General features: G+C 48.5%; 1 protein-coding gene and 1 long non-coding RNA gene across 4 annotated transcripts; one reads left to right on the forward strand and one right to left on the reverse strand.

Annotated features, from left to right (window-relative positions):
* Positions 1–37,534: 37,534 nt before the first annotated feature.
* LOC143434498 (uncharacterized) lies at positions 37,535–50,400 on the reverse strand. Of its 3 annotated transcripts, none has more exons than XR_013103974.1 (3): positions 50,267–50,400; positions 42,513–42,842; positions 37,535–37,646 (listed from the first exon to the last, which is right to left on the reverse strand). It is a non-coding gene; the product is annotated as an uncharacterized LOC143434498 (long non-coding RNA). The 3 variants fall into 3 exon arrangements; XR_013103972.1 differs by lacking the exon at positions 37,535–37,646 and adding an exon at positions 37,676–37,766; XR_013103973.1 differs by lacking the exons at positions 37,535–37,646; positions 50,267–50,400 and adding exons at positions 37,676–37,766; positions 43,750–43,943.
* On the forward strand, positions 50,277–58,522 carry Insig1 (insulin induced gene 1). The gene is made up of 5 exons (XM_034519323.2): positions 50,277–50,727; positions 52,614–52,738; positions 53,595–53,761; positions 54,192–54,291; positions 56,658–58,522. The coding sequence occupies exons 1-5, from the start codon at positions 50,370–50,372 to the stop codon at positions 56,685–56,687; spliced, it is 780 nt and encodes a 259-aa protein (XP_034375214.1). The 5' UTR covers positions 50,277–50,369; the 3' UTR covers positions 56,688–58,522.
* The last annotated feature ends 13,121 nt before the right edge of the window (positions 58,523–71,643 follow it).

Below are 71,643 nucleotides of genomic sequence, written 5' to 3' on the forward strand. Positions count from 1 at the left end.
GGCTTAAGGACATAGTTAGTTATTGGGAGAACACTTCAAAGTGAGGAGAAAGGACCAGAAAATACAAACAAAGAGACCAATAATAGGAAGCTGTCAATCAGAAACTCAGTGTGGGAGGGAAAAGCCAGAGTGGGAAAGAGTAGGGAGCAGGCTAGAGAGAGGGGAAGGAAACAAGAGAATGTGAAGGAAAGAGGCTTGCTCTTGCCCTCCAGGCACTTAGGGAGGCATGAACCCTCTCAGAAAGGGCCTGGATCCCCACCTCCTTGGACTTGCAGAGGTCTGAGGTGTCTGTGCAGCTTGGCAGCAGCCGTTGGTTTATTTAATTAGAGCAATCATTTCAGGCGGCATCAAGGAGCCTATTAGAGTTCCATACTTGCTGCCTGTGTAGAGGGGGCTGCTCACCCCGACCCTGAAGGCTATTTTTATCCTCTTGATCTCAGTGTGATTAGCAAAGGCAATTTAGCATGGGAAGCAGAGACCAGCCTTAGATGTTCTTTAGCCACCAGGGAAGGGCTTGCAGGGATGAGCTAGGAGTTGAGTGCAGCGTGCCATGAAAGAATACCAAGGAGAGTGCTAGCAGACCCTGCTCTGCCCCCAGAGGGTTCTCATGGTGGGGCAGAGCAGGGTCTACAGAGGAACAGGAGGGGACAGCTCTATGCTGCCTTCAAGGCCACCTGTCTTATTCTGTGCATGTGAATGACAAGATACTGGAAAACCAAGTCTATCCATGTCTGATCAAACACCTCTTTCTCTTACTGTAATCTGTGAAAGGTGCCCTCTGCATTTGTAGCAGTAAACCAAAGGCCCTGCTGGGTCCAAAGCACCACCCTGTTTGGTAGTGGCCTTGGCCTTGATTGATTAACTCGGGGTCTTATGAGTATCCCAGATTGGCCTTGAGCTCACTGTCAAGCCAAGGAGGACATTGACTTGTCCCTCCTTCCTTTATCTCCTGAGTGCCGGGAATCTAGGCATGAACCACCCATGCTTGGTTTAGTATTTTTTAATTGTGCATGCGTGTGTACGTGCATTAGTGTGTGTGTGTGTGTGTGTGTGTGTGTGTGTGTGTGTGTGTGTGTGTTTTCTCCTTTCAGGGTATAAGTCATGAGAATTTAAATCAGGTTGTCAGGTTTAGTAGCAGGCACCTTTACCTGCTAAGCCATTAATTGGCTCTGTTTGTTTGTTTTTGAGATGGTCATATACTTCTTTAGGTTTGAGAATCTCACACCTGTAGTGTGTTTTAGTCATATCTCCCCCGCCCCACCCCCCACTCTCCAGTGCTGTTTTAATGGAAAAATATTAAGTTGAAGGAACAAAAGTTCTTGCCTCCTTCCTTCTTCTTTCAAATTTCTGAAACCCAAGAACTAGCAACATTTGTAAACCACAAAAGGAGCAAGGTAAACTTGATATTCCCACTGATCCTGCACTGTGGGTAGAGTATAGGGTATAGGTGGGGGGGGGATGGGGACTAGGAAGCAAGGGACAGAGGGGCAGAGCTCTCCCTGTGGGTGAGGCAGGCCCTGAGCCGGCCCAGGAGGGACAACAGTCCTAAGCCCAGCTGGGAATGGCTGGGTGTGGGGAGGGCAGACATGTCTTAAGACAACATGACTCCAGAAGCTTGCTTAGAATCCTAAGTAACTCTGACTTCTCAGCTGTTCTCCATGCCAGACTGCAGCAAGGCAGGCCTCTGTTCTCCTGAAGACAAGTGCCCAGTGCAAAAATAGACACACAGACGTAACTTGCCCGTAATCTGTTCTTGCCTATGCTTCATGGTGTCTGTCCCCTGGTAACTTCTACCAAAGTTGACACCAAGGTTTCCCTCAAATTCAACAAAGTACTTGGTGTGTGTGTCTGCGTGGTGGAGGGGGTAGTATATGTGGGTGTATGTATTTGTGTGTGTGTGTGTGTGTGTGTGTGTGTGTGTGTATGTGTGTGCACATTTGGGGTATTTGGCAACTTGAGGAAGATGGAGCTGTGTTTTGCACCTGCTCTATGGTAAATGAGCCTGAATGAACCATTCTGTGGGCTGTTGGAAACATGTGGGCAGGTGTTCACATCACCCTGAAAAAGTCAGGCAACAGTTTCCTCAAGATGGTCTTCTTCCAGGAACCTTAGGGTCTACAGCCTCTCAACACACACACACACACACACACACACACACACACACACACACACACACACACAGAGAGAGAGAGAGAGAGAGAGAGAGAGAGAGAGAGAGAGAGAGAGATGAGCCACGTAATCACATGAGAAGCCCTTCACCACGACACTCTGAGATCCAGTGGACACTTCCCAGAGCCCATCCGTTTGGCTGACGTGTGCAACCTGTACAACCTCCACCCCGCAGAGTAGAACCACATCCTAGGCTTCTGTTTTCTGATCAGGAAATACTAATTAAAAATCATGAATTATGCCTTTTTTCTCACAGCATGGAGGCCACAGGAGCTTGATCCAATTGCATGGGAGCAGTTGTACACACCGGGCTAAGGGAAGAATGGGAGATGGCCCTTGTATAAAATGATTAGAAAAAAACTGTCTATGAAAGAAAGAACCATGGACAGTTTTCACTATTGCCTGTCTCTTTAATTTTATACCTAGAAATAGATGTCCATGTCAGATGTGGTGGTGCACACTTTTAATCCCAGCACTTGAGAGGCAGAGGCAAATAAATCTCTATGAGTTCAAGGATAGCCTGGTTTGCAGAGGATGTTCCCGGACAGCCAGGGCTACACAGAGAGACCCTGTGTAGTGGTTTGAATAGGTTTAGCCCCCACAGACTCATGTGTTAAATGCTTGGCCCACAGGGAAGGTCAGTATTAGCAGATCTAGCAGATCTGTTCTTGTTAGAATAGGTATGGCCTCCTTGGAGGAAATGTGTCACTGTGGAATGGGCTTTGGGGTACTATGTTCAAGTTCCACCCAGTGCAGAAGAAAGTGATACTTCATTGTTGCCCTCAGATCAGGATGCAGAACTCTCAAGCACCTTCTCCATGAACTTAATGTCTGCCTGAACCCTGCCATGCTTCCTGCCATGACGAGAATGGACTGAACCTCTGAAACTATAAGCCAGCCCCAATTAAATATTTGCCTTTAAAAGAGTTGTCTTGATCATAGTGTCTCTTTGCAACAATGAACACCCAAACTATGTCTTGAAAAAAAAAAAACAAAAGAAGAGAAGGAAGAAAGAAGAAGAGGAAGAGAAACAGGAGCAGGAGGAGGAAGAGAGGGAGGGGGAGGGGGAGGGGGAGGGGGAGGGAGAGGGAGAGGGAGAGGGAGAGGGAGAGGGAGAGGGAGAGGGAGAGGGAGAGGGAGAGGGAGAGGGAGAGGGAGAGGGAGAGGGAGAGGGAGAGGGAGAGGGAGAGGGAGAGGGAGAGGGAGAGGGAGAGGGAGAGGGAGAGGGAGAAGAAGAAGAGGAGAGGGAGGTAGACTGCCCAGAAAATCAAAAGCTCAAAACAGGGTACCTGCCATGTGGACTTAAGACATCTGCAAAGCTAAGCAACAGAAGCTACTGTAGCCAATGTGCCACATCCAGAAGGCAGCATTTCCCAGCCCTCCTCTATCTTCTGGCTCTCACCTTCTGTGGGGTCTCAGAGCCATGGAGCCAGGGAGCACATGGGTGAGGGGAGCCTACCGGGGGCAAGAGTGGAGACAGGGTGTGTCAACATCCTGGAAATCTCATCCTGAGATTGGCAGGAGTAGGATCCCCTGGGACATGTAGCCCTGTGCCCCCACCTCTTCCCTTCTCCACACCCCCCGCCCCCATCTCCAACAAGAGGTCATGTAGCCTGGCAGCCAGGTTAAACTTCCTCTTCCCCTTATAAGGTCATGTCTGGCAGCACCTGGAATTTCTCCTTACACAATGAGGAATCCCTGGCACTCTGGCCCTGGCCAGTGATGTACAGGCCCTACCCAACCCCCAAAGGTTTAAATGGCCTTTGTTCCCCCATTAAACAGCAGTCTCATTGAAGCTGTCTCCTGAGAATCTGTTTTCATTGCACAATGACAACTGCCTGTCTCTTCTGCTGCTCTGGCCATTCCTGTCTTCCTTTGCCTCCCAGGATACACCTGCTTCAATTGCACGGATCAAGTGATCAAGCAGGAGAAAGAAGCCAGAATTGCAGCGGGGATTGAGGGTGGGGGTGGGGGGAACAGAGCCTGAGCTGCGACCTTCCATGCTGTTCTCTGAGCTTTGGGGAAGGGGTGGGGGGATAGCTGTAGATAGGGGCGATAAATAACCCAACTGAAGCTGGCCAATCAATGTTGCTTATCCTCTGCACTGCCCACTGACCAACTATGAGTCTGCACTGCCCACTGACCAGCGTCTGAATAAAGCTGGGAGCAGCTACCTCACTTCTTTTCTGTATCTGAGCTTTCTTTTCAGTTCTTTGCAGAAGAGGCAGGAGAATCTGGACCTGCCAGCCAAGCCCCTCCCACCAGCAAACAAGTGTGCTGACCTGAATGTTTTAGGTTTTCTACTGTGTTGGAATGCGGCATTACATCATCTGATAACATATGTACTGGCTGCTCAGGCTGGGCTAGACCCCTGACCAAGGGGGATTATTATTAATAATGTTAACACCTGCATTCAAGAGATTTTCTCTTTAAAAATCATTTTACTCTAATTAACACATGCGGCTTGTTTAAGGACAACACTGGAACACCCACCCAGCCAGCCCTAACTCTATGCACCTCAGTAACTTGCATACAATCGGAAGGATGGTCCTGAAATTAGGGAGTTTCACTTAGGTTTTACGTCCTTACTCTTAACTATGCTATTGTTTTATTATGGTTCCTGCTGCCTTAATATCTAAAGAGGTTGATTCAATTATTAATTATGAAAAAAGATAAGAGTACAACAGAGTTGAAACTGGAAGCAAGCTCTGTCTTCTTCCATGACTCATGTGCACTGTGTCCTCACTCGTTTCCCGGTACTACACTGTCCTGGTCTCATTTCTAAATCAGATACTGTGCTTCCACACCTGTTTACATGTGTACATTCATTATAGGCTAGGATGCACATATGACAGAGGATGTGTTTCGTTTTGTTTTTGTTTTTTTTTCTGAGTTTGAGTCACCTCACCCAGGTATTCTAATTTCTGAGTCCACTTACTTTCCTGAAAATTTTATAATTTCATTTTTCTTTGTAGCTAAATAATAATATCCTGTATATGCAGCACATTGTCATCATCTGTTCTTTTGTTTCGAGACATAAATATTTATTTTTCAAGGAAGTTATATGGGAGGGGATGTAGTGACTGCTCTTGGTTGTCATCTTGTTTGGGCCCAGGACCGGATCAGTGAATGCATTTCTGTGTGCTGTGCGGATGGATACGCAAGGCAGTGGCTCTGTGAAGAGTTTCCCTGACTGTGGGCAGCAGCATCCAACAAGTTGGTAGCTGGTACAAAGATGCTGGAAGAAGACAGTGTGCCCACTTGAAACCCTTCTCTCCTGAGTGTGTTCACTGCTGCCAGCCACCTGACTCCAGGTCCTTTGTCCTTGCAACACCAGCCACTGCTGGAAGCTTCCAGACTTTCCAGGCAGAATTGGGAACTGCTGAGGCTGTCCCTCAGCCTCCAAGACCTGGCTGTCCTGTGTGTGCTCTTACACTTCTGCCTCCAAGCAGAAACCACACAGCTCTGAGGTGGGACAGTTTCCCAGTGGAAGGGCATCCTGAGACACAGAAGCTCAGGAACCACACAGCTCTGAGAGGAAGCCTCCTCAGCAGAGGTATTGCAGCTCCCAGGGGAGGGTGAGCTGAGGAGCTCAGGAGCCTCAACACCACTCCTTTTCTTTGCTTCTTCTCTTCGTTGCTTTTCTTCTTGGCTTCTTCCAACAAGAGAGTCACACCAGGCAGAAAAATCTCATGAGATTTATTGGAGGGTCCAGGGTGTGGAGGGATGATTCCAGGGATGGCTGCCCTCTACTCTTGGGAGTTGACAGAAGGAAACTGGACAAGGGGGAAATGCTTATGTAGGATTTCTGAGGGGTGGAGCTTCTCAGGGCAGAGATTTCCAGAGTGGATTGGAGGGATTTCAAATCCCCAGATTGGGGGCACTCGGGGATTGCTGGAGTTTCCTGTTCAGAGACTGGTAGGTTTTTGTGGGAATCTCAGAGATTGGTGGCCTTTCCTGCTCAGGGATTGGTGGGTTTTCCTGCTCAGGGATTGGTGGGTTTTCCTGCTTAGGGATTGTCTTAGTTAGAGTTTTACTGCTGTAAACAGACACCATGACCAAAGCAACTCTTATAAAGGATAGCATTTAATTGGGTCTGGCTTACAGGTTCAAAGGTTCAGTCCATTACCATCAAGGCAGGAGCGTGGCAGTATCCAGGCAGGCATGGTGCAGGAAGAGCTGAGAGTTCTACATCTTTGAAGGCTGCTAGTGGAAGCCTGACTTCCAGGAAGCTAGGATGAGGGTCTTAAAGCCCACACCCACAGTGACACACCTATTCCAACAAGGTCATACGTATGTTTCCTGATATGCAAACTAGCACAGGGATTTGTGAAGTTTTGTGGGAATTTCAGGGATGCATGGATTTTCCTGCTCAGGGATTGGTAGCTTTTTTTCACTCCCTTTTCCCTGCATCAGGCCCATGGGTTAGGGTAGGGCTGCTAGGGAGAAGAGGGAGGCTGGAGAGGAAGTGTTGCCACTGTGGACAGCTCCTGCGGGACAACTCCTGCAGTGGTAGGCCGAGGCAGGAAAGCAGTCACCACTGTGAATGACAGCTCCTGCAGCTCCTGGGACAGTTGCGGGCTGACAGGAGCAGCCATTTTGGACAGTTCCCGCAGGACTCGGGACGTTTTATTGTGGCTTGTAGGCTGGGCAGGAAGGAGGGGTCACTGCAGCTTCCATGGCTTTTGTGGCACAGCTCTCAGTGACTATGCCCAGGATGCTATTTTTTACTCTTTGTTCTTTGAGACAGGGTTTCATACAGTCCAGGCTAGCTTTGAGGTCAATATGTAGCTGAGGGTGACCACCTCCTGGTCCTCCTGTCTCTATCTCCCAGATGCTGGTCATTAGAGATGGGCCCCCACCACACCACCAGAGTGATTTGTTTGTTTGCTTTTGTTTGTTTTGCAGAAGACCCTCTTCTTGGCAGTTCTGTGGTCAGCCAGTGCCATGCCCATGGGGTTGAAGCATTCAGAGATGCACCTTATGTAGTGAGCACCTGCTTTGAATTAATAGCTTTTCCTAGATAGGGCAGGAGCCAGTTGGTGGCAGAGTCAAGACTGACTCTTGACTCCTGCCCAAGAGTCGCAGGCCTCGATGGGCCATGGCAAGGCCTTGGTGGACCATCTCTCACTGAAAATGCCAGAGGCCACTTGAGATGATCATGTTCTGCAAGTGGAGAGAGAGCATGAGAACAGAGTCACCTGGGGAAAACAACTCCAGGTGCAGGAGGAAGCTGCCTCAGAAGCTGTCCCAGAGATGTGCCAACTTTCTATGAAAGAAAAAACTCCAGAAGCCACAGGGACACAGGTTTGGTAGGCAAGGAGAGCAGGTTTGTGGCCTGGAGACTAAAACTGAGTTCATAAAACATCTTCTCTGCTGGGGCCTCTGCACATGCAATTGTGTGTCACCACAGAGTCTGGGTGGTGTCACACTGTGCCTAATTAGAGGGCATGTTCCACTCACAGAATGGCTGGAGCCTGGCAGACTGGGGGTGTTCGTGAACCTTGGTGACCTCATAACCCAACATTAGCTTGGCCCAGAAGCATGGTCTGTCTTTTTGAAGGCATCCACCTTCTTGCTCTCAGGAGAGGCATGTCTTCAGCCAGAAAAACACAGCTCCTTTGACACACACACTCAGACGACAGCAAAGGGGCTCTCACTCAACAACCTACATTTTAAATTTTCAGTAGACACACATGATTGTACGTGTTTATGAGGAACAACGTGGTGTTCTGATTGGTTTATCTATCAGGGACTGACTAAATACCACCGCTTTCAACTGTCTCCACAGTGACAGCCTTCCCACTTGGCATATGCTTCTTCCATGGCTGCCATCCATGTGATTTTACAGTGTCCCCATGGTATGGCATAGAGTGGGCATGTGCCTCCACTGGAGAGCTCTGAATAGCAAGGAACCAGGCTAAAGGCTGAATCTTGAAGCTAAGGGGCTATGAGGCTGCTAAAGGGAGCTCCTGTCAGTCCTCACTGGCCCTGTCCTGCAACACGCCAGACCCACAGTCGTGCAAGTCTGTGGCTAAACACTGGCTCTCCACTTTACAACTTGACTATTTCTAAGGTGACATTTCAGCCCCTGTATCCCAAGGTTTATTTTCTGACTTGGCTGGCTTGGATTTTAGAGACAAGAGCTCAATATACAACTCAGGCTGGCCTGAAATTCACAATCCTCTTGTCTCAGCTTCCTGGGAGCCAGGCTTCTAGGTGTGTGCCACCTTACCCAGGTTAATATTTAGGCTGTGGTTTCTGAGATACACCCTGGGAATCACAGTTTTAGCAAGCTTCTAGGAATTTCTAACATGGATGGTGGAAACTACTATCAAGCTAGGACAGGACAGTCTAAAAACCAAACATCTTGTTAATGGTTAAACTGGGACAACAACCAACCATAAGGGGGATGCATAGCAAGCCACACAGGGTGACATTCTTCAGAGGATCAAGGGAGGGATGATACTGGCCACTCCTCAGTGACCTTGACTCATACCAATCCTAAAGCGTCCCAGGAGTGTGTGGAGCACCTGTGTTCTACAATTCAGACTGAAGAGCGAGCTCAACTCTCTTTCCGGTGCCTTGAATTATTTTCAACTGCATGAGTCGGCTCCAACAGGCTAATTTGAGGGGCTGTGGAGAGGGCTCAGATAAGAAAACGCTTGCTGTTCAAGCATGAGAACCTATGTTTGATCTTCCCAGAACTCATACAAATTAGGTGGGTTTGGTGGGACACACTGTATGAAGGACACTAGGGGGCCTGCTGGTAAGCTACCTAGATAAACTGGCAAGCCTCAGACTCAGTGAAAGAGACTGTCTTAAGAAATAAGGTGGAGAATGATTGAGAAGACACGTAACAATGACCTCTGACCTCCAAATGCACACGCACAGGAAAGTAGATGCTTGCAAACTCATGGGCATAGTGCAGGAGTGGACACACCCATGACTCATGGGTATAGTGCAGGGGCGCACACACCCATGAACACACACGCACGCACGCACTCACGCACGCACGCATGCATGCATGCACACGCTCTGCAGTAGCAGAAGTAGCAGTGCCTTTACAACATCTCTTAGCATTCCATAGTCCTGCCTCCATTCTCTCCCAAGCACAGCCAATAGCTCTGATATCCAGACACCCTGCCCTCCATAGTAAGAAAAAAAAAATAGATTTTTAAAATCTGTCCGTGCCTATCTAGAACAAAGATTCTATATCTCGGCTTCTCTGGCAGCAAACTGAGGCTGCATGTACGTCCAGGACATGAGAGGATCAGCTTGTGTGTGTTCAGGACATGTGCCAAGAAAGACCGGCCATTCTTTCCTCTCCTAGAATGACCTAATGGCTGTCATTATGTATGGCACCCCGTGTTTCGGAAGGTCTCTCTCTCTCTCTCTCTCTCTCTCTCTCTCTCTCTCTCTCTCTCTCTCTCTCTCTCTCTCTCTCTCTCTCTCTCCATAGCAGCTATTGCCAGATAAACCATAGCAGGGTAAAGTCTCCCTTATTCTATTGAATAACAGCCCCAAAGAGCAGGAGCTGGGGCGCTGGCCACTCTGCCAAAGGAGCCCCCACAGGTAAAAGGTGAAACTTTGTTACAGATTCACATGGGTAGAAAGAGCCGGGTCTGCTAGTACTCCAGATTTCAGGCAGTCCTGGGGGTTCTTGGGGCTCATCCTCTGAAGATAAACGGGTGATCCTCTGTCCAGAGCAGAACATAAGTTGCCAAGAGGGTGGGGGGAAAGTAAGGAGATAGTGTTGAAGGGGCAAAACGTCCGGTTCGCACATGAAGACGTTCTGGTCTGTTCTATCACCGCTGGGGTGCTTTAGAAACACCCAGACCCTCATGGTGGGAGGTCTCTGTGCTGTTGGAATCTAGCCAGAGCCTATAGCTCTATCCCAGGCCCCTTTCCACATCTATGGCCTGGTCTTGAGTCTTGAACCGCCTGTGGCTCCGCCCTCTGTTTCCTCAGAAGTGTGGATCTTTTTCAGGTGACTTAAAAGACATTTATGAGGCTTCAGGGATCTAAAGGGTTCTTTAAACTTAAAAGCCAATCCTGGTAACGAGCTTTAAGAAAGCACGTTAATTCCTAAAGCCAAGGCGGGGCTAGGGCAGAAAGGCTAACCCCAGGGCCCGAGGGACCAGTGAGGAGGGGAGAAAGGGGCCGTGCTTGTAAGGCTCATTCTTGTATGTAACGAGCATTTAAAGAGCACTTAGTGTATGCCAGGAGTAAGCACCAGGACTTCTGACTCCTGGTGTCCACAGCATTAACACAGAGGACACCCTCGGCTGCACCTCCGAGGCTGCAGATAGGCTGTGCCGCTACCTCAGAAACTCAGGCATCAGGACTTCCCCTGTACATTCCCCGTGGAGACCTGGCCTCCTCACAGTTTCACTTGCCCTGTTCTTTTGACACCCGCCCCTCTTGATGGGCTCAACTAAAGAATTATGGGAAGAGGTATCCTAACGAGGAGACCTGGGCCATCAAAAAAGATCATCTTGTACTATGAATATCTGTAATAATGTCTCTAAAATCCACAACACAGAACCACTAGGGTATCCTTCCTCACACCCTTCCATCTTGGGGAAGCCCACCCCAATCTCTCTTCCTGGTACTTGTTTCACTAAATAAAGCTCTGTGAGGGGCGGAGAGACTGCCTGAAGTGCGTGATCAGGGGAGCATGCAGGCCTCTTGCAGGGAACCTGAGTTGGTTTCTCAGCACCCTTGCCAGGCTACCCACAAGTACCTATAACTGCAGCTCTGGGGACCCAATGACCTCTTCTGGCTCCCATGGCTACCCGCATACACATGCAGATACACACAGTCACAACTGAAAATAAAATAAATCTTAAAAACTGCTCGCGTTTTCAATCGAATTTTTAAAATGTGTCTATAATGTCATGTGGGGGCAGGGAGTGAGACAGCCAGGAGAGGGCATTAGAGTTCCTAAAATCAGGGTTAACAGAAAGTCATAGTGACCATGTGGGTGCTAGGATCCAAACCTCAGTCCTAAAAGAGAAGCCGATGAATGCCTTTAACCACCGAGCCATCTCTCCAGCTCTTCTACTGAATTCTTCTTTCTTTCTTCCTTTCTCTCTTCCTTCCTTCCTTTCTTTCTTTCTTTCTTTCTTTCTTTCTTTCCTTCTTTCTTTTTTCAGAAGACAAATCTCTAGGATGCTAAACTATTGTCTTCTCAGATTGCTGTTCTTCGAATAAAAAGCAGTTTAAAGACTCAATTCTGTCCCCGCTCATTCCCTTCTGCAAGTAACAGGTAGCAGAGGCTGGTCACACAGCAGGACACAGCCCAGCCCCATTTCTGCAGGGGTTTAATATGCCACCTCTGTCCCGACACACATCTGGATGGAATTGGGCAAAGTCCTGGCTGTCACAGAGAAAGCATGAAATGAAACTGAACTAAAGGTTAAATAATGTCAGCTGATTAGAACACAAGAGAGCAGTGTACAGGAAGTGGGCTCTGGGGAGATGACACCTCAGCCAGAACCAGGTGACAGAAAACTAAAAATGGGAAAGGTAGGTTCTAGAGAGGATTGACCAAGCAGGCAGGCAAGGCTGCCACTCCAGGCCTGGGAGATCATCTTGGTGGGAGGGGGGTTTAGGGTATGGCCACATTTGACCTGGCTACTCTGCCAAGCAGAGCTGAGGTGGAGCAGAGGCAGGGACATGAGATAAGAGTGGGTGTCACAACCGGTCAAGGGTCAGCAGGGGGAGGAACATGTTCCTCCGCTTGTTTCTGTTCTCAGCACTGACAAACACCTGACCAAAGCTACTTAAGGGAAGAAGGGCTTGTTTTGTCGCAACAGTCGAGGATGCAGTCTCTGTGACGGGAAGGCATGTCAGCAGGGATAGAAGGCAATGGATCCACATCCAGGAAGTGAGAGTTGAACGCTGGTGTTCAAGCTTGCTTCCTCTTTTTACTCCGTGAAGACCCAATCCAAGGATGCTGCTGCCGCAGTTGTGGGGGGAAGGGGTTCAGTTTATGTAATCTAGAAACTCCCTCCCTCACAGATATGCCCAGAGCTTTGTTTCCAAGTGATTGTTTCATTTGTTCGTTTTTGTTTTTTGAGACTGGTTCTCTCTATGTAGGACTGACTGTAATAGAACTTGCTCTGTAGACCAGGCCAACCTTGAACTCACAGAGCTCCTAGTATCTCTGCCTTCCCAGTGCTATGAGTAAAGGCAGGAGCTTCCACACCTGGCTCCACAGTGATTCCAATTCTGTCAAATTGACGATCAAGATTAACCATCGGTTCCAAAAGCAGAGAGGACCAGTTTGGCTTGATGGTTTGGATGTCCAGGGTAACCAAAATGGGAGGCTCAGGGCACTTTTCAAGTGTTTGCCTGAGAGGCTGAACATGAAAACCCAGCCAAGTCACTGCTGTTTGCCCGCAGCCACTGCTCCCCATGTATAGGATGGTCCACAGATCTCTGTGGAATATCCCCCCAAACCCTCTGTGGAATGCCCCCCATCCTCTGTGGAATGTCCCCCCATCCTCTGTGGAATACCCCCATCCTCTGTGGAATGTCCCCTCATCCTCTGTGGAATGTTTCCCTCCCCCAAGATCCTCTGTGGAATGCCCCCATCCTCTGTGGAATGTCCCCTCATCCTCTGTGGAATGTCCCCTCATCCTCTGTGGAATGTTTCCCTCCCCCAAGATCCTCTGTGGAATGCCCCCATCCTCTGTGGAATGCCCCTCATCCTCTGTGGAATGTCCCCCCATCCTCTATGGAATGTTCCCCCCCCCCCCCAAGATCCTCTGTGGAATGCCCCCATCCTCTGTGGAATACCCCCATCCTCTGTGGAATATTTCCTTCCCAGATCTTCTGTGGAATGTCCCCCCCCCCAGCTCCTCTGTGGAATGCCCCCCATCCTCTGTGGAATGTCCCCCATCATCTGTGGAATGTTTCCCCCCCTAGATCCTCTGTGGAATGTTTCACCCCCAGATCCTCTGTGGAATGTTTCACCCCCAGATCCTCTGTGGAATGCCCCTCATCCTCTGTGGAATGTCCCCCCATCCTCTATGGAATGTTCCCCCCCCCAAGATCCTCTGTGGAATGCCCCCATCCTCTGTGGAATACCCCCATCCTCTGTGGAATATTTCCTTCCCAGATCTTCTGTGGAATGTTCCCCCCCCCCAGATCCTCTGTGGAATGTTTCACCCCCAGATCCTCTGTGGAATGTTTCACCCCCAGATCCTCTGTGGAATGTTTCACCCCCAGATCCTCTGTGGAATGCCCCTCATCCTCTGTGGAATGTCCCCCCATCCTCTATGGAATGTTCCCCCCCCCAAGATCCTCTGTGGAATGCCCCCTTATCCTCTGTGAAATGTCCCCCATCATCTGTGGAATGTTTCTCCCCATCCTCTGTGGAATACCCCCCACCCCAGATCCTCTGTGGAATACCCCCCATCCTCTGTGGAATGCCTCCCCATCATCTGTGGAATGACCCCATCCTCTGTGGAATGCCCCCCCCAGATCCTCTGTGGAATACCCCCCATCCTCTGTGGAATGCCTCCCCATCATCTGTGGAATGACCCCATCCTCTGTGGAATGCCCCCCCAGATCCTCTGTGGAATACCTCCCCATCCTCTGGGGAATGTTCCCTTAGTCTGCCCAGTCTGTAATCAAGAGGCACAGTGGATGGGTGGCTCAAATAGCACATCACTTCTCACCGTTCCTGAGGCCAAAAGGCCAGCACTGTTAGGTGCTGGGCATATCTTCTCATGGGTTGCAGGATGTCTTCATATGGTGGGATGCAGCACCTCAGTCTTTTTTACAAGGGTTCCCACCTCAGGCCTCTCTCCTCATACTCCTTGAAAAGGGTGAAGGTGTCAGCAGGTTCTGTGTCAGGCTGGTTAAAGAAATGCTATACCTGAGTCCTTAGTGGCACCTTGTAGGTCAAAGGCCACCTGATCAGGGAGTCAGCCAGGAGCTAGACCCTGCCTTAGTCTCCTGTCCTATCACTTCCTAAGCATCAGGGATCTCTCTTTTGTTCAAACTGGTCTCCTGCCAGTTTACTAACATCCCTGTGCACAGGACTCTATCCAACAGAGGTGTTCCCCAGAACTGTCCAAGTGTTTATGCTGTTAACAAGAACCAACTTCAAGTGGGTCAGATGTGGCCCCAGGAACAGTGAGTAAGGGTCTCTCTCCCCACACTCTCACCAGCATTTGTTACCATTTGTTTTCTTGATGACCATGCTGACTGGTGTAAGATAGAATCTCAATGTATTTTTAATTTCCCTAATGGCTAATGATGTTGAACACTTTAAATTGTGTTTACTAAGGCTGGAGAGATGGCTCAGCCATTAAAGGATAGGCTCACAACAACAAAAAGAAAGAAAGAAAGAAAGAAAGAAAGAAAGAAAGAAAGAAAGAGAAGAAAAGTGTTTACTACCCACTTGTATTTTTTTGAAAAATATGTTTAGTTCCTAAACAATTTTTTTATTATTGTATTGTCCTTTAGTTAGGATTTCTACTCCTGTGAAAAAATACTATAACCAAGGCAACTCTTTTAAAGGAAAACACTTAATTGTGGCTTACTTAGAGCTCAGGGGTTTAGTCCATTATTATCATAGCAGGAAGCATGGCAGCATGCAAGTTGACATTGTGCTAGAGAGGGAGTTGAGAGTTCTAAATCTGTATCAGCAGGCATCAGGAAGAGAAAGTGACCCTGGGTCTGGTTTGAGCTTCTGAAACCTCAGAGCCCACCCCAAGTGACACACTTCCTCCAACAAGGCCACACCTACTTCAGGAAGGCCACACCTACTTCAACAAGGCCACACCTCCCATTGTGCTGCTCCCCCTGAGCCTATGGAGGCCATTTTTGTTAACCTCTACAGGTTGTTTTGTTGGTGCTTAGCTTCTGAAGTTTGTTGAATATTTTTGATACTAATTCTTCTATTGAAGGTAAAGGTCCCAAGGATTTTCTCCCACTCTTCAAGCTAGCTCTTCCCTCACTGAAAGCTTGTAATACAGAACATTCCGGCTTCATGAAATCCACTTTGTTGCTTGTTGACTATTTCCTGAGCATGGAGTCCTAGTCAAAAGTCCTTATCTACACTTGTCTCTTGATGTGCATTCCCTGACTTGTCCTCTTGCAGTTCCGGGTCCTCTGTTGAGGTCTTTGATCCACTTGAGGGTGATTTTGTTGTGTGGGGTGAGAGATAATGATCCAGTTTCATTCTTCTACGTGTGGATGTCCAGTTCTCCAGACCATGTGTTGAAGAGATTATCTTTTCTCCAGTGCACGCTCTTTTCATCTTTGGCAAAATTATGTGGATGCAGTCATGTGACCCCCATATCAAGGCCCTTTCTCTATTCTATTGACCTGTATGTCTGTTCTGTGACTACCATGTTCTCATTCCTTGGCTCTGGAGTATTACCTGATATCACCTCAATGGTGATAGCCCCACACTGTTCTTCTTGCTCAGGGCTGCTTTGGCTCTCTGAGGTCTTCCACGCTTCCACATGTATTTTAAGATTATTTCTTATATTCCTAAGAAGAGTGCCACTAGAATTTTTATTTGAGATTGTGCTGTATCCATAGATTTCTTTTGTTAGGGTGTTGTGGATAGCCCTGGTCTTGTAGTTTGATGCTAATTCCACTTTTCTGTGAGGGGCTGCAGGCAAGGAGTGAATCAGTACACAGATGACTTCTTGTGAACCTTCTGCCCACCTTAATGTAAAATAAAGGCTAGAGCCTGCGATTGGGCAGAAAAGGGGAGGTGGAGAAAAAGAAAGGTTTGAGGGGAGAGGAGAGAGAGGAAGACAATGACAGAGGAGGAAGAGGTGGGAGGACAATGGAGGAGAAGCACGAGGCCTGGAAGAACTGTAAGTTATAAGGGATCTCATAGATGCAGAATAGAGTAGTGCAATGGTAAATCTGCCCAATCAAGACATGCAGTTTGCATTCATAATTATTGAGTTGTGTTTTCTTTAACTGGGCCTATTTGGGTTGGAGATTTACCACAACATTAGGGTAGTCGTTTCCCCAGCTCCCAGGATGCATATAGGTGGATTCATTTTATGGACATGAGCACAAGTTCCCATTAATGGAATGTTGTCCCCAGGTGTCGCATTAATAAAGCGGTTGGATGGGGTCACTTCAGCTTGTCTAATGACTGTCGGGGCCTCCTGGTCACTCAAGCTCTCCTGGAAGAGAAGGGTAGGTGGACCACTTCTCTTAACTCATCATCAAGTACAGAGAGGATGCCAGGGACCAGAGTCCCCACAGTCCTGAGAAGAACTTCCCCAAGCAGAGCTCTAGATCTACCCTACACCGACAGTGCCCATCATGAGCAGGGACAGTGGCCACTGTCAGAGTCCTCAGGGTCCCAGGTTCATCCCCACCTATGGCCTTTGCTCCTGTTAAGGGGTGAACTATGTACCCCTAAAGCTCACATGCCACAGCATTAACCTTTAGTACCTGAAAAGGTGGCCTTACTAGGAGATGGGCTATTACAGGCTGACGTAAGAATCTGCAGGGAGGTCACCTAGGAGGAAGACAAGGCCCCAATTCCATGATTTCTATCCTTGTAACAAGAGAACAAGAGAAAAAGAATGTACAAGGGAAAGATAAGAAAGAAGGAAAGGGAGGGAGGGAGGGAGGGAGGGAGGGAAATGTCATCTGCACTAAGGTCATCATCAGCCTGGAGAGGCCTAATGGACTCAATGGGCTAATCCTTTGAAATTGGGTCCATCCCTCCCACAGTCACTGAGACATTATATATGGTGCTGATGCTGCCCTGTCTGTAGGACCAGGCAGCTCCCATGATGAATTTCCCAACCATAATTGACTTTCCCAAGCTGGGTCAGGTCAGTCATGCCTGATTCCACCTCTCCCAACACCCACCACTAAGCAGGTAGCACAGGAGGAGGAGATGTAGAAAGGGAAGTGGGTGGGGACACGGATGGGGACACAAGTTGGGGACACTTATGAGAACGGGAGACTCTCCAGAGTTTCTACAGAGTGAGGTTATGGGCTGGAGTCCAGGCACTAGGCATCTTAAGGAAGCAAGAGCAGCAGTGGAAGTCCTCGGACTTGTCAGTGAAACAGGCAGTGTCCCCAGAAGTGCGGATTCAGCAAAGCAGATCTGAAACATCAAGGCTCATTCTTTCTTACTCTGCCTCTGAGTGGTACAGAAGTTAGCTGCTCTTCCGGGAGCCAGTTCAGAGAGTGGAGAATAGACATCACACTCTGCTCTGCAGGTGGCCACGGGCCAGAAGACCAGCAGACCTTTGTCCCAACAGATCTTTCAGTGGTCAGACACCCTCCAGATTCCCTTACCCCCACATGGTCCTGGCATTAGCCATCAGTGCTGAAACAGTCCAGCTGCCACTTCTCTTGGTTCAGCCTAGTCTTGTGACAGTGTATGGGGTGACTCAGCCAGCTTTCCGGAATGGTACAGTCTTTCCAAGGGGTGTTGCCACTTTGCATTTGGGAGACGCATCAAAGCTCTCAAAAACATCCTGTTTCTGAACTTGGCTCATGAGACTGAAAGCAGAGAGGACTGAAACCGGATCTCTGAGCAGCATGGGGTGCTGGGAGGAATCAGGGTCAGCCAGAGGGCAAGGAGGGAAAGTGGTCACAGAGCTCTGTTTAACTAAGGGGTGGACATCCAAGATTAAGGGCAGGCATGAGAAGTGGGCCTCACGCGCCACTTGTAAGAAGCATTTGGAAAATCGGAACTGGGACTCAGAAGTCATCCAAGTCACAGAAGCTCCCCTACATTGCCACACTGGTTCTATGGTGGTGACAGAAGAGTGGGCTTTCCTAGAGGGCCTGGAAGGACAGAGCTAGTCCCCAAATGCTGCTTACTGTTGGCATGGTGGGAAGGAAATCAGGTTTCATAGTCTTGCCTGAAAACACAAGCTCTCAAGTAAATGTGTGCTTGTGACACTGCGCCTGAAGAGGGAAGCTGCTGTGTGTGGTGTTACAGTCGCCCCCTTTCCCCTGCATGTCAATGTGCCAGTTGCAGCAGCTGGAGAGAGGGCAGAACAGAGCTGAGACAGTGAAGCCTGCCACAGGGTCGGAATTAATTTTTTTCTTCATTAATAATATCCTAATGTGCATGATTAATATGTCATGATCCATGAACACAGATGATTAATGGTACAATTGCTGAACAAAAATGCCACCTGCTGAGCAAAGAGAATAAGACAAACAGTCAATAAGCACACTTAGATGCAGGAGACATCAGTTCCCCCAAATATCGCCAGCATCAAAACAGCTATTTGAGGACTGCCAGGAAGAGTGTTCTCCATGGCTCTACGGGAAGAGGAGCTCTGGGTGTACCTGCCACTCCTAGGCTGCCATTGGACAAATCTGAAAATTTCAGACAAGGCTGATGATAGCCCCGCTGGCTCAGCTCCTTGCCTGGTTTCTCCAGCTGGCCCCAGGCCAAGAGGCGGGATGTTCCAGGCCACAGTGGTGCCACCCCATCAGCCCAGATCCACCTCTTTCTGTGACTGCAAACCTCAGCTATTCTTGGCCTGCAAGCCTGTGTCAGGAAGTGGAACAGGATGGTGAGCACAGAGAGAAAAACACCTGTGGGATGGATGTCCTCAGCTGTGTGCCACAGGCTGCTGCTGACATTGCAAACTTCTTGGGAGTGCTAGACTCGGAGGTACCTCAGAGTCTACACACCATTCTTGACTTGAACATCTAAACATATCAGCTGCCTGCTCTGCCCATGGCCACCTTGTTCCAAACTGTTGCTCTGAATTACTTACACAGCTAAGACAGGCCCGATGTCACTAGGAGATGTGATCTTACAGGGCCACCATCATGTGTGCGGCTCTCTGTCAACCATCCTGTTGCTATGTGGTACATGGATGTCTCATATTACATAGCAGAAACGGTGTTCAGAGAACATGGTTTTGGAAACCCGCACACACGTATACACAGGTGCACACACGTGTGTGTAGGGATTTCAGTATGTTCATTTCTAACTATAAGTACTTCATTGTATACATGTTATCAAAATATTATGTGCTCTTTGATGTTGTTTACTAAACATATATTCAATAAAACACAAATAACATTAACATTCATGTGAGTTGGAATTATCTTAGAAATACATTTTAAAAACTCAAAAGAAAGAATAAAGTTAGTATTTATTTTATTTTTGAAACAGGGTTTCTCCTTATAATAACCCTGGCTGTCCTGTCCTGGAATTTGCTTTATAGACCAGGTTGGCTTGGAACTCACAGAGATCCTTTTGCCTCTGCCTCCCAAGTGCTGGGATTAAAAGCACGGACCACCCATCAGGCAAAGTTAGTCTTCATACTGTGCTTTATTTGACCCAGGATATCCCAAATGTTATCTCAGCAGATAATTTCAAGTTTCCCAGATACTTAATGGATATTGCTCTTTAGTCTGCATCCTAAACCTTGGGATTCGGTGTACACTTTATATAACCCACAGCAGACTGAAGTACAGACTGGCTGTATTCCAAGAGCCCAGAGGTCACAGATGGCTTACCACATCACGCCTGACACACAGCGCTAGGCCCTGTCACTAGATATCGTGGGTGGAATGTTTGTGTCAGCCTACCAGACTTCCATGCTGAAACCCCAAGATGCTGAAATTAGGAGATGAGACCTCTGGGAGATAACAAGGGACAAATCAGCCGTAGGAGGGGGCGGGGAGCCTTCATACTGCAATTAGTGCCCTTATTAGAGACAGACATCCTCCCTCCTCTCTTCTCCCTCTTTACCAAATAGAGACTCAAGAGGAGAGGGTCATTTACAAACAAGAAAGAAAGCCCTCACCAGGGCTGTCCATGCTGCCAGGAACTCTTGGTTTGGACTGAAAGCCTCTCTAATCATAGGAGGGTAATTTCTGTCATTTGAGTCCTTGTTCTATGGTATTTGTTTCCAAAGCCTGAGTTTAGGCACAGGCTCTGCGTGGCACAAACCCAGCAGAATGAAGATCTGAGATAAAGAGCCACAGCAGCAAAGGCTGGGAGACCAAGGACCTCAAAAGCCAAGCTCACCCTGCCTCCCTGCTCATGACAGAAGAGAGTGAGTCACTGTACTTGGTGCTCTGTGTAGAGACTGAAATGTCTGCCTCCAAGTTTACCAGCCCTGCTGTTGGTAGGCCATTTAACTTGCTATGAAGCCTGAAAGAAGAGATCATCGAAGTAGGATTTGGAGAGGAGGTAGACCCACTGCAACTACCACCAGGCACCCGGGGAGGAGAGGGACAGGGGTTTCAAAGGCTTCTGCCAACACAAGCATGTGTTTTCTCTAGAGACTGTTGTTCAGAGTTAGGTGTTTGCTTAATGTTCAACAGGCCCTGGATATGAGCCCCAGTGTTACACACAAAACTGTGCCATGTCAAAGGTCATTCTGGCCTCTGACCACATCTGTCGTGACTCCACTGTGGTTTCAATGGTCCCTGAGTCCCACACCAATGGCCCTGTGCATTTTCAGATGTTACCTTTCCCATTGTTAGACATAAACAAATCAGAGTAGAAGACAGGAAATGCTGGGGCCTGGGACTGCTGGAAATTTAACTGCTCAGTGTTGGCATAAATGACAGAAAAATTCCCAACTGCCTCAAGACCAGAACTCCGCATGTTGGAAGGGAATCCCCAAACTGTCGTGCTCAGCCCGAGGCTCCAACAGTTTTCACAGGGCAGATGAAGCTACATCAGAGGGCCTCTCCCCTCATACACACGCAGGTGTCCAGAAAAAACAAAAGCACATGAGGACTGCAAATCATTTAAAAAGCCTGAGAAGGTCAAGAAAATGTCCTTAATTAAGTAAGCACTTCATGTCCTGGAACCAACCCAACACAGTCAAAGGCATCTGATGTTTCCCTGAGACAGAGTCTGAGGTCAGCAACAAGCACAGGAAGCAAGGCTGAGGCTTCAGGCTTCACATTACCTGGATAGAAGGTGAGGGTCTCTGGGATGTTGAGGGAAGTGTGCACAGCCACAGAGGAACTCAGTGAGAGGGAGACTGCAAGAGATACCCTCTGCGCCTAGTGCAAGGTCTCTGAGGGACTCGATTGACTTCGAGGCAAAGTTCAGCATTTGGGGATGGAAATCCACTCAGGAGCTTCTGCCAAGAGGCCAAACCACAAAACAGTCTGGTCACAGTGCTGGGGTGAGGCTTGCCTGATAGTGAGCTTGCTGGGTGCTGCTCACCACTCTCACACAAGGTGGCTGGCCACAGCTAAGCCAGGCTAGTACCCAGAGCCTACCCTCTAGCCTATGCCTCCATCCACCATTCACTCTTAGCTCCATTTCCATCTACAGGGCCCCACGCCCAGCATGGCTATATCTTAGAACTGTCCCCGGCCTTCCCAGAATCACTGATGTGAGCCAGGCACAGTCTGGCCTTTGCAGCAGCCCTCTACCCTGAGCCCTGTGCTGGGAATGGCAGGCTTTTTGCAGGCAGAAATGGCCCTAGAATATAAGCATCTCTCCCGGGTTACCTCTAGTTGAGGGTATGGGTTAGACTGGGTATACCTGGCTGTAGATCCAGCTCAGGGTAAAATCTGAATAACTGGCATTTCTTACTAATGGAACCATTTTGACTTCAGTTTATACCAGATCCACATTTTCTGATTATAAACAAGTGCTATCATATCATGAGGAATTGACCTATGGCTTTATCTATAGCTATTTTTATGTGTTGTTTTGGTTTGGATTTTAGTCTTTTGGCATAAGTTTTCATGTAGCCCAGGCTGGCCTTTATCTCATTATATAGATAAAACTGGCTTTCAACTCCTGATCCTCTTGGATCTATCTCCAGAAAGCTGGGACTATAAGCACAAGTTAGCTGGGTGTGTGGTTTTCATTCATGTTCAAGAACTGAAGCCTAAATTTAGACATATTTCCTTTGAACCATTCTTTATATTTGAGTACACTAGTGCGTACGTATGCAGATAGGGTCATAAACATAGTATCTAGGATCTGATGGGGCTACTGGATTCCTATAAAGAAGGTAGCCCACAGTCCAACTGCTCAAGTCACCATTGGGTTTTCCTTTGCTCACATCAGAACTATTTCTGCATTGGGGGCAAAGGAGGACAGAGTTGTAAGATACCCCCTGCTGTATGAGGAACCATAGCACCACCAGCAGGTTTTACACAGGGATATACACAGACTTGGCTCTCACAAGGACTCTGTTGCCTTTCTCTGTGACACAGTGGCATCTGTTCTCATGCCATCAATCTTTCTAAAATGGGGCCAGTCAGGACCAGGCAGAGGCAATATGACCTACAACCTCCCCTGGCACTCTTGACTTGGTTTGAGTTGGCTGGGCAGAGCTCTCATCTCTAGGGTAAGGAGCAGGCTCGCCACTCCTTACTGTAGTCTCTCACAAACACTCTCAGGGCCCAGGGAACCACCTTTGTTCTAAAGGAAGTGTCACTCACACATTTGGATGAGCAGAATTACACAGTGGTGCACAGCCCTACCCTTCTCCAGGACCCCAGCATCCTCCCAACCATCCAGCCTGCTTGGGCCTTTATGCTTAGAATATGTTGCCAGCCATGGCCCTGAGAGAGACTTGTGGCAAGTTTCTGAGCCTTGTGTCCTCCTGCAAGAGGCTGGCAGCCACATCTTGTCTTAGGAGTTTGTAGACACTGACTATATGACTGGCAACAACGGGAAGGTCTGTGCACTAAATGAAACTGCAAGCTGTCTGTTGAGACCCTTCTCTAGCTCAGAAGGATAAAGTGGGCTTCCAACGTACCCAATACCAATAGCACCCAATCTGCTCCTCCCCTCTAGCCATCAGAGCCATGAGGGAGCTGAGACCCAGTGTGGCTTATGTAGACAACTCTGTATAGGACATGGCCCAACCCACTCTGGAAAGACTAGTATCCATCTTGAACAGCCACTGGAACTTAGCTTCATTTATCCTGAACAACATGCCCTGTCTTGCCCTGCATGATGGTCAGCTGAGCCCTGTCCACTCCCTGCTCCACCCTAAATCCCCAAGAGCCTATCTGCAGAGAAGAATCCTTGATATCTGTCTCCTCCACCACAGCCCAAGTCCCAAGTGTTATCATCTTTGCCTGTGGCCCAGCCTAAGGAAAGCTTGACTGTGACATTCAGGAATCTTTCCCGGGGCCCTTGTTTCTCCAGGATCTATAGCTGGAACCAGAATGGGACTGTCCCTTCTGGCATCAGAGGAACCTTGGCACATCCCTGTTTGTAATTATATCCACTCGAGTAGCCCAGGCTTCCCCAGACTGGGGCCTCCGCAAATAGCAAATCACTACCTGACAGAGGCTGAGGGTTATCAAGAGATGAGTCACCAGGGAAGCACAACTTGTGTAAACAGTCACTTAAGTAGTGATTCCCTACCCACAGAGAACTAGCTATGGATTTTTGTTTGAAACAGTGCCACCCTGGAGCCCTGACTGATCTGGAACTCACAGCAATCCTCCTGTCTCACTCTTCCAAGTGCTGGGATTATGAACATGCATTACCACATCCAGCTCAGTAAGCTTTTGTTATTGTTTTTACAATAGGGTCTCTGGCAGTCCAGACTGGTCTCAAGCTCATTACACAGTTGAGGATTCCCTGAGCTTTTGGCCTCTGCTTCTGTCCCCTAAGGACTGGAATTATAGGAATAAACCCCTCACATTCAACTTATGATCTTCTCACATCTTTATATGTAGTGTATGTGTGTGCATGCAAATGCACGTGCACATGTGTGTACAGCACAGATCGACACTACGTGTCTTCCACCACTGTCCTCCATTTCACCTTCAGAGACAGGGCCTCTCACTAAGCTTGACTGGCCTCACTTGCCAGCCACCTCCAGGGATCATCTGTCTCGGCCTTTCTTCCCAAACTTGGGGTTTCAGATGTGCTCTACTGTGCCCCGCTTTTATGTGAGTATGGGAGACCCAAACTCAGGCCCTCGTGCTTATTGAACAGACACTTTGCTGACTAAGCCATGTCTCCAACCCCTTGAGTGTCTTGAAAGTCTTTGTTGTTGTTGTTTGGGTTTGGTTTTGGTCTAAGTAGTCTGTTCTGAAACAACTATAATTTTCTTTTTTTATGTCTTCCCTTAAAATGAGCATGTATCTGACACATGAGATTGAGAAACATTTTCTTATGCTGCACTTTCATTTTATTTTAAATTTCTGTTTATATTTTCAAAAGAAAATATCCATTTCTAAAATTAAGAATGTACCAAATTCAGGCCTGTAGCAGCTTTCCTTTTTACAAAAATTTGAAATTCCTTTTATCTTTAAAACCACTTCAAAGTTAAAGGCTACCTTGTTAGACATTTAAAATGTGCTTAACAGCTTCATGGTTGTTGGGAATTTTTTAACATTATTTTTTAAAAAGCATCAGCTGCTGTGGTCTAGGAAACTAGGTCATGGTCACACTTTGGGCTTCATGAAAGATCAAGACCTTCCAGGTCACCAGGGCCCAGTTGATGCCCATGAAAACTTCACCATCTTCCTCACAGCAGAACAGAAACTATGAGAGGGGCTGGCTGCCTGGGTGTCCCATGCTGGTCATAATATCAAAAAAACCAAGCTGGACCCCAGAACTTGACAACCCTGGGCAGGAGGGGATGGATACATTCCTGGGACCCAGGTCTTCCTGGTAGAAAGGTGCTGATGGCCTGAGACTGAAGGCATTTGGGGCACAGTTGGTGAGTGATTACATAAATAAGCCCGTGTAGTGTTATGTGGTGTAGGTAGCAGGTCTGAGGACAGTCCCTGGTCCTGTCCAAGCCCATGGACCACTCTAAAGGTTCCTCTCCCCTCCTTCCCCCCGGCCTGTTCTCCATGCAAGAGAAGCCTGTGACTCCAGCCTCCACTGCCTCCTTCTGTGAGGAGAAGGGCACTTTAACATCAGCCGGAGCTGTCTCTGGCACTGACAGCCAACAACCCTGTAGAAGACACTGTTCTCTGTCACCCAAATGACTTCTTGTGGCTTCCTTACTGTAATAGAGCTCAAGGAATGGGGAGAATATCACATGGCCCTGTGACCCTTTGACCATTCCTAGGATCAAACCAAACACAGAGGGGTATAAAGAGAAAGCCGAGGGCCCCCTGAGTTGTTCTTTAGAACCCATAAAAGAAGGAGAGAAACAAATCCCCCAAATTGTCCTCTGACCTTTATACGCACACTGTGGCAGGCATGCAGACACCCACACCCACACCCACCCACCCACCCACACACACACACAAATACACTAATAAAAAAATAAGAAATGAAGTCCAGTGAGACACTCTGTCTCAAGAAAGAAAGAAAGAAAGAAAGAAAGAAAGAGAAAAAGTAGAAAGATGGAAAAGCATCTAATACACACACACACACACACACACACACACACACACACACACACAATGAAAAGAAGCCTATACCAGAAATTAGGCAATATTTCCAAAACATAAGAACAAGGTAGGGGAAGTGCCACAAGATACTGTCTCCCAACCGCAGGCCACATGGCAAGCTAACATGCTTGAGTCTTTCCCAGGGTATGGCCTGGAAGTATATGGCCCCAAACTCATCTTTAGCAAACCTCCAAAATCAATCAAACAAAAATGACTGAGTAAATCAACAGGAAGAGAAACTCCTCTTCCTTACAAGAGATTCCCAGTCAGTGTTGCCCACTCCTGCGGGAGTTCATGCTTGTTGGCTTACTTACAAGCTTACAGACCAGGGTGTAGCAGGTCAGGAGCTCCACCTTTTCTCCCAAAGCAGCTCATTACAGTTTTCCTTCGGCATCTTTGAGTAGGCAGCTTCCCCTCACAGGCACTGGGCCATCTTTACAGGACATAAAAGCAATGGCACTGGATGTGCCATAGTTGCCATGGTGACAGACAGGATGATGAGTGATTTGCCTGGCTGTGTTGAAGAAAGGATGATTTATATCCTGGACAGGACATAGATTTTTTACCTCACTACTCATAAACTAAAACCTTAAATTACAGTTTTCTGGACGTTTTTACTTAAAACCTCCTGACCTCAGCGGGACTTGAAACACTGAAGCTGAGGCTCCTGGGCTGTGGCTCTGAACAGTGTAGTCCTTTCCTGGGTCTCTAGAGAACAAGGAAGGCCCTTCCACAGGAGTGGTATGGGCATGAGGCTGTTCCATGGGCTTCCTGGCCACTCAGATCTGAACTCAGATACCTTCTAGAGAGTCAAGGCTGAGCTGAACATCTCAGACTGAAGGCAGAAAGTGGCCTCCACCCTCACAGGGACAGTGACTAGTGGAGACAGAAGCCACTGCATCTTACCCATTTCTCCTTCAGTTTTTTTATGGTGTTAGACTGTAATTTCCTTATGGGCCCCATAAGCCTTTCCTGTAGGGATGTCTTATTCTCTAGAGACCCAGGAAACTGAGAGAGGGGTGGACATAGCTACTGAGAGGACCTGGCTTGGCTGTGTGGGATGAAGGACCTTTCTAGAATATGCTTGGTTTCCTGGGAATCAACAAAGGAATTGGGGGAGGGAAAGGAACCTGACAGAAGGCTCCAGTCCTGTATTCTTTAGGGGACCTCCCATTGGTAGCTTAAGAAAGTGAGGCAGGAGTGTAGCTGGAAATGGGAAGGCATTGCACCATTTGCATAACAGGTACCTAGGTAATAATACATTGTAAAAGGAGGCTTCCTGGTTTTACTTATAAAATCTAAATGCCCGAAGAATATGGTAGCACACTTCTCAATCTCAGTACTTAGGAGGCAGAGACAGGTGGATCTCTGTGAGTTCAAGGTCAGGCTGATTTACAGAGTGATTCCAGGCTAGCTAAGACTACATGAGTGATTGTTTCTCAAAAATAAAAGTTTCATAAATCTAGGGGCTGGAGAGATGGCTCATCTGAGAGCACCTGCTCTTGCAGAGCACTGAACTTGGTTCCCGGTACCCACATCAGGCGAAGTATAACTAGCTGTAATTCCAGTTGCAGGGGATCTAACACCTTTCCTGGTCTCCATTGACCCCTTGCATACATGTGGTACATATAAATTTATACAGGCACATACACGAACAAATAGCTCATAAATAGATACATGTGTTTAAAACATCTGGCTCCTTGGTCATTTTTCCTCCTTGTTGTATGTTTTTTGAGACAGAAAGTCATGCTCCATTTTCTCAACTGAGGTCAAGAAGAGCACTAGCATCATTGAGAGGCCACCAGCCCCTGTGCTGTGACCCTGTCAGGCACTGCTATCAAACGTCACTCCAGAGCACACACGTTGCCCTGCCTACCAGGAACCACCCCAAATACAGATGTCTCTGCCAAGAAGCCTGATGGAGAGGTGTCAATGAACACATAACCCCTGTGGACCTGGGCCTGAAGGTTTGTGGGAAAGTAGAGGAGGGCACTGACCCTGTTCTCATGGTCCAGTTGGCCCCACCTAACTGTGACTCAGAACCATGCCAATCCAAGCTTTCCTGACCAAGTTGGATATGATCTGCTGTGTCCACTGCTTTCCTTATGACGATGCCCAGATGTCTTACAAAAAGCAGCTGAAGGGAGGAAGGGCTGGCGTACCAGGAAGCAGAGGCGGGGGCAGGTGTTCAGTTCCTTTCTCCCTTACCCTTTTTATTCCATCTGAGACTCCTTCCCCTGGGATGGAGTCACTCACACTTGGGGTAGGTCTTCCCTCCTCAATTACGCCTTTCTAGAAATAGCCTCTGAGGAATACTCAGAGGTGTGTCATAAATGCTTGTGAACCAGAGCAAGGGACAGAAGCAATGAAGGGGGAAATGTGAAGGGAAGAAGACCGCAGGCATGGAGGAAGTCACCAGAGGAATAGCTCTCCCTTGCAGAGGACAGTCAGCCAGTTGAGATCAGTCTTGAACAATAACACAATTTCCAGGACTCATTTCTAGAACTGTAACTTTAAATGAATCAACACAGAGCTAGGGAGATGGCTGAGTATGCAAGTATTAGGGCCTGAGAATCCTCAGAACCCACGTAAAAACTGGATTTAGTGTAGGATCAGCTTGAGTCTCAGTGGTCTTCAGCACTGGTGGGGGAGTAGAAGGTGAAGAAGACATGAGGTAGAAACAGGAGAGTCCCGGAAACTCACAGGCCAGCAAGCCTGCCATGTACAGCGTTAAGAAAACAAACAGATCCTGTTTCCAAGACTGCAAAACAACACCCAAGACTGTCCTCTGACCTCCATGCATATGTCATTCATGTCCCCACATTTGTACACATGAATGCAGTACAAGCAAACTGCACACATCTATCATAGCATGTAAAATCTGTGATACTCCTTCACGAGAGGTTCTCTGGATCAGGGATGTGCTCACTCCTGGATGGAAAGGCCACTTAACACAAATACGATTATCTCAGAGAAGCCCAAGCCTGCAGACTTATTTCTCAATCATAGTCCATACAACCACTTGGCATGTGGTTCCTGAACCTTGAGCCCATAGCTTTCTCAGCTTCCTAATTCCTCAGGCCAGCCTCAGTAGGAATTAAAAACCCCCTCTCCAAATGGTTTTTAAAGGAAAGACAGGCAAAAAGTGATGTGGCCAAGAGGCGGTGTAAAGTATATTTTCAGGTGGATACTTTTTATTAAATGTTGTTTATGCTTGCACAAGAGAAGACAAAAGAAATCACTCAGGGTGTCTGTGTCTTTGAGATGAGGGTCTTTTTAAAGCTTTGTTATGGATAAGCCAGGGGGCCAGATGTTCCATGCTGCAGGGTGGCTGCCTGAGGGCTGGCTGCTCAGCGCTTGCTGCATTGAGTCTCAGAGCTCCCACTTTGCAGACTTGGCACCTTGTCATGAAACAGCAATCCGAGAGAAGGGAGTGGATGTGTGCACTGGAAAGGGTGGCTTCACGGTTAAGGGCAGGATGCTCTTCCAGAGGCCTCGGAGGTCTCTGTTGACCATTTCCATGTGCTCACTCCCCCATGTCTTGGGGGAAAGAGGATGACTGCTCGCTGATAACCCAGCACCAACATTACATGACTCATAACCACCTGCAACTCTAATTCCCGGGGAGCCATCCTTGTATGCCTCCATAAGCACTGGACACACTGTATGTGTGTGTGGTATACATGCATACACTCCAGCATACACATACATACATGTCTTAGGATACTACTGCTGTTATAAAACACCATTACCAAAAGAAACTTGGGGAGGAAAAGAGTTTATTTCAGCTTACGGTTTATAGTCCATCATCCAGGGAAGTTGAAGCAGGAACTCAAAACAGAAATGGCAGGAGCTGATGCAGACTGAGGTCAGAAAAAGTGCCAGCTACTGGCTTGCTCCCCATGGCTTTCTCAAAGAACCCAAGACTTCCAGCCCAGGGGTGGCGCTACCTACAGTGAGCTGGGCCCACCCACATCAACCTCTAATTAAGGAAGTGCTCCAAAGGTTTGCCCACAGGCTGATCTTACAGAAGCATTTTCTCAGTTGAGGTTCCTTCTTCTCAAATGACTCAAAAACCAACCAGGACAATACTAAATAAACAGATAAGTATTTCTAACTTAAACTCTGACTTAGAGGAAATAAAAAGAGTTAATTCTGAGTGAAGTCTGAGTGACCATGGCCTAGGATCATGGGCTCAAGTTACCCTGGATGACAAGTCCAGTCATGTAAGAAGAAACACAACCATTATAGCCACAGAACAAGAGAAAATAGCGAAGCAATATGTTAAAAATGACACACGGGGCAGGAGACCCCAGGAGGGTACACAGCAGTGGAGGTGGAAAAGCCTGCCCTGGGTTTCCATGTTCTCTGGCTCACAGGCTTCTCTAACCTTTCTGTTCTCTAGACCACACTGTATGAAAAATCATCTTGGGCACAGAGCAACATTCTTCACTTACGCTGGTCAGGGCTGGAGGTCTGCTCAGCTCAGCGGTGTGTTTCCCTAGATGTTTCCAAGGATGTTGGGTTGGATTCAGAGAGTGAAAGCAAAAGGAGACCTGAAACCACCCAGAGGCTTTTGTCTGACAGCATTACAGCTCTCCACTGAGTCCTAGTCGCCCAAGGTCAGCCCACAGGATCTCTAACACAAAGCTAAAGCATCATCTACCTATGCCTAGGTGTTGTGCTCAATGACCATATATATGGTCCAATGGTGGCCACCATATTCCTTTCCCTTTTCAGAAGGAACACTGAAGCATAATTCAATAACTCAACCAAGCCAGTGTCCCTGACACAGCGGCCCTGGAACCCCAGATCAGGATGCAGAGGACAAGGAAGCTGAACCTACAGGTGCAGCAAAAAGCAGCTTCCCACAGGGCTCCTGTGTGAGGTAGGTCAGTGCTCCTGTTGTGCTGTGCTTAGCTAGTCAGCCTCCTGTTCTCCAGGGCTAGTAGAGATTGGGTCATGAGTGCCGGCAGAGGAGGGCTCCAGGGATCTTTACTGACTAGCTTCAGTGATAGCTTGTTGAGTCCTGGGACTTCCTGGGAATAGGGGACAGCCATATCCTGCTAACCAAGCAGAACATAAAGGCACTGGACAGGGTGTCCCATGCCATGATATGGGATCTGGCATGTTTTTGGACCTGTATCTGATCCGTATGGGTCCAACTTTGAGGAGATAAGGGAGAAAGGGATGGAGGAGAGGAGATTCAAGCTAATCTAGCTACTACAGATGCTAAACACAACGCCAAGGATGTAGTGTTTCCTACTTAAAACTCAAAAGTATAAAAAGTCCTTCAAAGAGCCAAGCAGATAGCTCAGCTTGTAAGATGCCTACTGTACAGACGAGGACCTGAGTTCAGATTCTTTACCATACAAACACCAGGTGCAGCCATCTCGATAATCTCAAGGCTAGGGAGGCAGGAGGAGGCTGATGCCTGAAGTTCATCAGTCAGCCCACATGCACACACACACACACACACACACACTATTTCTGGCCTCCTCACTTACATCACTTCCATAGACTCTCAGCTTATCACTTTAGTTAGATGGAAGCTATGCTTTATCATACTCAGCAATAATTTGTCTCTTTTTTTCCCCAGGAGTGTATACAAAAACCTTAAAATTTTCTAAAGCCAGAAAGAGTTAGGAGCTGACTCAGGCTTAGAGACACTCTTAACACCATCGGGTTAAGATGGTTAGATGAACGGCTACTTTTATGTGCCATCTGTAAATGCCTCCTGATGTTTACAGCAACTTGAGTTTAAAGAAGTTGATGGCAGCTGACCAGTGGTGGCGCATGCCTTTAATCCCAGCACTTGGGAGGCAGAGGCAGGCGGATTTCTGAGTTTGAGGCCAGCCTGGTCTACAGAGTGAGTTCTAGGACAGCCAGGGCTACACAGAGAAACTCTGTCTCGAAAAACAAAACAAAAGAAAACAAAACAAAAGAAAACAAAAGTTGATGGCTATCTAAGTTCCAGGTGAATAATCTAGTCAGAACTTGAACTTAGAGACTAGGCTTTCACCCATGCCCACCATTCTGACAGCATTCAATCTGAGTAATGTTATATTTGGATATGTCCACCTGAACGTGCAAACCTTGTTTCTCAATATCTAAACTCTTTGCAAGGTCCCGTAATGTATGTTATTTCTCTGATAAGTGGATTTTCGTTGTTATGAAATGCTCCCTTGGCCTCCACACACCTTTTGTATTAATAGCACCTCCTCAGCCTCCTGAATTCCTCCTGTCCTAGCTCTCCCCTGCAGCCCACTGTCTTCAGACCCTGTCTCTCCAGGTTCGGAGACAGCTTAGGGCCAGAGTGCCTGAACACTATGACCCCAGCCCTACTCACTCACAGATGAGTTAACCCAGTGTGTTTCCTGTGACTGGATTACTGGTGGCTCCTGTACCTTCACCCCCGTCCTCTGGGAGATCCAGCTGTCCCACTGTGGAGCTGACAACTGCCATTTGTTGCTTCTGTTTTCTCCCCTTCCTGCCGTCTCTGGGGTTGATCGTTTGGATCGTTAGGTTAGTGCATTTAACCTCTAGCTATCCGTTTCCCATTGGCTTTTGAGATGTTTCCTAACACACTTTCCACTGCCAATAATCCACCACCACAAGCCGGAAGCCTCGGACAGAAGCGGCCTTCATTTTGGCTCTGGAGTCTGAGCCAAGGTGGCAAGACCATCTGATGAGAGCTGTCGTGCTGGCAGAATCCAGAGGCTGGCAGAGCATCATGGGGCAAGGAGCAGGGAGTCCCCTAGTCCTAGGAGCTATGCCTGTGATCACAGATCTACCCTGAGGTAACCCACTACCCACTCATCCATTAGTAACACAGGCGGATGGATCCCAGTGTGCAGACAGGAGCCCGCCACTTTTTAAAGGACCACCCGGTTCCACCTTTTAATATCTCATACGTCCAACCAAATCTCAGTGTGTGTTTCAGCAGGGACAAGCTATATTCGAACCATACACTTGTATCTTTTCATGGTTTTTAAAAGGTTTTTCTGATGTTATGGTAAAATGTGTGATTGAAGATTTGTATGTATTGAAAGCTATCTGCTAAGTGTGTACTTGGGTGTCTTTAAGGACAGTCACAGTGGTGCACACCCATCACTACCTAATCTCCACAGCCATTCTCAGGCAGTCTCCTTTTTGTCAGAGTTGGCTTCAGTGACTGCAGTACGTGTCCTGGGGCCACCTACTAAGTTACCATCGTATCAGTTTGCATAAGCTAAACCTTTGCAGCTACAAAAGATCCACTTAGCCTTGTTCAGTACCTATAGTTTAATACCACACTTTGCTATGGTTTTTCTATTGAAACAGCCACAGGGGTTCTTAAGAGACAGGCAGTAAGATAAGCACACACAAAGTGGGTGCTTCTAACCATCTCAGACTCTCCTGTGATACTTTGTTCCTGATGCCCTGCAGGCTGTGGCCCATCTGGCAACTTTCATAGTAGCTATGAAAGTCCCATGTGGGAACCAGAGGGGGTCAGTACCCCCACAAAGCACCTACAGAGAACATTCTTGAAGGGATGTGTTTCTGAAACTGGCTTTGAAATCCATGTGCAGTTGAAAGGACTACCTGAAACAGAGGAGTGTTTATGGGTCCAGGGACAATCTCACACTCTTGCAGACGAGAAGTTCTGTCTGCCATGTTATGTGTCTGTGCAGTCTGTTTGTTCATGTTCATATATGTACGTGTGCATGCATGTAGAGGCTTCAAGTACATTTCAACTTCAAGTACATTTCTCAGTCACTCTCCACACTATTTTGTTGAGACAGGGTCTTACTAAACTCGCTGATCCAGCTGAGTGTTCTGGTTAGCAAGCCACAGGGATCCTCCAGACCTCAGCTCCCCAGCACTGAACTTAAAGTGCATGTCACCATACCTGTATTTTATGTGGGTGTCTGAGACCCAAACTCAGGCCCTCATGCTTGCAAAGTGAAAACACTTTACCAACTGAGCTGTCTCCCTAGCTTGCCGAATTCTGTTCTTAAAACCAAGGCACTCTGGGTTTTAGATTGCCAGCAAGGGACTGGGAATGTTGTTTGGATTTTAGAAGTTATGTCAAAAATCCAAAGAGAAAGCCAAGTGGCCAGAAAAATAAGTGAACCATCAGAGACACGGGAGTCCTGAGCAAGCCCAGGAAAGTCATACATGATGGAGTAGACGGACCAGGCGTGTTCTGGAGTGCAGGGAAAACCAAAGAAGCATGTGCAGGTGGCTCTCTTGGATGGCCTCTCAGTTGAAACAGGGATTCACATCTCTTTTTAAGACTGCTGCTTTACCAACAGATTGGGAAAAGATCTTTACCAATCCTACACCTGACAGAGGGCCAATATCCAATATATACAAAGAACTCAAGAAATTATACTCCAGACAACCAAATAACCCTATTGAAAAATGGGGCACAGAGCTAAACAAAGAATTCTCAACTGAGGAAACTCGAATGGCCGAGAAGCACCTTAAGAAATGTTCAACATCCTTAGTCATCAGGGAAATGCAAATCAAAACAACCCTGAGATACCACCTCACACCAGTCAGAATGGCTAAGATCAAAAACTCAGGTGATAGTAGATGCTGGCAAGGATGTGGAGAAAGAGGAACACTCCTCCATTGTTGGTGGGATTGCAAGCTGGTACAACCACTCTGGAAATCAGTCTGGCAGTTCCTCAGAAAATTGGACATAGCATTACCTGAGGACCCAGCTATACCACTCCTGGGCATATCCCCAGAAAATGCCCCAACAAATAACAAAGACAGATGCTCCACTATGTTCATAGCAGCCTTATTTATAATAGCCAGAAGCTGGAAAGAACCCAGATGTCCTTCAACAGAGGAATGGATACAAAAAATGTGGTACATTTACACAATGGAATATTACTCAGCTATTAAAAATAATGAATTCAAGAAATTCTTAGGTAAATGGATGGAACTAGAAAATATCATTCTGAGTGAGTTAACCCAATCACAAAAGAACACACATGGTATTTGCTCACTGATAAGCGGATGTTAGCCCAAAAGCTTGGAATAGCCAAGACTCAACTCACAGACCACATGAAGCTCATGAAGAAGGAAGACCAAGTGTGGATGCCTAGGTCTTACTTAGGAGTAACAAAAATACTCAAGGGAGCAAATATGGAGACAAAGTGTGGGACAGAAACTGAAGGAGGGGCCATCTGGAGACCATTCCACCTGGGTTTAGACACTGATGTGACAGGAAGTACATGCTGACAAGAGCCTGATATAGCAGCTGTCTCCTTAGAGGTCTGCCAGAGGCTGACACATTCAGAGGCTCACAGCTAACCACTGATCTGATCAAGGGGTTCCCAATGGAGAAGTTAGAGAGAAGACTGAAGGAGCTGAAAGGGTTTATGGCCCCATGAGGAGAGCAACAATACCAACCAGAGCTCCCCAGGGTCTAAACCACCAGTCTGGGAGCACATAGGGAGGGACCCATGACTCCATCTGTACATGAAGGGGAGGGTGGCCTTGTTGGGCATAGGTGGGAGAGGAGATTCTTGGTCCCATGAAGAATGAACACCAAGTTGGGGGGGGGGATTTGAGGGTGGGGAGATGGGAGTGGGGAGGTAGTTAAGGGCAAATCCTCATAGAAGCATGAGGAGGGGGAATGGGATAGGAGGTTCCTGGGTGGTAGGGGGAGTGGGGGTAAGGGGATAAAATCTGAAATGTAAATATAATATTCAATAAAAAAAATTTAAAAAAAGATGGCTGCTTTCTGGGCTTTTACTTCAAAGAAAAGAGGATCCTGGGGTCTGAGGCTAGCCCAGCTGGTTTCCAAGGATAGGACAGTCCTCTCTACCTTTATCCTATTTCTGAAGAGATTGTTAAATTGGGGGCATTAACCTGCCTCCTTTTCCCTGAAAAATAAGCTCACCCCAAGTCGTGCTGATTGATACGCCTGGCATGGCACACATTTTACCTTCCTGCTCCCTCCTCCACTGTTCACTGGTCTTGCAGCGCTTTCTTGGTTGGGGAAAGTCTCTCTGAAGACAGTCTTTGCTTTCAGAATTGTTTCCTTCTTAAATGTATAAACATCTTTCTGCTGGTACCTAAATATCAGGTTATATTTACCTTGCAGACACTTTGCAAAAGTGTTTCCTTAGCCTCTGCTTCTGGTGTGAGCATCTCTGCTTTCTCTAAGTCTGGCCCTTTGGGAAGGGAAGAAAGGGCTTCTTCCTGCTACAGAGCAAATCAAACCACTTACAAGAGCTTGGTGTGAGTCTACTTATTTGCTTTGGTTGACTTCGAGTCTCATATAGCCCCAGCTGGCCAGGGTACCACATAGCTGAGGGTGGCCTTGAACTGCTAGCCCCCGACTCCATCTCCCAGATTCAGTTGCATGCACCCCAAAATACAACTGAGGGTTATCTTGGTGTGGAGTAATGAGTCTTTTTTTTTTTTTAATAGCAGCTCGGTTTTCAGTGTATTAAAAAGTTTAGGAGGAGCTGGAGAGATGGTTCAGTGGAGAAGAGCATTGGCTGCTCTAGCAGAGGTCCTGGGTTTGTTTTCCACCCCTCACACGATGGCTCACAGCCTTATGTAACTAAGTTCTAGCAGACCCGATACTCTCTTTGGCCTTGGCCTCCCCAGGCCAGGTGCACACATGGTGCACACCCATACTTGCAGGGAAAACATTCATACAAATAAAATAAAAATTAAATTATAAACATGTTAATAAAAAGGTAAAAGAGGGGTTGGGGAGATGATTCAGCAGTCAGGATGGTTTAGCAATCAGAGCACTGATGCATCTTCCAGAGGACCTGAGTTCAATTCCCAGCAACCACATAGTGGCTCACAACCATCTACTATGGGACCCAATGCTCTGTTCTGGTGTTTCTGAAGACAGCTACAGTGTACATGTAATATACATAAAACAATTAAATCTTTTTTAAAAAGGTAAAGAAATAGGAGATTTTCTGTTTTGCTTTTACTTTGTCTTTCTTATGGTGGCACAGGCAGAAGACGGGACCTTCCTGCGCTATGTAAGCCTCTACTGTGGAATCACACAGACAGATGGCGTCTTTGTATTTCTTATGTGTATGGGTGTTTTACCTGTTTACATGTCAGTACACAACATTCGTACCTGGTGCCCTTGGAGGTGGAGGAGGAGGGTGAGGTGTGGGATCCCCTGGAACTGAGCTAGAGATGGTTGTAAGTCACCATGTGGGTGCTGAGAATCAAATCCAGGTCCTGTGTTAGAGCAGCCTGTGCTCTTAACTTGTGAGGCATCTCTCCAGCCCCCAAAGTTTGATATATTTACTAAATATCTCTAGTCAAGCAGAAGGCAAATCCTTTGAGTTCACAGTACCCCAGGATTAGATGAACCCCCAGGCAGCTGTTCTGAGGAGCTCTTGGTAGGTCTGAGCTTCGCATTGCTGACATCTGCTGACCAACAGGCCTGGGACAGCAGCTGGGGACAGCCATGCACTCGCACAAGCTTTTCCTGGTGTTTGATCATGAAGTCCTCGGCTGTGGACTCTCAGGGTAGAGTGAGGCCCATTTCAGAGCTGTCTGTTACACACTTGTCATTTCAACACATACACTGGTAATAAACTGTGTCCCTACAAACTCACTTCTCCTTGAGGTCAGAGCTAGCAGTTTGACTGCCCAGCATAGGAACCAGGATCTTCACCCAGGAGCCAACTAATGTTTCCTTGTGGGCAAAACAAGTGCCAGTGACAACAGATGCCAAGTAACACTAAGAGAATGGGCGTCAGCAAACGGGCACAGGAGAAAATGGATGTCCGACAGGACAATGTTTACCTGAGGCTCACCTAAGCCTGGTTTTGGATCCGCCTAGATCCCGCATCAGAGCCACCAGGAGAGGACTGGGAAAATGTCAGCTGCTGGGCTGTCAGGCCTCAGGGTTCAGGTATGGTGTTTGACATGGGTTCAGCAGCTGGATATTCTACTGAGGCCCACAGAACTAGACCCCATTTTTGAAAAGCCCACTTTTGTGGTGGCGGCGGGGGGTGGGGGGTGGGGGGGGAGGGTGTGGTATTTACAAAACATCTCCTCCCAGGGTAGATCCAGTTCAAGACAACTGCATGTGGCTGGAGTACCAGTTCAGACAGAAGTGATGATGCTTGACATTGCCAACTGGACAGGACCTAGAATCACAAAGAGACAAACTTCTGAGCTTGAGTACGAGGGAGCTTCTAGGCTGGGTTCGCTGAGGTGAGAAGCACCACCAATGTGGGCAATCCTGGTGCCCGGGCTGGGGACCTAGACTGAAAAAAAGGAGAAAGTATGCTGACTCTCTTGTTCTGCTTCCCCACGATGGGAGCCTCACACTCAGGCTGCCATGCCTCCCCTCCTGTGATGGACTACACCCTCAGGCCAAAATAAATCCTTCCTCCTATGAGTTGATTTTCATCACCGTAATAAGACAAGTGACCCTTGCAGGCCACACAGACCTTTGTATGGCACCTTTGACACCAGGCTTCTCTTTCTTCCATTAAAAGAACAGGTGACTAGGCAGAAAAGCAAGATCTGTCTCCACTCAGAGGTCCCTCCAGTCCGTTCCAGTCAGCTTTGGCATGTTCTCTCTAGAACATTCTATTTGTCTACAAGGGTGAGCTGGGAGGACTCAGCCTATCAGGGAAGCCGTCCACCCCTCACCACCCCCAAGCTATTCTGACCCAGAAGTAAAGTGCTGCCAACAGGTGAGCGGCAGGGGACTGGGGCTAAAAGGCTCATTGTTCCAGTGTAACTCATTTTGCCAGCAGTGCTGGGTGCCACCGAGGCGAGCAGACACCTGGCCAGCCCCCAGGTGCCCTGAGCCTATCTACTCTTGATTACAAGTGGGTGGGTTTGGTGCACCTTGTGATGTCTCGTGGCAGCCACACCCCCAGCCTCCTAAGGGGCCTCCCCTTTGCCCTCTGGTCAGAGAATAACCATGGCCTTGAGAAGGGGGCAGAGAGGCTAACTTCTTTTCATGCTTGAAACTTTTACACCCACTTCCTTATCTAAAAGCAGGAAATCAGCCTAGATTAAATTGTTATTCAGCAAAATTTAAGACATGGCAAAAAAAAAAAAAAAAAAAAAAAAAAAAAAAAAGTAAAGGAGACACTGGTGAGTATTCTGGCCTTGTTTATTAACACACTGCCTTGCTTTAAAACTGCTACCGGATACTGACAACCACAGAAAGGCTGAAGTGCAGCATGAGTGACTAGGATCTCTGAGGCTAGAGATGGACCAGGGCCCCCATATCCTAAGCAAGCCAAGCCTGCTAAGATGCGCCCCAGTCCTTCCTAGCCCAAAGCATTTGACATCTGCTCTGGTTAAAAAATAAATTAGATGGGGTGGGAGACATGGCTCCGTGGTTAAGGATACTTGCTGGTCTTGCAAAAGACCCAACACCAACATGGTGGCTCACCAACATTGTAAGTCCAACTTCAGATCAGATGCCATTGTCTGGCCTCCAAGGGCACCAGGCATGCATGTGGCAGCCCTCATGTAGATGAAATAGAATATTTCTAAGAAAGATTTAAATAATTACATTATATAAACTAATACGTTAGAGAGCACAGGGAGTCAGTGCTATTGAAAAGCGCAACAGGAGCCGTCTGTCTCTGTGCAGCTGATGGGGACGAAGACAGTCTCTCCTCAAACCTTGCACACAGCCGGGGCTCTGCTTAGAGACAAGGACTGACATAGATCAAAGCGTATCGTACAAGAAAGGGTTTCCTCTCCCTCATCTGACTGTGCAATTGGAGTCTTTTATCTGAAGTCAGTGCTGAAATCTGACTAAAGAAAAAGAAAGTAACAGAGGCAGTCAACCTTACTGGTACAGGACCCCTCACAGCCATGCTTCTGATTCTGGGTTGTCTGACATGGTTCATGAGCATCCAAAGATCGAAGGCACGGTGGGAAATCTGTGATACACACAACCTACAGAGCCAGCAAATATCTTCGAAGGATATTATACTATTGTTCCAGGAGAACTGAGTTGAAAGACAGAACACAAAGTAACATAGACCTGGGGAGGTGACCCACATCTGTAACCCCAGCATTCCAGAGGTTGAGATGGGAGAATTGATGTAAGCTTGAGACTAGCCTGAACTAAAGTGAGACCATATCTCAAAAAACAAGACGAATAATGACAATCGCCAACTCCTGATATTATTTTGGACACGACTTTGCATGAATAAACCAGGCATGAGGGAAACCACAGTAGACTTGCTACAAAACTGCTGGCCAGGACTATTCCCTGAGTTTAGGGCCAGAGGAGACGTCCAAGTTCTTGCTTGACTTTTGCCCATTTTCTGACTACTTACAATACCATGTGTCCTTCCTCTTTCTCCACTTCTCCTTTTCTTCCCCATCTTCCTTCTTTGTGAGACAGTGTCTCATGTAGCCTGGGCTGGCCTCCAACTCCATGTGTTTGAGTTTGGTCTCCTAATTCTCCTGCCTCTACTTCCCTAGTGCTGAGATCAAAGTTGTATGTCACTACACTTGGCTCAAGCCAAACTTTTTTTCCTTTAAAAATTTATTTTTATGTAAATGACTATTTGCCTATGTGTGTGTATGTATGTATATATGTATGCATACATGTATGTATGGTATGTATGTATGTACTGTGTGCAAGCCTGGTACCTGTGGAGGCAGAAAAGGGTCTCAGACTCCCTGGAATTGGAGTTAGGGGTAGCAATGTACTATCTGATCAAAGTGTCTGGAACTGGACCAGGTGCTCTTACCAGCTGAGCCAACTGTTAACTCCTCACTTCAGACTGTTAGTCACATGCTCTGTTAGGAACACTGACATGGCCAGGGTGGCTGGAACTCTTCAAATGGACAAGTGTTTCCTCTCTATGGAACTTAGAAAATAGAGTTTCCAGCCCAAAGCTGGAGTTGGTTTGCTTGGTGCTCCCATGTCCTGGAGGTTCCTCCCGAGATCCCCATCTTCTTTAAATGGAAGACGGTCTGGAGTGTACTAACTTGTATCCCTCATAAGGCGTGTTGGAGTCCTGTGCCGTGCGTGATGGCTCTGCTCTAAAGCGTTCACGTAAGCTCACCTGTTGAAGGCTTCATCCCTGATGCACTGCGTACAGAGGTGGAGCTTGACGGAAGCAAGCAGGTCAGTGTGACAGGCTTACAATTTGATGGACACTTAGGTGGTGGCACTTATTTGAAGAGGATGGGAGTTTAGGGGCTACATCTTGTTCCCAGCCCTTTCCCAACACCCCTTTCTGGATGTCATGAGGCTAGCAGCTTTACTTCTTACCATGACACAGGCACAAAGTGACCAGCTGACCGGGGCAGGCATCAACAAGCAAAACATCCGTTTCCTACTTGTGATCGACAGTGCTCATGGTCAACTCGGCTGGGTTTGTAATCACCCGGGAAACACGCCTTGACCCACTAGTTGCCCACAATTTCAAGCACACACATCTAACAGCATGCTCCTCACTCCTCCCTCACCCCTTCTGTTCCCAGCCCTGCCTACTCTTGCCCAGACTAATCACGCCTTTTAATAGCATCACTGTCAACCCAGAGTATAGCAGGCAGCCTCTTCCTATCTCCCGGAGGAGGCTCAGACCTACAGCTCCACAGTGACCCATCCTGTATCTTGCACAGTCTACATCTGCTCTCTCCATGGCTAACGTTCATCTCTAGCCCTCAGGGCTCCCTCTCCCGACCCTCCTTGTTTCTAGTCAAGTGGAAACACGTACCTGTGTCTCCCCCTAAGGCCATGCACCAGGACAGCCTAGTGACAACCAGACTCTCTAGGTCTGATGACTCAGTCCTGCGGGGTGTGATAGCTTACCAGCCCATGACCTTCATCTCGGGAGACAGAAGTGGGAGGCATGTGTCCACTCCCACATTCTGTACAGCTCCAGAGCAAGACCACCTCATGCTACCAGACTAGCTGCCCAGATACCTCCCCATCACCAGCTATGTAGACTCCAAGCTGTAGTCTTTCAGGCTGCAGTGAGCACAGGAGATGATCAATCTGCATCCCCCCTGTTAATAGCAGCAGCCCTCAGGGTACAAGATGCTTCTAGAAGAGAGCCAGATGTGCTGATGCTCAGCAAGCATGCAGCCTGGGTCCCTCTCCTCAATCAGACGCTGCCTCATATGCCGGGACCTACGAAGGCCACAGACCATCCAGGGCAAACAACCGCAGCCCAGGCCTGAACTGGTGCTGCCATGGACAAGGGAGACCACATGTCATACTTAAAATATCACCTGCCAATCTTGTGGTTCTTACTTACAGTCCACATAAGCCATGGTGGTTTCCCAAGGGATGGGAAGTGACTGTGCAACAGGAAGTCCGATGTTAATCTCAGGATTAACTACTTAAACAACGTGGAGCGTACACATGACCTTGAGTCCATGGCATTGATTGGGGTGCATGCTAGCTGTCTTAAGGAGACAGAAACAGAAAGGAGAGTATGGTTGCCTCTGTAAAAAAGGGGGAATGGAGGCGTCTGGAGTGCACCTGTCTGCCTGGCATGACTGTGACTGTGCACATGCCTGCTTACACCCTATAGGCCTGGATAGCATGTGACCACAGAAAGGATCCTAACTAAACTACCATCAACAGAAGCAGAGGAATAAGAACAGTTTGGGGATAGCATACCTCTCCCCATCCCCAACCAAAAGCCATGCTCCCTGGTGTGATGGCCAGGCTTCCTCCTGGCTTGTTTTTCCAGCTCTGTCTCCTTGCTCAGGAGTCCTTGGAGTCCCATACAGCAGAGGCTGCCTTCTGCCTGGCTTGGCTTTGCTGGCTCCTGTGTCCACATGCTGGCTGGATCCTCTTAAGGATCTGAGAGACCTCTCCCTTTTTCCCTTTTCCTCTCTCCCTCTTTTCTTATTTTTCCCCATGTCTAGGGATGAACTCAGGACCTTATACATACCAAGCTATGGCTCTGCTTCCACTCACTACATCCCATCTTTTTTTTCTTAAAAGTGAGTTGCCCAGGATGGCCTAGAACTTGTCATTATCCAGCTTTTGGAGTGGGATGACCTACCTGGGACACCACTCTGGCTGTGAATTTCCAGAGCTCTTGGCATATGCTTAAACAGGAGTCAGTGTGCTGAGATGCTGTCTTCAGGTCTGGTCTGGCAGATGTGCAGTTGGGTCCTGACACTCTCCTTGGAAAGCATGGCCTGGATGGCAAAGGGACTCCAGATGTGGTTATGCCAAAGCCTTGAGCTGAGATAAAGCTCCACCTCACCACCTCGGGAAGGCTCCAAGCTGTCTCCTATTTTGAAAACAGGCATTCCCAGCTGTGGACTTAGAGGACACACACACACTTGCTGCTGGGTCTTTTAGATGGTTCTGATGTAAACTTCAAGTCCTTGGAAATGACAAGAGAAGAAGAGACACAGTCAATAGTCAGAGGGACAAGAGGAAGACACCCTGAGCCAAGAAAAGCAGGCAGCCTCCAGGAGTCAACAAGGGCAGGAACAGGTTTTACTAGGGGGTACACAGCCCCTCCCGCACTCTAGACCCTGAGATGAGAAAACCATATTGCTATGAGCTGCTACGTTTCTGCCCATCTATCTCAGCATCTGTCTCAGCGGCTCCTGACATCTGGTCACCTCTGTGTTCCTAACTGAGCAATAGGAGGGAAGGAAAGGAGTGTGTGGGGAATAAAGGGAAGGGAGAGGAAGAGGCAGAGGAAGGAGAGGGGATGGAGAGGAAGTTAGACCTGGAGGTGTTGAGGGAAGGACGGTGCTATAGGGTAAGGAGGGGGCGGGAAAGCAAAGAAAACCCCACTGTGAGAGCGTCACATGCTCATGCAGAGCTGACTCTTCCTAGCTGGGCTCATGTGGGAGCTTGAGGTTAAGACAGACACCTCAGTCTTTCCTTGAGAGCCACAGGCTAGGGGACCAGCAGAAAGCAGAATGGTTCTGCAGCCTGTGCTGCAGACCCAGGCCTTTCTCTACACCTCCTTGCTGCTGCAGCCCTACCCCAACAGAGACTCGCTCCTGGCCTATCCTGAAGAGTATGAAGTTCATAGCCCCTCTGTGGCTGAAGGGATCTGGCCCCTCTTCTCCTCTAATATGGGTAGTCTCTAATTAGGGGAAGGTGACCTCATCCTAGCTGACTGTATCTGTAGGACTCTATTCAGCAGAGGACACTAAGTACTCAGCACCTATCTGCTACCCTCAGTCCCTAACTTTGTCCCTGCCACACTGTCAGCCTCTGGCTGTGAGCCTCTGTCAAGCACACTGGCCTTCACAAGCCTTAGTCAACCACACCTTGCCCTCCTGGGTAGCATGCAGGCCAGCAGCCCAGCCCCAGGTCATCAGGCTGTTTTGGACTTCTGCCCCATACGGGCAACATCTCCCCAGGGAGCGCTCATCTTCAACCCACCACACTTGGCTGGGCTCTTCACCAGCTGCCCACCTGGGACCAGAGGTATCAGGGAGTTTCGCTGGTTTCGCTGGGCTGCTTGCACCAGGCCCAGCTGTCAGAGGGCAGAGCAAAACAGCCTGGCCCACCTGTGCTAAAGTCCCATCAAACTGAAACTAAACTGTTATCTGACTTCCAAGAAATCAGGAGGCAACAGCCAAGTTCTCCAAACAGGCCCTTCCGTAAGTCCCTTGCCTTAATCCTTACACCAGCTAATCCTTGCAGATTGTGCCAGAGGAAATCATCAAGGTGTTAAAACAATCCAGAGTCCTCCGCTTCTGCTGGCCTCAGCCTGGCTGTTAAGTGCCCTCCTCTGTCCCAGGTCTGCTATCCCAGCACTTCTATTCCATGGGCTCAAGAGCTGCCTGCTTCTAGAACCAATGCAGGAGCAAGTAAAGCAGGAATCTAATTCCACATGGGTTCTTCCCAGGCTGGGGTCTCTTCCCAACTGCTCTCTGCGTCTTCCTCTGCCTTATATGGCTTGGGGCAGGACATGACCCCATCAATCACCAGGCCCCAATCCTACCTCCCTGGTTTCACTGTCCTGCTTTTCCCTGCCAGCAAAAACCCAGGAACCTGTCTGCTGACTTAGACAGTGGCATAGAGAGTCACCACACCTTGCGAGTAATACTGCCATCACAGATCTCAAGCCCTGGACCCCAAGAGATCAGCTCCTCGCCCAACCTTAAACCCACAGTGTGCCATCCCCCGGCATCAGCCCCTTGCTTCCTGTGCTGTCAATTCTTTTCTTTTTTAAGATTTATTTTATGTATGTGAGTACACTGTAGCTGTCTTCAGACACACCAAAAGAGGGCATCAGATTCCATTACAGATGGTTGTGAGCCACCATGTGGTTGCTGGGAATAGAACTCAGGACCTCTGGAAGAGCAGTCAGTGGTCTTAACTGCTGAGCCATCTCTCCAGCCCTGTGCTGTGATTTCTCCTGGAGAAGTATGAATGCATGTCCAATCATTCCTGGAAGGGCTGTGACTACAGACCAAAGAAACCGGTCCACTGCGTCTAGATTACAGAGCCAGTGGATCTGTTCAGGTTGATTATAGGAGTGTGGGTGACACGAAGCTGTCACCAGAGAGCCCACTCACTGCAGGCTGCAAAGATGGCTCAGTGGGTAAGGGTGTCTGCCCACCACCAAGCCTGATAATGTGAGGTCATTCCCTGGAATGCACATTGTAGAGAGAACCCACTCCCAAAAGTTGTCCAGTGACTTCCACAGGCATGCAGTGGAGTGCGCGCGCACACACACACCCCCACACCCCCACCCACCCACACACACACACACACACACACGGTAGTATTTTGTTTTTGATGCCCTACTCCACCATGGTTAAGGACCACAGAATCTGCATCCCTGGAGCTCCCTGCATGCTCTGCAGACATCTGTCTCCTCTCCCCAGCAACTGCTTATAGCTTAGATGATCATCTCCATGGAGGCTCCATGAATTCCTAAGCCTCTTGAGCTTTCTGAGGCGTCTGCCCCTACCCCTGCCTACACACACACACACACACACACACACACACACACACACGGCAGAGAGTTTTCCATTTTTAGGGCACAGCTACACAACACTCCTTCAACTGAGGAACCCCCCCCCAAAACCATCGACTTCCTGAGAAGAAACCTTGTCCCTTGAATCCTGTCTATCCCCCGGAGACTTAAGAGACCAGAGTCAACCTGCTCAAGCCCCACAGCTACTGGACTCTCTCTTCCCTCTCACTGCTTCACAACCAAGAAGGGTCTGTACTGTGACAACCCTGTAACTTTCCCTCCCAGCTGCCCAGTACCTCCTGGGGATCCTCATAATGTGCCAATGGGGCTGCAGAATAGTGTGGGGTTTCCTGTGAGACCTTGTAATTCCACTCTTGTTATTCCATCCAAGGGAAGTGTAAATGCACACACAGAGCTATGCACACGTCTTGACTGTGCACACACAGAGCTATGCACACGTCTTGACTGCAACATTATTCATAATCACCACAAAGCAGACAACTCAGATGTTCATCTGCCAGTGAAGGGACAGACTAAATACAGTAGACTACACAATGGAACACTAGTCAGCCATGAAAAGGAACAAAGCACTCCTGTGCGCGGATAAATCTTGAAAGCATTATTGCTAAAAGAGCCATCAGAGACCACACAGTGAATGATTCTGTTACATGAATGCTCAAAACAGGAAGCTCACAGACGCAGACAGCAGCTTCACGGAGGTCTGGGGCGGGGAAAGGGTGAAGGGGTAGCAGTAATCCTGAGGAAGGCTATACACCTCCTGAATACATAACCACTTGGCTGGAGGCCTTCAGTGAGAGAACTGTACAGTACGTAAATGGAGCTTCAGCTCTGAAGAAGTTCCTGGTCACCTGATAACAGGTTCTACCATTATCAAGTGTGCTTCCAGAATGCAGTACCGGGACTAGCAAGATGGCTCAGTGGGTGAAAGCTGGAATTCAATACCTGGGACCCACATGGAAGGAGAGAAGCAACCCCTACAAGTTATCCTCCAACCACACACAACAAATAAATAAATAAATGCTTAGAAACTAGAAGCAGGGTGACTAGAGATGGTTAGGAAAATCTGCTGCTCTCCCAGAGCACCCAGGTTTGGTTCCCAGCACCCACATGGTGGCATATAACCACCTGTAACTCCAGCTTCAGGAGATCTATGTCTTCCTCTGATCTCCTACATGCATGTGGTATACACACATATATTCACACACACATTAAAATTTATAAGCCTTCAAGAAGTAAAAACTAAAAGAAAAAAAAAACCCATGTCCGCTTCCGCGTAGAAACATATTTAGAAATACATACTTTTGATTTCTTAACAGCAGCTTTTGCTCAGCAGAGGGATGAGAGATGGCATGTGTGTGTGTCCAGGGGTGTTCGTGTGCATGTGTGTGTGTCCAGGGGTGTTCGTGTGCATGTGTGTGTGTCCAGGGGTGTTTGTGTGCATGTGTGTGTGTTCAGGGGTGTTTGTGTGCATGTGTGTGTGTCCAGTGGTGTTCGTGTGCACGTGTGTCCAGGGGTGTTTGTGTGCATGTGTGTGTGTGTCCAGGGGTGTTCATGTGCACATGTGTGTGTGTCCAGGGGTGTTTGTGTGCATGTGTGTGTGTCCAGGGGTGTTTGTGTGCATGTGTGTGTGTCCAGGGGTGTTTGTGTGCATGTGTGTGTGTTCAGGGGTGTTTGTGTGCATGTGTGTGTGTCCAGTGGTGTTCGTGTGCACGTGTGTCCAGGGGTGTTTGTGTGCATGTGTGTGTGTGTCCAGGGGTGTTCATGTGCACATGTGTGTGTCCAGGGGTGTTTGTGTGCATGTGTGTGTGTCCAGGGGTGTTTGTGTGCATGTGTGTGTGTCCAGGGGTGTTTGTGTGCATGTGTGTGTGTCCAGGGGTGTTCATGTGCACGTGTGTGTGTGTCCAGGGGTGTTCGTGTGCATGTGTGTGTGCAGGGGTGTTTGTGTGCATGTGTGTGTGTGCAGGGGTGTTCGTGTGCATGTGTGTGTGTCCAGGGGTGTTTGTGTGCATGTGTGTGTGTCCAGTGGTGTTCGTGTGCACGTGTGTCCAGGGGTGTTTGTGTGCATGTGTGTGTGTGTCCAGGGGTGTTCATGTGCACATGTGTGTGTGTCCAGGGGTGTTTGTGTGCATGTGTGTGTGTCCAGGGGTGTTTGTGTGCATGTGTGTGTGTCCAGGGGTGTTTGTGTGCATGTGTGTGTGTCCAGGGGTGTTCATGTGCACGTGTGTGTGTGTCCAGGGGTGTTCGTGTGCATGTGTGTGTGCAGGGGTGTTTGTGTGCATGTGTGTGTGTGCAGGGGTGTTCGTGTGCATGTGTGTGTGTCCAGGGGTGTTCGTGTGCACGTGTGTGTGTCCAGGGGTGTTTGTGTGCATGTGTGTGTGTATCCAGGGGTGTTTGTGTGCATGTGTGTGTGTCCAGGGGTGTTCGTGTGCATGTGTGTGTGTATCCAGGGGTGTTCGCGTGCATGTGTGTGTGCAGGGGTGTTTGAGCGCACGTGTGGAGGGCAGAGGTAGATATCAGAAGTCTTCCTCCATTGTTCTGCACCTTCTTATGAGACAAGGTCTCTCTGAACTCAGAGCTTACTTTTGGGCTGTACCATCCAAAACCATGCTCCAAGAGTCCTCTCTGTCTCCCTAGTACTGGGACAGACATGTCCTGCTGCATACGTGGCTCTCTATGTGGGTTCTTGGAGATCAAACTGTTCCTTATTCTATTTTCTGAACAGTCTACAGTGAACAAGGGGGTGAGGCTACATTAAAATAGCCAATCTGTTTCCTTATCTAATCCATTTTAAGAGTAGAAGTCACAAATGATTATTGATATTATCCCAGAAAGAATGACAGGGATACAGATAAAAGGCAAGGGGTGGCTCATCATGGCTGTGGGCTCCCAGGTGAGTCCTCAGTAGACGGAAACACCTGCAATCGGCAAAGCTTCGATGACTAACATGAAGCGGGTACAGGAAGGGTCTGGGAGCTCCACCTCACAAGCATCTCCCTAGCAACTCCACTCATCCTCGGGGCCAGAGAAGGTACTCCTGACCTTCTATTTCCAGTGCGCATAGAAAAGCTAGGGGCCTTGGAATACTTGGGTATCATTTTTGATCGGCAGGCTGCATCTCCAAGTGCCTCAGTTCCACTCTTCTCCACTGTCACCCTACGCAACCTTCATTCACTGAAAGCGAGGGCAAACTGTTCATGAGCCCGTAGCAGCCCCATGGGACCCCAGAGAACCAGACCACAGGGTAGGTACATCCTTCATGGTCCACAAGGCACCTTGGTCTGTGTACCACAACAGCCACCATGGTTTAGGACCACAGCTTCCTTTTCCCGTACACATAAGATGGCCAAGCAGCGGCAGAAGTTAGACTGCATTAATACTGGCTTGGGTAAGCAGAAACGACAACCAAGTTAGTAACAGAGCAATTGTCTGAAGACATCACACGCCCCCCACTTCCCCCCACACCCCACAACCTCCCTCCCCGAAAGCATCACAGAAATATACAAAGTATTATTAGAACCTCTAAGCCTGCCGATAAGAACTATAACAACAACAAAAATCCATGGGAGAGTCTGTAAAGGCAAACAAAATGGCTTGCGGAAAAAGGGACTGGATTATATTTTAGTTCTCACAAGACAGATGCTCGGTGCTGGGGCGTGGGTGCAGGGTCTGAGCTACATGTCCCATCATGCCAGCTTCCTGCAAGTGACTGGCATGTCTGTTCCTTAGGGCCAAGTTTCCTGTGAGTGGCGTGTCTGTTCCTTAGGGGCAAAGTTTGCGTGTGTTTACACAGGTGTCGCTTTCTCAACATCTGTCTATAGTACTTGCAGCTGATGATGGGTGGTAGAGGCAGCACCTGCTACATCCCACAGCAGACTCACTGCCTTTAATAACTTCCTATCAGCTGGAGCTGGGCAGCCCCTCCTGCTCTTTTTGCTGTCAAAAAGCCTCCCATGTTGCTGTAATACAGCATACAATATTGATGTTCCTTCACCGTGTGTTTGTGCCCGCGCAACCTTACAGGCTTGAACTGGCCAGAGTGTGGAAAATGGCCAAGACTCAAATTGCAACATTCCTTGAAGTCAAAACTGCTTCAAGCCCTACCAAACAACGCATATAGAACCGCCAACGTGGCTAAGAGAGAAGTGGACAGCTTGTGAGGGAAAGACAGCCAGGTCCCCACACCAGTGACACGCTGGGAAAGTGACAGCCCCCATGAACTCTGAGAAACAGACTGCTTCGGAGGGTGACTTTGTGTTACACTTTTGGCACAGAGCCACACTCCTTACCTAAGGTCATACACCTGGGTGCCTTGTCACAGGCCAGCTCAACACCCTATGGCTTTAGCCCGTGGGGTCTTGGCTAGGGGGCGCCCTGGACTGAGCTGTGAACCTGCAGACCACCTGCCACTAGCAGCCGGCACAAGGGATCCCAGGTCTTTTGAGCACTCTGGAGGGCCTGCGCTCCGGGTGTGCGCCAGGACCCAAAAGGAAAGGACCTTCGCGGACCGCATTATCTCAGACGCCGAGGTCGGGCAGCGGATTGCACGGCAGGGCCCGGTAAGGCAACGTCGGACCACCCGATTCCCGGGGTGCCCGCCCAGGTGACTGCCCGTATAGCGCGCGCTCGAGCGCGTGCCGGGCACCAGCCCCACCCCCCCGGTGGCGTGTGCATACGTCATATGGGTCGCCCTCCTCCCATTGGCTCCCGCGGCCTCACCAGACCCCGAGCGGACTGGCGCGCGGACAAGGCGGGGCCGCTGGGAGGCACGCCCCCCGGCAGGGCGCGCGGTCGGTGGATAGGCTGGGTGAGGCCACGTGGACCCGGCGGCAACCCACCTTATAAGCGGAACCCGCGCGGCGCCGCGGCCGCTCCTGGGCCGTCCGGGCGCGCTACGCGTGTTGTCGTGGCGTGCACCTCCCACGGTGTGCCTGGCCGCCCATGCCCAGGCTGCACGACCACATCTGGAGCTACCCAAGTGCGGGCTCTGCAAGGCCGTACAGCCTCCCGCGAGGCATGATTGCGGCGGCTCGCTGTCCGCAGGGCCCCGGAGCCCCCGAGCCCGAGCCAGCGCCCCGGGGCCAGCGAGCGGGAACCGCAGGATGCCCCGCGCGCCCGGGCAGCTGGCACCACGACCTGGTGCAGCGAAGCCTCGTGCTCTTCTCATTTGGCGTGGTCTTGGCCCTGGTGCTCAACCTGCTGCAGATCCAGCGGAATGTCACGCTCTTCCCCGACGAGGTGATAGCCACCATCTTCTCCTCAGCCTGGTGGGTGCCCCCGTGCTGTGGCACGGCAGCCGGTGAGTGCCCTTTTTTGTTCTTGGGGGTGGGGGGAGATGAAGGGACATGTCAGCTGTTAAAGTCACCCTCGGTACTAGAAAGGGAGAACGGAGAGGGTAGGGAACCCCAGACGCTGTTGAGCGACAGACGGAAGTTGGAGGGACTAGTGATGGAGATGGGGCCAGGAGATAATTGGCAGTTTAAGTGGAGGAGTAGCAGATGTCTCCCAGAGCCAGAAGCCGGGATTGGCCGCCTGGAGAACTGGTGAGGGCAGCACTACGCGGCCATTGGCTGCCTGAGCAAACGTGCTACCTCGCTGGATAACTGAAAACAAACCATCACGTGCGCTCAAGAGGCAGTTGCCAGGGGACAGACTTATCCGTTCTGCCTTCTGCAGATAGTGAGTGCTTTGTGGCTAGCAGCCAAGCCTTCTGGAACTCCGTGCCCAGTAGACTTGGGACAGGAAGAAAAGAGGAGTGCTTTGGGCCTAAACACACCTATGGTGTCACCTCAGCCCCAACGAAACTTGTGACAGTGCCACAGGCTTCTTTTTCCTTTCCTTGATCATTTTGCTGGCTTTGCCAAAACTGTTGAGTAATTACAGCCCAACAGATCCCTCCGTACCTTACAATGTGCAGCACTGACAAACATTTGTCAAGTGTTTCTACCCCCTCAGCCCTGCTTGTCTTTGTCCTGTGTAGGTAGGTGGACAGTATATGCTCTGGTACAGCTTTTCTCCAGTCTGGTGAGACACACCTGTACCTGGAGCCACACAGGACAGCAGGAGCAGTGCCTCTCTGCTTGGAAGCCGGCTTTTATTGACTGCCTGCCTATGCTTTATATGCTGGGCTTGTGTTCTATGTTGTAGCTGAGTCATGGGTTAAATGCAGGATGCAGGACACTTGCTGTTGATTCCCAAGGCTGTTCTCAGGCTCACCGGCAGCATTATGGGGGTCAGCCTCATGACAGTTGTGTGCTTCTGCCAGGAAGGTGGAAGTAGCCACTGGGAGGAAGTAGCTTTGTTCTCAAAGCACTCTCCGGCTTTATGGCTGTACCAGTTGAACATTCTTGGTTGTTTTGGACTGGGGGTGACCTCATACATGCTAGGCAAATTGTCTGCTTCCAAACTATTATCCCCAGGTTTTAATAGTTCCTTGGGGAATAAGATGGGGATTTGAATTCTCTTTTTCATACATATGGAACATAATGGTTTGGTTCTTTGAATTTGAAAGTTTATCTTCATCATGAAGCATCCTGTTTTGTGATGGATGTTTGAAGGAATCTCAGGAATATATGAAACAGTTTCTCCTTATCTGAATGTGAGGCTGAACCGGCACCCGTCTCACCACTGAGAGGGTGAATGCCTACGTTCATACCAGACAAGGTGGAATGGCAGCCTGACTCTGAGGTCTCGAACTTAGCTGCAACTCCCATGTACCTTGTATCCATGGGACCTCACCCACTGTAATGCAGACGGTCCCTTCCTTCCTGTGTTTTAGTCTCTTGGTCTCTTTTGGAATGCCCAACTTGCTGCTATCCAAATGTTTAGGAGTCCGACCTATGTTTGTGACAGTTTCTAACTCTGAGAACCACAGAACCTACTTACATAATCCTCATTTCACACATGAGGAAACAAACTTGAGGAGGCTTGTCCACCCAAGGGCAGCCTGGGACTGACAACAGAGCTCTCCTTCTTGGGGCCCTGCCCTCCTCACAGTGTGATACTTGTCCACAGTGTGGGGTGGCCTTCCCACAGCCTTTTCTTACAGGGTGTATGCACAGTAGTACTTTGTGCTACAGGTGACAAACAGCCTAGGAAAATAAGTGGTTTGGATTCTAATAATGACCACACAAGGACTGATTTTCACCAGTGTATGCTAATCCTGTTCTGTTTCCCTTTAAATAGCTGTTGTCGGCTTACTGTATCCCTGTATTGACAGTCACCTGGGAGAACCACACAAGTTCAAGAGAGAGTGGGCCAGCGTCATGCGCTGTATTGCGGTGTTCGTTGGCATCAACCACGCCAGTGCCGTATCCTCAGTTGGTATCTGTGTTCAGAGGATCATCTGGGTTGTGACGGGGCATTTGTTGCTGTGACCAAATGTTGCTGCTTGTCACCTCATTCCTGTACTTCGAGTCTGGCTTAGCTTTTTTAGCAGGAATTCTGGGGTTCAGTTCCTAGGGCCTTTGGGCTAACAGCATTGGCCGAAGTTTACTCTCTGCTTCTCAGTTCCTGTGACTCAGTGGACTCTCCTCTCTTGCCTTCTATTCCACTGATGTGTTCTACGATAGTGAGAGCCCTATTCCTGTTCTCTGTCACAGAAGTCCAAGGCTGGTCAGGAGGTCCTGGGCTTCTGCTGTCCATAGCTAACTACGTGTTTCATGCAGTACGCTGCGGTTTTGTGCATTTTCTATGAAAATGGTCAATTTGATGGTTAACTCTTCAAATGCTAAGTTTCTAGGCCAACTTGGAGTAAAAGGTTTTGTCGCGTTGTATACCCACTCTGGGGGCCCTTTCCTGCCAGCCAGCTCTGAGAGTGCTGGTTGACAGGCACTGAATTAACTCACCTACTGCCTAGGTGACACACACACACCATGGTAGTGTCTGCTTGTTTCCACTCAATGAAAAATCAGGGAGGGCTGAAGAGAGAGTGTCTTAGCAAAGTCTCCCAGCTGTCAGGAAGTCCACTGTTGGAAGCCAGTGCTCTGACTGGTCCTGCCTCAGGTCTCAGGTCTCAGGTCTCAGGATTGATCATGCACCTTCACTAGAAGTGGTCAGTTACTATATAATGATATGCCCTAAAAGTAATTCTGGGGTTTAGTTTTTTGGGTTTTTTTTTTTTTTATATGATAATATAAACTGTTTCCTTAACTTTTGGATCACTAGAAATTAGATTTTGCCAATAATGTCCAGCTGTCCTTGACTTTAGCAGCCCTGTCTTTGGGCTTGTGGTGGACGTTTGATCGGTCCCGGAGCGGCCTTGGACTTGGGATCACCATCGCCTTCCTAGCTACGCTGATCACTCAGTTTCTTGTGTATAATGGTGTCTACCAGTAAGTGTGCATGTAGAATATTACTTTGCTTTCACAATAACACCTGTTAAATGTAAATGTTTTTATGACATGAAAATCTTGAAACGCTTTTTCTCATTGCATATTGAAAACTTACCACCCAGCTGGGTGGGGTGGGAGTGGTGCATGCCTTTCATTCCAGTACTCAGGCAGAGGTAGTAGGATCTCTGAGTTCAAGGCTAGCCTGGTCTACAGATCGAGTTCCAGGACAGTCAGGACTACATAAGGGGGGGGAAAGCAAAACAAAACAAAAAACCAATTCACTATCAATGAGAGGAAAGTCTGGTGACCATAAAACATGACACATTTGATAACTTCAGCCCACAAATTTATTTTTCTCCCACACCCACATTATGGGAATTCTGGACCATGAGCTGTCTGGGTCATAATGGCTGTTTTATTTTTCCCCTAGGTACACGTCTCCCGACTTCCTCTATATCCGTTCTTGGCTTCCGTGTATATTTTTCTCAGGAGGTGTCACGGTGGGAAACATAGGACGACAGTTAGCTATGGTGAGTGCAGCGATTGCTGGCCCTGGGCTCTTGGCACACACATTGTTGGTGCTGGCTGGGTCCTCCCTGAGTTACGATATATAGATATGTAAACATTTATTCAGGCTAGAAAGCAGCAACCAGAATTTGAGAATGCCTACATGCATTGCTCTGTGTCCCGTGGCTTCTCTGAGTTCATGTAGCCACTAGGCAGCCACATTTGTCAGGAGTTCCCAAGCATCTGTTAGCAATATGGACGCAGATGATACTAGGGTAGTGTTCCAACCCTACTTTGTCTGGACAAACCAGGCAACATCACACCCAGGTGGTTACCAGTGGAAGGAAAGGGCTCCTGGTGCCTTGTGTTTTGAGATTTGTTCATAGTCTGGCAGAGAATTCCTTGGGCTTTTGGACTAAGTTGTCCCCAAGCAGGTTGACTAGTTTCTTTCAGAAAGGAACTGTGACTCTGGGGTAGCTAGTGGAGGCCAAGGCTCTCTGGTCTTTTAGGAAGTCAGTGTGCTTGGGGAGAAGCAGACACAGAAGCGTGCAGTCTATAGACCTAGAGATGACTGACAGGAAGTGGGCTGAGCAAGCTTGAAGGCTGTCATTCTAGGAACCCTGGCTCACCTCCTACTGTTGGTCGGGCCTGTATGTTCCTGCTTGCAGTTCTCTTGAGCCTGGTTACTCACAAGGGCTGCCAAGCCAGGGACTGCTTATAGCATTGGAGCAGATCTTCTGGGTGGTAGCTTTGTTTCCTCTGTGTGCCCTTCCTTCTGTGTGTCTGAAAATACAGCAGGCTTGTCATCAGCCTGTGCGCTTAGAGAAAAGTAATGCCATCGTGTATAGGATGTGCGGGTGTTTGCTGTTTGTGTTTAAAAACCTTTCTCAGAAAAGTAAAGTTTCAGATTGCAAATAGCAGCCAATTGTATGTCAGCTTCTTGTCACCTCACTTCACAGGGACACTAACTATAGAGCTTACACCCTGTTTTTAGATTCAGTGTGCCTCTCCTGCTGTCTGTTGACACAGTTGAGTCACTGAGACACATCTGCAGGTTACTGACTTGTCCATGCGTCGTACTGGCCATGAACACCGTCACTAATGGAGCCCTCAAGCTGTTATCATGAAGCCCTCGTTATTAACGTGTGTTAAATATGGAGCTTGATGCTTGCTCCAGTGTGTGCATTTGAACCATTATCCTAATTAGTATATTAGCTGACCCTTTAACATAAAGCGTGTGCCTGTCATTTGTCCTGCAAATGCAGATGACAGCAGTTGTATACAGATCTGTGTCCCTAGCCCTAGTGGGCAGCCAGGCGCTTATGCTCCAGTGAGTCTCAGCCCATTGGTGGCTTCTTGGGTCTTTGCCCTCTTACACTAATAAAGACCTAGTTTTAGTCTCCTAAAGGCTGTAAATTTTAAAATTGTGTTTTGTTTGTAGAATCAGTAAATAGTATAATTTGGTGGCTTCATTTTTTTTTTCCAAGTAACTTGTCAAGAGTCTGACCTAGGTTAGATATGGTACATGCCTTTAATCCAGAATTTGAGAGACAGAAATATGGATCTCTTTGAGTTCAAGGCCAGCCTGGACTATACTCAAAATCAGGAAGAAACAAAAATACCTAAACTACTGTAAGTTTGCTTAGAGACTTCCTTATGTCAGCTTTTGGGGAAGCCCTTTTCTAGAAGGCATGTGACACTCCTCGATGGCTTGACTCAGATCCTATTTCTATCTATCTATCACTTATGCTTACAGGATCTTATAATGTCATTCTCTAAGGATGGCTGCTGAGTGTGGGAGACCTGAACAGAATAGGAGGTCTCGGCCCCCGAAGGAGGTGTGAATTGAGGTTTCTCTCCCCTCGTTGGTAGCTTGTGGTTGTTCTGTCCAATCATCTCTCTACCCGTGAGACAACATCCTCTACGTGGTCAGTTCTGCAGGCCCAGCAGAGACCATGATTCCCCGGCTTGACCTGCAGGGCAAGAGTAGCAGAGGCCTCAGGTCTGACAGGCGGCTCCAGCAGAAGCCACCTACCTTTTCTACAAGTAAATCACATTTAAAATAGTGCCCTAATTGCACTGAGTCAGCTCTCGGGTACACCTGTCCGACCTTGGTGTGGGTGGCAGTGCTTTCGTAGTGCTATTTCCTGTGGCTAGAAGCTTAGTCACATACGTGTCATTGTCTGACACAACAGGCTTCATGGAAAGGCATTAGCAGCACCACTGTCTCTGAGGTAGGGATTGTCGTAACTCCGTAGGGGAAGAGCTAGGCCTGCATGCTAGGCAGCCTGAAGGGCCGTAGTGGAGCTCACCCTGAGCCTGTCATCCCCAGGCAATTGTTTAGGCTCCAACAGTCAAGCACTGAGTTTTCTTTTTATTTTCCACACAGGGTGTTCCGGAAAAGCCTCACAGTGACTGAGCTTTAGCACATGGTTCAGAGCGGAAGCAGGATGCGGAGACACTGGACCTGGGTGTGATGAAGATGATCTTTTTCTCAATGTTCCATTTAGACTGGGCTGACGATAAATGACTCCTAAAGATGCGTTCACTTAGTCTAGACCAGCATGTGGAGGCAAGGACCACTTACCTAAGTCTCACCTTGCTCCCCCACCCTCACAGCCGTCTGCACTGGGACACTCCATCCCAGGCTGTATGTGGGAGGCGGGGAGGGGCCAGTTTCTCGAGTATTAGAGTTCACTCATCATTCAAAGCAAAATGCCATATTTCAAAGCCTTGAATCAAAATGAATCACCAACGAGCAGTTTTGTGTCCGTGCCCAAAGGAGCGAGGTTGATGGTGCTTAACAGAGATGAAGTGTGTGTAGTAATATTTATCCAGAATTAAAATATAGGGTTGTATAAAGAGATGGTGAGGGCAGCAATGAACTGAAGGGAGATCACGCTCCCAGTGGGACCCAGTGCAGCCGTCTCCAGGTCACTCAGGCTAGTGCTCACGTTGGTTCCATCCATGTAGGGTCTGTGCTTTTTACTGCCAGGAGGTTTGTAGACAATCTTAGTGAAAGCCGAGGGCAGCACAGTCAGGATTCTGCATTGTGATGCTGGACTTTTCACCTCAGTTTAAAGTGAAGTTTTATCCAAGATCTGGACCATCTAAGAGTGAGTAGCTGTTTGCTGTTTCCGTCATAATGAGCCGAAGTTGTGTCTCTGTCACTCCAGAGTGGAGAGGACTTTTCCACAGCCCTATGGAGCTTGCAATCTGTGATTGCCTCGTAAAAGGTTGAGTGCGCGCGTACTTTACGCGGTGTCCTGTGTGCGTTGGACAGCGTAGAACACATGGGACCTAACTTGCAAGTATTGGGTCTTCGACTTCAAGTGCAATGTGTATGAAAACCAATCTGAGCCTTGTATTCTCTTAAATATTTATTTTTTATTTTTTATTTTTTTTTTTTTACTGCGCGAGCTGTTCCAGAGAAGGGTTCTTGGGTCATTTCAGAGCTGCGTGGAGGCGCACTCAGCAATACTGTGTCAGCCGTGACGTGACGCGCCCCCATCACACCCCCCATTGCGCCCTAGTCCTCTGACATACTCCAGGCTTGTGAGTTCAGTGATTTTTTTTTTTTTTCTTACAAACTTACCTTTTTTTTGGTATTCCAAAATGTGTTTGTATTAAATTATATGGAACTGACTTGGTGAAACAGTAGTCGGTCCTTGGGCAGGGCAGAAGCTCTGTGCCTGTGGACATCTGGGTTTGGGTTCACTCTCGCAGGGCTCCTCCTAGGGGGTTTGCTTATTTTGTTTTGAGGGAAATGTCTGGAGTAAACCTTTGTTTTCTGAAAGTACTTTGCCTAAAAGAAAATGGGTTCTTCTAGACTTTGGAATGGTCCTTAAAGTTTCCTGGAAATAAAAACAAATGATTGGTACTTTGAAGACATTCTTCAGCCAAGACTTACTTCAGTGTCTTGCAAAAACCACAAGTGACAAGAAGAAAAACGGGTGATCTTGGTCATGCACTTGATTGTATACATGAGTATTTTTTTCTCTAAAATTGGAAATAAATCTGTTGGAAATAATGTAGCCACACAAAAAAAAAGTGACTCTGAAGGATACTTTTGCCAATAGTTACAGCAGTTACACTGAACCAAAGTGACTGAGTCTATACAAACGGTAATTGGTACCAAGCACACTCACTGTCCTGATCTGAACGCCCAGCGAAGTTCACGACTGTGCTAGGTTTGCAGCATTGTTCTTTTCATCTTTTGCATTCTTTTTTACTTTTATTAAAGGTTCAAAACCAGCTGTTGTATTCCTGAGGCTTTCTTTCGGAGCAGACTGGCACTTCTGCACAGGGTATTGGGTTTATGGGGAAAGGGGTTTTTCAGGATGATGGAATCTTGACATAACGTTTGGGAAGTGAAATTTGAGGGGGTTTCCTATGTGGCAGGAGCTAAATGGAGTCCAGCAAAACTTGCCACTGGCCCTCCCCTACTGGTGTGCAGAATGAGGCAGCAAGTGTAAGATGCTCACCTGGTCTTGCAAGCTACCGGCATCAGGGTTTAGGGTGGAGTGATGGGTGACTATATGCAGAAAAGCCTCTTGTGCTTGTTTTCCTTGTGTGCTGAAAAGCTTAACACAGATTCCCTGCAACTCCAGAGCACCCCACCATGCTTAACAGCCCAGTTGCCGGAGTTTGGGCCACTCAGTACTGACGGCCTGTTCTATAGCAGTTTCCCTAGTGCATTGTAACACAGACCCAAACCGTAGGTTCCCACGCCATCCTAGTTAGAGCTGACACAAGTAGTGACAAGTGTGCAATTCTCTGGCTGGACACCAAGCATTCACCTGAAGGAACCCTAGTGTGCGACAGTTAAGCATGGCTCACTCTAAACTTGAATTTTGCTGGCTAAACTTCACCCAAATTTTCACTGGTCTTTGTACACACTATCATTTTAGGAAAGGAACAATATGAGGTTGATAAAATGCTCCTGCTCCACCCTCTGAAGCTGTGTGAGAAGGCTCCCTCAATAGGGGCCCAGGATGGACAGCAACAGCATTTGCAAGTTCTTAAAGTCCCTGTGCCCTTACACGGAGAGATGCCTGACAGATTTAAATAGTTCCTGTACATGGCTAAAGTGAAAAGGCTGGCCAACATCTGCCTGCCTCTTTCACCCCCATAGAGCCAGACAATCTGTAGCTACAGCCTCTGCCCTGGAGCTTCAGACTCTGATACTAAAACCACTTAGGGTCAGCACAAAATCACAACAGACTGGAGTGCTCCGGGAAGCTAGCCTGCTCCCAGCCCACCTGCCTTCTGGTTTACTTGGGAGGTTCATAAACAGACAACAGATGGCAGTCCTTTATATTGACAGACAAGAAATGGGTCCAGAAATAGATGAGTCCTGAGACCCAAAGAATACTCTGGATTTTCCCTTAAATACTTATAAGACATACCTGGATTTTTTTTTTTTTTTTTAAGATTTATTTTATTTATGTGAGTACACTGTAGCTGTCTTCAGACACCAGAAGAGGGCATCAGATCCCACAGCAGATAGTTGTGAGCCACCATGTGGTTGCTGGGAATTGAACTCAGGACCTTAAGAAGAAAAGTCAGCAGAGCCATCTCCCCCCCCCCCACCTGAATTTTCACACTTACTGGGATGAGGCGGGGAGAATGAGGAAAAGGAGGGCAGGAGAGGCTTAGTGGCAGTCTTAGTCCCTGGCTGTTAGGAACGTCAGAAATTCCCAGGCTTACCTTGGGTTGTCTGAAGGAAGAAGGGAGCCAGATCCAGGAAAGTGTCCCTGTCTCAGGGTGACTGGCTTCCACTCTTCATCTAAGGGCAGAAGTCTGCATTGTGCCTCTGCAGATCTCACTGGGTCCTGCCTTGCATTCTGGGTTAATTGTGCCACACCTGAAAAAGAGGTTCAAGTCCCAACCTCCAACAGCTCAGACCTGCTTCCAATAAAGTCCTTTTACAGTATACATCCATTCTAGAGAACCCTGAGGAATGAAAGGCCACTAGGGTGACCCTAATCCCAAATGACTACTGTCCTCATAAGGACAGAAATTGGGACAAATGGCCACTGATGGGAAATAGCATGGAAACCTGTCTTAGTTTGAGTTTCCATTGCTGTGAAGAGAGACCATGACCGAGGCAACTCTTACAAAGGAAAACATTGAATTGGGGCTGGCTTACAGCTTCAGAGGTTTAGTCTGTTATCGTGGTGGCAAACAGGCACGAGTGATGGAGAGAGAGCTGAGAGTTCTGCACCTGGATTGGCAGAAAGAAACGGAGACACACTTGAGCTTCTGAAACCTCAAAGCCCACCTCCTAGTGACACTTCCTCCAACAGGCCATACCTCCTAATAGTGCCACTCCTTATTGGCCTATGGGGGTGAGGGGCATTTTCATTCAAACCACAAGACCCAAGGTTAGAAAGCCTGTGAGGACTGAACTGACCCCCAGGAGGCCAGAGCCTGTCTGAGCTGGAGAGGCATGGAACACACCTTTACATCCCAAGGTAGCCAGACCTACTCACACCTGGGCCTTCAACTCCTGACCTCTGGAGAGCGAGCTGGCCATGTGAAGCTCCCTTGAACAACACAGCTTGAAGGTGAGCCTCACCAGATGCTGGGTATGTGACCAGGAGGCACCAAGACTGCTTGACCCTCAAATAGAAGTACAGCCGTGTCTGCTAGGCTGTGGGACTGTGGAGACAAGCAGGAATGCACAGGCCTCAACACAGAGGGGGAAAGGAAGAAGGCGAGGAGGGGAGAAGGAAAAAGCTGAAGACAGAAACACTCTAGACTCCACCGAATCCATGGGTTTCTAGCAGTGGCATCAAAGGGACAGCCGCAGAGATGACTGAAATGGAGCGATTTCATCCCAGGGATGAAAGTCCCTGAGGTCTACCCTCCTCCCTCTTCTGAGGAATATTCAGTGCTGCAGAGGCAGGGGACAAACCAAAAACTCTCAAGTCATTTCTATCAAAGATGGCCAGGCGTAAGAGATTGAAAGCGACGTGAGATTCTACTGAAGCGACCTATGTGATCCCAGCCACAGTGTGGGAGAAGAGGTTCTGTGGTCTCTCTCTGCAGGAAATACGGATATTGTTACAGCTTAAATGAGCCAGGATTTGGAATCTAAGGAGGCAGAAATGGAACCAGCTCCCTTTGTGAACAGAGAAACCAGCAGGAACCAGGAAGGGTTTCAGTCCCAGCCCTGAGTCTTCCCTTTGCTATCCACTGTAATGCCAAGTGCAGCCCCCCAGACCTGGTGATCCCAGAGGTGAGAGTCTGCAGAAGAAAGTCCTCATGCACACCTTGTCCCAAGTTATTTCTGATTGGTCAATAAAGATGCCAACAGCCAATACCTGGGCAGAAGAGACGTGGGTGGGGTTTAGGTTTTGCAGACTTGAGGTGGAGAAGAACCATGAGGAGAAGAGTGCAGGAGGAGGGAGGAGAAAGAGAACGTGGCCCTGAGAGTTAAGAGCAGTCCAGATGAAACATAGTAAGTAATAACTGGGGGTTATCGATAGGAAAGGAGATTCTAACAGCAGGGAGGGTTTAAGGCTTATTGTAAATACAAAGGCTGTGCGTGTTTCATCCGGGAACTAAAGGGTTAAAGGTGGGATAGAACCCCCGGGCTGGGATTTAAATATCTCAACACTTTCCTACCCAGATCCATGTGTATCCTTTTTGCCCTTGTCGCACCTCCACCCCGGTACCTCAGAGGTCAGAGGAGAGCTGAGAGTGCAGGCAGAGGCTCCCGACCCCTTGGCAGCCTCACCCAACTCCAGCCAATTTTTGATGACAAAATCCTCTGCTTCTGTTCTGTGGCTGCTTCTCCCAGGGGACCCAGAGTCTGACCACATCAGCAGGAACCTTAGAGACCATGTACTCTGTCTGCTGTTTGGTCACCTTCACAGTGTTTCTACCCTGCCTGTCTCGTCCCCGCTTCAGCTATTCCTCCTGCTGATCTAAGCCCTAGCCCGTGGCTCGGGCTCTGCTGCCATGTCCACTGGGGGGCCACTCCCCTGGGCTTTGCATTGATCTTTATCCCCTTGCTGGGGCGTTTCACACCATGAGCACCGAGTGCCACAACTCACTTCTAATGCTATGGTCCCAGGAGTCCCTTGCCCACCTGGAGAGAATCTGTCCCCCTCCAACCCTCCTGAAGACAAACTTGGTAACTAAACCCTTCCCACTGCCACCCTGGCTCTGAGATCATCTCTGGTGCTTTGTGGTCTGGGAACAGGCTCAGGAGCTCAGCCCTCTGATGAAAGTGTCCATGTGCCACATACGGTCTTGCTCTTCCTGATGGGTCCCTCCCTGTCTGCAGTTGAAGATGTAATTCCAGGGCTTCCAAAAATTCCAGATAGATCCTATGAGGCATATCAAGCAAAGGAGGTCAGAGATGCTCTTCCTAAGACCAGAACAGAGGCCAGGGATGCCCGCCCCCCCCCCCCCGTGGACCTGTGATCTCCGTGATGAGCCATGGGCCCACCACTCACATTATCTGAAACATGGGGGTGATAAGAAGCCCCACCTCATGAAGCTGTGATAGTATGACAAAACTATGAGCTCAGGAAATAATAGCTAGTTTCACTATTATCACCCCATGACTATCATCATGTTTATCCACCAAAACCATCACTGTCCCCATCACACCACCACCACCATCATCATCGTCACTGTCCCCATCATACCACCATCATCATTGTCGTCATCACTGTCCCCATCACACCATCATCACCATCATCGTCACTGTCCCCATCACACCACCACCATCATCATCACTGTCCCCATCACACCACCACCATCATCATCACTGTCCCCATCACACCATCTCATCATTATCACTGTCATCCCACCATCACCATCATCAATAATCACCACTGTCCCAGTCACACCATCACCCCTCCGCTCACTGTTTTCTCTTTGGTCCTCTGTAGGGAGCCCCCGGTGGGATTCCACAGCTCCCACTCAGCTTCCTCCCTTTTCCTGCCCATGATCACTAAGCAAAGCACAGGCCACAGCTTGGGTCTTCAGAGAAGTGAAGCCAACCGTCTCTCTTCAGAGAAGAGGCACACTTGGTTTTCTCTGCCAGCTGCTGTCCGTCTCTCCGGCTACCTACATAAACTGTTGAGATATTGATCGAGCCCTGTTTTCACAGTGTTTTAGAAATATTCTTCCTTTCTGAACATACCAAACAACATCAAAACAGATAAGGTAAAAAGCGGGGTTCTCTCTTCCCACATCCCAGGAGCAGATAGCATTAATAATACAACTTGTGGTCTTCCAGGCGTTTTAACTCACACACATCAAAATAATAGCAGGCATTCTGAAAGCCTTGTTGTTTGATGTAGGGGATGTGGGCCGAGAGCGGCCCTAAGTGCAGGGTACAGGTTACTGCTGGAGTTGTCCTGAGCTCCTCGCCCTGTGTGAGCCTTCATTCCTCACGATCAGGCAAATGGCTCCACAAGGAAACCCCAAGACATGTTTTTCCCACCGGTTTTTCCCACCGTCACTGCCACTTCCTGGAAGACTGGGAAAGGTGGAAGCCAGTGCCACAGGCAGGTCCGGCCTCCTCTAGGAACCAGGCTGCTCGTTACTTCTTCTGTGCCATGGCTCAGTATGACACGTTCCCTGTCACCTTTCTCAAAGACCCAGGTGACCCTGGGAGAGCTGAGACAGAAAACCCCTGCAGCTCATTGGCCAAACGGAGCTCTGGCCTCAATGAGAGATCCTGTCTCTCATCATAAGGAAGACCCTCATGTCTACCTCAGCCTCCACACGCATGCTCACACATGTTCACACTTAGTCTACACATACACACCACACACACACCACATACATACATACCACATACACCACACACACACCACATACATATCATACACACACCACATATACACCACACACACACCACATACATATCACACACACACACACACCACATAAACCACACACACCACATACACACATACCATGTACGCCACACACACACACACCACATACACAGCACACACACACACACACCACACACACACCACACACACACCACACACACAGCACACACACACACACACCACACACACACACACACCACATACACACACACACACACACACACACACACCACATACACAGCACACACACACACACCACACACACACACACACACACACACACACCACATACACAGCACACACACACACACCACACACACACACACACACACACACACACACACCACATACACACACACACACACACCACACACACACACACACACACCACATACACAGCACACACACACACACACACACCACATACACAGCACACACACACACCACATACACACACACACACACACACCACACACACACACACACACACACACCACACACACACACACACACACACACACACACACACCACATACACAGCACACACACACACACCACACACACACACACACACACACACACACACACACACACCACATACACAGCACACACACCACACACACACACCACATACACACACACCACATACATACACATCACACACACACACATCACACACACACACACACACCACACACACACACACACCACATACACAGCACACACACACACCACACACACACACACCACATACATACACATCACATACGCCACACACACACATACACAGCACACACACCACATACATACACCACATACACACACATACACAAATACTATTTAAATATATCGTACATGACTCTGCATAGCAAACTTAGCACCCACAGGACTTCAAGGGCAGAGGAAATCCCCCTAACCTGGCTGTTTAAGAAAGTAACAACAAAGAAGCCCAAGTGACAGGACACAGGAACACCACGAGGAAAGAGAGCTCAGAAGCCTGTGTTCATATGAACTGTGGGCTTCGTTGCCGTTGTCCCTCAGCCCGCACTATGGTGGGCACAGCATTTTGCAGCCCACCAGGAGTGCACGCGGTCTGGGCTTCCTCACGGCTCCCAGCACATCCGTTTCCTTCCTTTCTTCTCTTGACCGTGCTATCCTAATGGTGTAAGCAGTATCTCACTGCAGTTTGGGTTTGAGGCTGAGTGCACGACCTCGTGCTTCCTGACTGTCTCTGCTTCCCACCATCTTTGCAGGGGTACTAACTCCAGTCTTCGGCTCATGGTTCCACGTATTCAGTCTTCTAGCTGAATTGTGAGAGCTTGTTCCTTTTTCATCAGATATACAGGATGCTCCTCCTTCCTCGGATATCAGGGTTTCAATTTCGCTTTCCCTGTCTTGTCAAGTGAATGGGTTTGGAATGACCTGGGAGACACAGCACTGGATACATCTACCAGGCTGTTTCCAGAGAGGGTTGACTGAGGAGGGGGCTCACCCTGAATATGGATAGCACCACATGGGTCAGGGGCCTGGAGTGAGTTTTAAGAGGTGCGGGGAGGAAGTAGGGTGAACGCTGGTGTTCATCTCTTTCTGCTCCCCGACTGTGGGCGCAGTGTGAGCAGCTGCTTTATGTTCCCACAGTCGTGACTGAATCCCCTTCATCTGTGAGCCAGACTGAGGCCTGCCTTCCTCAAGCTTCTCTGTCAGGCATTTTGCCACAGCAACAACACAACCAACTAGCCTGCCTTTCCTTCTGACCCACTAAGGCTGCACTGGAGCCCTGGTGCAGCGCTGTTTGATGCAGTTCCATTCAGCAAGCCTTGCTCTTATTGTCCATGTTTCTGACGTCACAGCCCAAGGTCAAGCTTTTTTCCAAGAGTTTTCTAGTTTGGGACCTGGTCTATGTCCTTGTCTCTGCCAACAACTGTAGCCTATGATGTAAAGGTTAGGGTACACTATTCACCGACTTGCCTGTGACCATTCCATTTTCCCAGGACCCTTTGCTGAACCTTCTTGTCCCATCCAGTGGTCGTGGACCCTTTGTCACAGGTCATCTGACCACATGTGCCATCTTCCCCGGCCCTTTTGTGTTTTGGTTTTGTCTGCCTTCTCTCTTCTCTGTCACCACCCTGATCAGTGATTGTACTTAGCTAGCATGCTTTAAAAGCATGATGTGTGAGTTCTTCATCTCCGTTTCTTCTCTTTCATGATCATTTGGTCTCCTGTGGGATTCCACGTGAATTCTGGAATGGTTTTTAATTCTTGCCGGCAATAATGCCATTGCCTTAAACCTTCAGTTCAGCACTGAGTGGTGGGTGACAGCAGTGATGTCGACCATGAGTACCCTTCATGTAGGGCCCCTTCATTCACTCATGAAGAGGTTCATTGGGAGCCTCTGAGTTCCAGGAACTGCTCTTAAGATGGTGATCAAACTAGAAATCCTGTCTTTAGGAAGTTCCTTAGAGGAAAGAGACACTAGGCTGGGAAAAGAGCGTAGGGAAAGCAATAGCCGTGGAGAACATGAGACAGAAGAGTAGGCAGACAGACTGGGGTTTTAAGGAGGGCTGGTGAAGTAAACTTCTTGAGACGGCTTAGCCCATGCTCCCTGGAGAAACGGTCCAAGGTGAGTGTCTCATGCTAAGCGCCTCTCTCAAGCAACCGCTCTCAGACACAGCGTTGGTAACCCAGCTCGGGTAGCTGAGTAGACTATCTCATTGCTGGCTTGATTGCTGCTTGGCAGAGAAGCCACCAGGCACTCTACTCCCCACATCTGCAGGAACTTGATAGACTCATGCCCAGGACTGTCCCACTGAGAGGGGCTCTGCCTTCACCTGCTCTGTTCAGTGCAGCTGGCTCCATGGGTAATCAGCACGCTCGGCCAATGCAGAATCTGATTCCTGTGCTCTTAGCAAAGATGGGAGGAAGCAACCCGGGTATGTGTTGACTAGCCCCAGATTGGTTGCTTCTGTAACAGGAATCAAGCTCTCGAGTACCCATGTGGGGCAGTGGGCTGTGAGAAGCAGCTGGGTGCTTGGTCAAGCATGAGCTTGGAACCTAGAACCTTACTGGATGGCAGGAGTTCAGCTCTGCTCCCAGGCCCTGGTTCTTTTCATTTAGCTTCAGCTCTCCAACAACCACTCCCACAGAGAGGTCTATGGCCAACAGTCATGAGGAACAGGCCTCAGACCCTAAAGAGATTTACATACTAATGAGGTACCTGAAGGCCAGAGGGTGGAGCCAATTAAACATTCTTCCCCAGCCCCTCTCCCCTCTCCCTCCCTATTTAACTCAGGTAGGCCCTGGGTTTTGGGGGGGTGCACATCCAGATCCATCCACCATCCGCCATGACATTAAAGCCCGTAAAAACCCATGGACTTCCTCATGTCATTGGGGCTGCACCTTGAGGAACCGTGGAGCCACAGCAGCTGTGCCTAACTTCCAGCCTGGAGGAACCCAGAGCGTTCCCAGCCAACTACCCATAGCCTGATGTGAGGAACCCTCTCTGCGTTTTTTAGCCACATTACCTACATATCCAGAGACAAACAGCCATGATTTGAGGGACAGGAGAAGGTGGGCTTCAGGGGGCTCAAGAAAATCTCTTCCTTCCTCCTGGCATGGGAATGCCTCACCTTGTACAAGTGTTGTGCTGTTTTATAGACTAGATTCCTTCTCGAGAGCAGGAGAATGGCCCCGATTGCTCACCTGAATGAACAATGTCAAAGCCAACACACATGTCCACAGACTGTGAACACCTCTGACATTACAGGACCTGACTGACAAGTCATTTCTGGATGAGTCATGTCTACCAAGTTCATTTCCAAAGAAGGTGACATTCCTCTCCAGGTATGCTGCACCTGTTTGCCTCCAGGACTGTGAAAACCTGGTATCTTGCCAGCACCAGGTACCCCCTTTTTACATGCACATAAGGGTATCTATGTGCACATGGGTATGTAGGGGTGGGCACACATATGCACATGCATGTGGAGGCTATAGGAGGACAGCATGTGCCCAGCGCTATCCCTCTGTCTCCTTGAGACAGGGTCTCTCAGTGAAACTGGAGTTTGCCGGTTTTTTTAGCTAACCTATGCCAGTGATCTGCCCAACTCTGTCTGTCTCTGGAGGGAAACAATTCAGTTTCTTTCAGAGGAGACTCTTCTTACATATAAAAGCTACCAAGACTACTCTTCCTACTACGAATTTCCTAAAGAACATACCATCACTGCGCAGGACTCTCCACATTTCCCCAGTGCCTCAGGATAACTGAAACCACGGTCACTCTCAGTGCCCTGAGCTAGTTTATGGATAAAGTAGCCTAATATACATTCCTGTCCTGCTTAGCCTTCATTGTCCACCTGACACAATCTAGAGTCATCTGAGAGGGAAAGTCTCAAGTGAGAAACTGCCCATATCATGTTGGTCCATGTGCATGTCTTGATTATTAATTGCCCACTATGGGCAGCACCATCCCCTGGACTGTGTAAGACAACTAGCTACACCTGAAACAAAGAACAAGCTTACAAGCAATGTTCTTCTCAACAGTTCCTGCATGCAGGTTCCCGCCTTGACGTCCATTGATGTGACTAAGATTGGCAAGTATAAGAAAAGCAAACCTTCTCCTCTCCAAGTTGCTTTTGGTGAGTCTGTTTTACCACAGCAACAGGAAGGACACTAGGCTACCCTACCCCTCAACACAGCCAATGACTTTATTCCTAACCATCGAGACAGATGCTAAGAGTAATTGTCTTCATTACCAGGCTTATGGTTGACTTTAAAGATTCTCCCATGATCCTCCATCCCCACCCTCAAGGGCCCCACATCCTAATCTCTAGGGCTCCATCCCAGGGGCTGAATGTGCCCTGAAGATCACCTTACACATCAAAGCAAGGCATCTCGTCAGATGTGGTTAAATTAGGGCTGTCCAGATAACTCTGAGGTTCCTAAATGCAGCCTTACACATAGCAAGGAGAGGGTGATGTGCAGGTGCGACTGAGGCACTGACCTTGAAGGCTGAAGAGGCGTGGCCAGATGCCAAGCAATGCCAGTGGCCACCCAAAGCTGGGAGAGGCAAGGGGCTACTCCTGTTGGGGGCCGACTTTTAGCAGAAAGCGGCTATCAGCTTTACAGCCATCTTGAGCCATATACCCTGACATGAGACTTGGATTACAATAGCCTACAACAGCTGAGCACACTCCGATAATCTTGGTTTAGATACCTTGGGTGTGTGAGATTAAAGGTGTGTGAGATTAAAGGTGTGTAATTTAAGAGTTTGACCTAGAGATCAGATTTAGAGACAAGACCTAAGGGCATGATTAAAGGTGTGACCAAAAGGCATGGCTTAGAAGTGAGACATATAAAAGGCAGAAGCAGACGGAGAGAATCAGACAGAGATCAGAGAATCAGACAGAGGAGACAGAGAAGCAGACACTTAGAGGAAGAGAGACTGAAGAATAAACGGGATTTAATTACACTCTGTCTGGTCTCCATTCTTCGAGTCCGTCCTCACTCTCTCTCTTGCTGAACCCCAGCCTGCGGACCAGAGTGGCAGCTTGAGCCATACAATGGCCGCCCAAACGCGGGGCAGCCCAGGCCTCAACATTTTGCTCGGGCCATGACATTTTTTGGCACCCAAACGTGGGGCTAGTGCGGTTCTCAACATACTCCCATGAGCTACTCTTTGTGAACTGCCAACACTGTGGACTTCCTGCCTCCAGCCTATAGGAGAAAAACTGCTGAGGCGACTACATACCCCAGAGCTCATGGGGACTTCTTGCAGCAGCCACAGGTACTAACAAACACCATAGCAAATGCCACCCCTCCAACCACCAGCCCGTTCCAGGCCAGGCAGTGTATAACATGGTAGAAAATAGCTGAATCTGAAAATCAGTACACCACTACAGTCAGTCAGGCTTTGAGTCTAACTTCCAGCTCTCATGATGTAAGGGCCACCATGCAATGCCCCAGAGAGTGGTTTCTTAGTAAAACCAAGAGAACCAAAAATATTTGCAATGCTTAGTGCAGGGCTCACTCGGAGTGTTGAGTCTGAGGGCACACGCCAAACCATAATGCACTAACAAATGTAGAGTGCCGGCTGGATCAGGATCCTTATAGACGCTCACTGTCCCCAGGGGAAGTGACTTGGAAGGCCTGTGGGAATGGAGACACTGGTTACTGTATGCCTAGAACACAAGGCTGCCATCACTTTCTGTCATTATGGGGTAGATGGTTATGGTTATAGGTCTGGTTATGAAAGTAACCAGACGAGAAAAAGCTTGTGTGTGTGTGTGTCTGTGATTGTGTGTATGTGCATATGTGCATGTGGGTTTGTATATGTGTGTGTGCATGTGTATATCTGTGTCTGAGTGTGTGTGTCTGTGTGTATGTGTATGTCTGTGTATATGTGTGTATATGTGTGTGTGCTTGTGTATATATATGTCTCTGTGTGTGTCTGTGTATGTGTGTATGTGTCTCTCTGTGTGTGTATGTCTGTGTGTGTCTGAATGTATGTGTCTGTGTGTGTGTCTGTGTCTGTGTGTGACTGTGTGTGTGTGTCTGTGTCTGAGTGTGTGTGTCTGTGTGTATGTGTATGTCTGTGTATATGTGTGTGTGCTTGTATATATATGTATGTCTCTGTGTGTGTCTGTGTATGTGTGTATGTGTCTTTCTGTGTGTGTATGTCTGTGAATGTATGTGTCTGTGTGTGTGTCTGTGTCTGAGTGTATGTGTGTGTCTGTGTATGTCTGTGTATATGTGTGTACATGTGTGTGTGCTTGTGTGTATATACATGTCTCTCTGTGTGTCTGTGTATGTGTATATGTGTCTCTGTGTGTGTGTATGTCTGTGTGTGTCTGTGAATGTATGTGTCTGTATTTGTGCCCGTGTGTGTGTCTGTGTCTGTGTCTGTGTGTATGTGTCTCTCTCTCTCTGTGTATGTCAGTGTGTGTGTTTGTGTATGTGTGTATGTGTTTCTGTGTGTGTGTGTATGTCTGTGTGTGTCTGTGAATGTATGTGTCTGTATTTGTGTGTCTGTGTCCCTGTGTGTGTTTCTATGTCTGTGTGTGTATGTCTGTGTCTCTGTGTGTCTGTGTCTGTGTGTGTGTGTCTGTCTGTGTGTTCGTATGTGTGTGTGCCTGTGTGTGTGTCTCTCTCTGTGTGTGTTTGTGTGCCTGTGTGCCTGTGTGTGTGTCTCTCTCTGTGTGTGTTTGTGTGCCTGTGTGTCTGTGTGTTTGTATATGTGTGTGCCTGTGTGTGCATATGCGTGTGCATGTGTGTGTGTGTGCTTCTGTGTGTGTCTGTGTGTGTGCGTGTGTGTTTGTATGTGTGTGTAGGGTCTCAACAGCTAGCTGTGTGAACAAATACCAGCAGGTCCTAGATGAGCTTAAGAAAAACCTTCCAGAGGCTGAAAGTTCAAGAATCCGCAGCCTCCCTCTAGGCTCGTGTGAACCTGCTCTCCACAGCTTGTCCTGACCAGGTTTGGGCGGCTACAAAGTAGTTCTGACCCTAAGGAGTCCAGAG

Source organism: Arvicanthis niloticus, chromosome 15 (assembly GCF_011762505.2).
Source record: "Arvicanthis niloticus isolate mArvNil1 chromosome 15, mArvNil1.pat.X, whole genome shotgun sequence".
Taxonomy (NCBI): domain Eukaryota; kingdom Metazoa; phylum Chordata; class Mammalia; order Rodentia; family Muridae; genus Arvicanthis; species Arvicanthis niloticus.

Excerpts from the sequence above, each read along its gene's own strand:
- Insig1 (XM_034519323.2), top strand. The coding sequence starts at position 50,370 with ATGCCCAGGCTGCACGACCACATCTGGAGCTACCCAAGTGCGGGCTCT. Across the intron at positions 50,728-52,613 it reads GTGCTGTGGCACGGCAGCCG|CTGTTGTCGGCTTACTGTAT; the intron begins GTGAGTGCCCTT and ends CCCTTTAAATAG. Across the intron at positions 52,739-53,594 it reads GCATCAACCACGCCAGTGCC|AAATTAGATTTTGCCAATAA; the intron begins GTATCCTCAGTT and ends TTGGATCACTAG.